We start from the raw sequence: 71,316 nt of genomic DNA on the forward strand, positions 1-71,316 counted from the left end.
CTGATTGAAACAAAAATGAAAGAATATTCCTGCTTCTTCAGTAAAGGAAATAGCCTTCTAGGCCAGCAAGCTCTTGTTCATCTCAAAGTGGTTCCAGTAGTAAATGACACAAACTATATTAAATCTGCTTACTCTTTGTATGGTAGCTTATGTATGCATTTATTGAAGAATTGGTTTATTAATTCCTAAAAGCTTGGGTTAAAACGTTCAGGCAATCCTAATTTTGTGCTCAATATATACTTGCATATATACTTGTTTTAAGTTAATATTGTAATGGAAGGAATGAAGACAAAAACTTAGATTAGATTAGATTAGATTAAAAAGTAAAAAATATTTTCGCAAAATTTATTTCTTTAAATTTCAAGACAACGACTGAAATGAACCTGTCATCATGGGAAAGTGGTGTTATCGCGAGAAAAAGAGATGATAACGTTTGGAAAACGGACAAAATGTATTATTTTGCGGACAAAGAATGAGTGGATATGTGTCAGCTTTAGGCCGAAGTACATATCCGGGGAGTAAGTCCGGTTAAAAACATACCATTCAAATAACAATTGAGGCCTGTTTCTGTAAAAACAAAACAAAACAAAACAAAACAAAAAAAAAAACCCTACAAATTGCCGCACCATCTGATGACGTAATCTCCCCCACACCGTAAGTTTTGTTTTGAGTTTGTCTAACTTTTCCCAGCGTCTCTCCTTCAAGGCAGTTGACAAACGGCAGCTTTTTTTCCACCACTGTATTACATGCTCTTTGGGATTTTAAATCGTTGATTTAGTTGTTCATTTAAGAACACTAAAGTGACATTTATTTATACTTTGTTCTACTGACTTTAGAGGACGAGTTTTACCATTGGCTAGCCTTCCGTTTTCACGCTGGTGTTCCGGTAGAACGAGTGACCATGTCAACTGATGACTCAGCCAATTGTGTTCCATGGTTGTCGTAGTAACGAGAGCTTTTAAAGATGGTATTTTTTCTTTAATGAATACCTCTTTGTCTATTATAACATCACGGTATTCTAATCAGATATGTGTTCGATTAAAAACTAAAATAGCATCCGGTTTGGGGTCGCAAGCAAACATGGTAACTCCCCAAACCATAACACCATTCCTGTTAACAATAGCGCAGTGCTGTGACGGTTTTTAGCACAGCTTCAGGCTAAAAATAACTAGCTTTTGAGTAACGTGACTATTTTTTAATTCATACGCACACAACCATCAGCTGCTGTAGTTTAGATAATCGTTATAGCCGGAAAATAGAGCAACTTTATCTTCAATGGTAGCTAAAGCTTTCCTCAACCAACCTCTATAAGATTTATAACTCTACCAATGTAACGGACGCCTGGCTACGCCCTGATGAGGAGACAGTTTGTTAAATTTGTTGGTAAAGTTATGTAAAGACAATAGAATGGTGTCAAGGGGATGCGGGTTTATAGGTTATGAGTAAGCTGTCTCGTGCTGAGAGGAGATAAGGTGATGTGTGACGTCAGGATGGACCTGTCTAACCCTGAGGCTGGGACAGACTGTGGACAGGACGGACCAACACCTGAGCAGGTGAAATCAGTGCCTCAGCTTGAGCTTCAGTACCTGATCTGCCGGGGTAAGACGTATTCTGTATTCTTCTTATATTGATAATAATGCAGCACTAATAACTTTATTTATACTGTTTATTTAATATCTTTCAGGTTTTATTTTGTTTGTTTACATTTATTTAATCTCTCTCCACTAGGTGGAGCTGTTGTTCAGGTAAAACAGCCCGTTCCCCTCTCTGCTGTTAAGGTTTAAATCAGCTCAGTAGGCCGAGAGCAGCTTGTAGGAGTTCTGCAGTAGTTTGTTTAGAAAATAAAGTTGTATGAAGGTTGTCCTAGGTTTATCTGGCACATTAACCAGAACAGTCGTACATACAGAGCAGGCGTTTAGACATTAACCTTCAGGCAGAAGTAAAGCCATGTTCTAGCAGCCATGTTCTAGAGAGAAGAGGATGGACCACCTAATTTCTTCTCAAAATTTACAGTTTTGTTGCTTCTTTAATTTTTACTTTAATATCACAGACAATTTAAAAATTTGTCAAAGTTAGGTTTAGTCCACATGATCGGTGTGTCAGTACTAATAGCTAGTGTTGGAGTCAAGACCACACAATCTGAGACCAAGATATTTGGGGTCAAGGCTGAGTCGAGACTAAGAGCATAAAAATCAATTTGAACACCATGACAAGGTTGAACAGTTAAAGAGCATTTTCACTTTATTTTCTCTTTTTAATAAATTTGACAGCTAAAACAATGTGTCTACAACTATTTCAAAGACAACATGCAAAAATCTCAAATCGCAACAAATTTGTTCAACTAACTTCTTGTAAAAAATAAATCCTTGTATGTTTATAACAGCCACTGGCAAGTCCGGAATTATTTTAGATATCTGAAAATGAGATGTTTATCTAGATTTGTCAGGTGATGAGGCCTAAAGTAAGGGTTCAGAGGTATTTCTGACCAGAAATAAGATTGACTGTTGTCCGATTTTTGCAGGTGTAGCTCTTTGTTGTTTTAACAAGTGCTTCTCCTTATTATCACATTAATGAGGTGGAAGAATAGCAGATCAGTGCTGGTCTCGACTAACCTTGCAAAGTGGATGGATACGCCCATTTCCATGTTTCTCACCGGCGAATCCATCTTGCAAAGCTCCCATCTGAACCGTTTGGGCTCGTTAGAAAGTGACAGGATCAATCAACTACGAGGGGCAGTACTTTCAGGCGCAGCAGTCGTGACATAAACAAGCAGCAGCAAGAGCTGGTGCAGTTATGGAGGAAGAGATTAGATGCTGCTAAAGCACCAGTTTTATCAGAACTTGACAACATTTCTTCATTTAAAGAAGAACAAAGAACAGCAGTGAGTTGTTTTCTTTTCAAAAACGCCAAAAGTCGAGTGCTTACATGTCTATAGTCGCCATGTTCTGCATTATTCCTCAGTAACTGCACACCCGCAGCTTGCTAGCGGCTTTGTCACATGCTTTGTTGCTCTGATTGGCCCGTAGAGTTGTGACAGACAGAATGTTCACCCAGTCAACCTCAGAGGATTTTTCAAAGCCTCTGCCTTTTCTCAGACGTTTCCTATCGAAGCTTTCCCAGATGGATGTGTGAAACAAATCCATCTGGCATGTCAGGTTAGGTCTCAACCGATCTGATAGAAAATCCTGAGTCCTGCCAGTCTGAGACTGAGACAAGCCATTCAAAATGCGGTTTTGAGACTGGTCTAAAGACCAAGACCATTCTCGGATACCATAACACCACTAATAGCTAACCGTGTTGAGCTTCAACTGCACCTGTAATCAAAGTAAACACTCATGGTTTATGTGTGTCATTAATGGACCATTTATGTGGTATTTACAGGCTCATAGATGAGGTGCTGCTGATCACTCAAATAAGATCCACCTCATGTAAATCAGCTCCAGTTGTAGCCTGAATTGACATACAGGGTCACAGACTCTTTTGAGCTTGGTTTGCATCAAACACAGAAGTCGCAGCACTACATCTAGCATATATCAATCACTGTTCAGAGTATATTTGTATGGTAATAATCTCTTTTCTGCAGCTGAGTTTATGCCCATCCTTGGACTCAATCTGAACCCGGAGTTCATCTCAGTGTGCAACAACGCCACCTGGGCCATCGGAGAGATCTCCATGCAGATGGGTAAGACAAGTCCCTCCTATGTTTGTGAACCTTCTGATTCCTTGACTTTTATTTTGAAGGTTTTTGCTCTCTGATGTGCTGAGTATCTGGAAATGATGAAAAACCCAGCTCACTGACACAAAATGAAAAATTTGTTCCTAAAATTTCTGGTCCAGATTTAGAGCTTAAACTCAGCAAGGTGCAGATTAGTGCAAGGTTCAGTTTAGAGCTGGTCCCGCAGGTCTTCTCTGGTTCACCTTGCTTAACTGATACGAGACGAACCAACCTTTAGGCCTCTGCAGACTCACCTTTTCTATCTTGTGATTCTCGGCCTTAGTGGTTCACTCTGGAGGAATATTCATCTGTAGCTGTTGACATTTATGAATCTTTTTAGACCATATGAATGAAGAGTTTTCTTTATTCTTTGCCTGGTTTGAAGATTGCAGTGTGTTCTTCACTAACGTGAAATATCTCAACGTGCTCGCCTGTGTTTGTCTCTGGCTCCACCTACTTTTATAGATATATTTCAGACTAAAGACCAGTTAACTGGGGTGTTTTCTTCACTAGAAGTCTCCTCAGTTAACAGAAAAATCCTTCTTGGGTTGGGAATGTTTCCTAAAGTGACATTAGATTGATGCAGCTTTGTGTGCAGTGCACGTGTGCATGGTAGTGTGCATGTCAGAGTCAGCCCAGTGACCCACTCAGTAACACACTCTGTGATATTCTTACAGGCACGAGCAGTAGACAGGGGAATGTCCCGGTGAGTGTAGAGATGAGCAGAGACGCTACGTCTCTGACCAAAGACTGAATCTTTAGATTATCCTATAAGGGATGTTGAGAACTGAAGGATCAGTAAAATAAAGCCTCTTCTTGTGGATTTAATGTGTTTTTTTAAACCATCATGGAAGCTGGACTTTTATTTGTCTAAGGCTGACTACACCACAAGGTTTTCAGTCCTAACAAATTTAAAAAGGAGAGATTGAACTGATTTTTAATTTGTACCTCACATTCCTGCACTACAACCCTGAAACCACACCTGCTGTTAATTGTAAAGATTTTGCGCTAGATCTTTCTGTATCTTCTGATTTAAAACATGATTTCAGAATGGAGGAAGATATGTGATCAGGTTGTTGGGCGCTCTGCTGTTCCCATAACTCCACAAACAGGTCTTCTTTTCTGACGTTCATCTCAGCTCAGGACACCGCTGTGTTGAAGATTGCCGCCGTGATCATGAGCTTTAAAAGCATTAAACATATTTCTTAGTCTGCTCACCCTCTTTGGGATATCTGCTGTTCAAACATGTCTTAGTAACATTGTTTTAACAGAAAAAATAAGCGTTTTCTGTCAATAAGCTGAAAAAAACAAACAAAAATAAAGCTCATCTTTTGAGTTTTTCACTTCTTATAAATATTTTGAATAGGACAGCTGGTGGAAACCTGCATGATGTTTAACAAAAAGCAGGCAGCTGATGTTAATGCTCTCTCCCGTCTGTCTGCAGGTGCAGAGATGCAGCCGTACGTTGGGATGGTTCTCCCACACCTGGTGGAGATCATCAACAGACCCAACACGCCCAAAACCCTGCTGGAAAACACAGGTACACAAACTATGAGAAAAAAGGTCAGAGTTAGAACAGAATCCTAGAAAGCTGGGTGCTAAACAAATTTGGATTTGCTTTTAAAGTCCTTAAAATCTGTAAAAACTGGTGTACTTTAATTGTTTGGGGGTCTTCCATTCATTTTCTGCATGTGGAGCAGAGTTGTCACAGTTCTAGAAATTTGGATTTTGCTAGGATTACTAGTAAATATCAGACGTTGTTGCATGTTTGATACTGACTCCCAAAACTGGTTAATTTAGTCACTTTAGATTTCCAGTCAGCATGCTCAAAGGAAGCACTGAACTCCAGATCCTGAATGCATGTGTTTCAACATTTTTACCAGTATTTTGGCTCTATGATGAGTGGAATGCAGCTGAATTTTTAGGTATTTAAAATGCAACAGCACATCTAATGGTAAACAGCTGTTTTCTGTTAGTTAGACTTGAAAGAGGGAATCTTAAAGAACCAAAATGTTTAAATTCAAATAGAGCCCAATGTTAGATAAAGGACATGTATTTGAAATAAAACGTTTTATTGTGTCTCTCCTGCAGCCATTACGATCGGCAGACTGGGATACGTCTGTCCTCAGGAAGTGGCGCCACAACTGCAGCAATTCATCAGACCGTGGTACGTCAACTAAGAATTATCATGAGATTAGTTTGTCTGGCTGTATGGCAGAATCAGCCGTTATCAGCATATAAGGAGGAAACATCATGGCTCTGAAAAGAGAGGCAGAGAGAAAAATGGTGGAAATTTAGTATTGGGAATCTGCATTCTACATACTATTACTACTACTACATACTCTCTTAAAGGGGACATAATAAGCAAAAATTACTTTTTCAGGCTTTTCTAACAAGAATATGTGCCCCTGGCCTGTCCACAATTCCCTCCAGATAAGTACAGGAAAATTCCCCAACCACCTTTCAGAAAATGTGTGCTGAAACAAGCCATTCTCAGATTTCCCCTTCATGATGTCATGTGGAGAGTTAGCCCTGCCCCCAGATTCGGTTGTCCCTCCCTGCTTGGAAGAGAGTTCCGCCCTTCTCTCCTGATCCTCTTCTCGCTGCCACCTTAGAGGAGGATCAGGAGAGCCACATCCATTCCTGAGAGGGGCGGAGTCCGACAGCTCAGTCACATTTAAAGCCACAGACACAGAAACAGCTCATTCTGAGCAGGGCTGAAACAGAGGAGTTTTTAGACATGTAAAAATCCAATACTGGAGTGTTTTTTCAGCAACAAATTTTGCAGGCATGTGTTGGGGACCTCTGAGACCAATATAAACTTGTCTTAAAGGGGTAAAATATGTGACCTTTAACTGCACTAAACTAATGGTTAGTAAGCTCCATTATACTTAGAATAACTGGAAACACCAGAAAGGCAGTTTCATAAATCTATTGCATGGATATATCTGGGAAACCTCCCATAGAAAGTGTCTGGGAAGGGCAAGACTTTTCATTAAATTCAAAACAAACGCTTTCTGTTACATTTATTATAAACCAATCAGAATGAGGTTGTGCGCATGTGCAGCATGAAATGTGATCCAGTTCTGATAAGACTGCCACTAAACCCTGGCTACATCTGAACTATTTGGTCAAGCTATTACTAACGGCTTCCAGTCCAAGTTAACTCTGCCTGTAGCTACTGCCTCGTCTCCTCAAACAGGATGGACTTTTGGAGGTTTTCCCCTTCTGGTCTCTAAAATAATCCTGTCCACTCACACTACAACTCAAACATCTTTGTCCACATGAAAGCGCAAAAATGCCCTGTTGCAGAGCAAGAGCATGCCTATCAGTCTGTCTTTCACTGTGGCAAAGCAGCAACAGCATAGATGCTCTCTTGAATGTGTGCAGAAACCAACCACAAAAACCCTCTCAGTTTTCAAAAATGCCTGCCTTCATGTGGACTAGATCACCAGTGTTGGTGCTGGACATTTAGGAGTCAGTGTATTCCCAGGTGGATCCTACACAGTATCAACGGGCGAAAATATGGCAGCAACTATCACGAGTTCAATCCAGAGCTGGAGGAGTACCTTATTGGTCCAGCTGAGAGTTGCATCGCCAATGACAAAGCTCTTAAACGGCCTCCGAACCGGGCCGGTTATAAAACGACAGAAAGCACTGAGAAGCATGCAATGATTCTGACACTGGGGGAAACCTGGATGGCTCATTAACAAAAATACATGGTGATTAACACAAACAGATGTGGATTTACAGGTGCACAAATACTGTCTTAAGGACGTCTCCCTCCTCTTATTTAATCCACTTTAGGAGCTAAAAAAAAAACTATGAATCAAGATCAGTATAATATCACTGTATGTCTTACAGCTCTAAATTTCTTAGAAAAAAGTGCATTATATCAGTAAGAACCAATTCATTCTTGGTGATGTCTTAACGCTCTCATTACGTCTGGTTTGTAAATACTCTACATACGAAGCAGCAACAGCAGCAAAAAGGATTCTCAACTTGCCTACAGTATCTGAAGAGTCAGTGCGTTTACGTGCACAGAGAGTAGAGTCATGGTTGGAAACAGGAAGTTTGTCAGACTCCGTAAAACTCAGTGGAGCTGTGCCTCCTTTCCTGCTTTCGACAAAGTTTGGATGACCGCGCTAACTCAAGCCTGGCACACGCTACAAGATGATCGTGCCGATCCTGGGTCAGACTTTCCTTTCAGACCAGAGTATCTGACGGTTCTTAAGATTATCTCGGCAGGTTTTCCAGTGGTTTGAGGCGTCTTTAAGAGTGATCTTTTACTCTCACAGCCATGTCAAAGATAGTTACATGGACTTCAGGATTTAACAACTAGATGTTAATTTTTAAGAAAAAAAGCTTAATTTTCCAAGTTCAAAACTCACATGTACAACAAAGACCTAAAAAAATTCAATTTTTGAGTTTATAATGTCGAAAACTATTGAAGAAAATCATACCAGCTGAAGCATTTATGCTTTTAGTTTGCTTCTTTGTTAATTCGTTAATTAGTTTGTTGTTCTGGTTCATTTTCAGCTTTGTAATGTCTTAGATGTATGTCAAACAACTGGAAATTTTCAGATCAAAAAAGTTAAAAATTAATACCTTTAAAACATAAATTTTGAACTTAATCTAAAAAACGCTAGTTTGTCTTCATATGTTAGATTTTTTTGCATTTCAAAACCAGTTAAGGTTTTAAAAGTCTTTTAGCGTGTGCCATGCTAAACAGGTTTTATGTCAAACTGTAAAAAAATAATCTTTTGATATTTCATTCCCTACTCTTCACTTTAAGTACCTGTACGATGAGCATTATTGTCAAGATCATGGAGTTTTAGACTGGGTGCATGATGGCTTGATTTTATTTTGGTGTGCATGTGAACGGTCAGGGCTTTCAAAGCTGCCTGTATGAGCGCCATCTAACCAGGAAAAGGACATTCTTAAACACTGTTAGAAAATGATCTTGTGTGTTTCTTAGTGATAAGCTCAAACACATCAGCCTGATTCAGTTTTTTCTCTACTTCAACTGTAGCTCGAGGGTTTAGCTTCCTCATTGGTAGACAATGTAACAGGGAAACACTGAGTGTGCTGACACTCCTGGTTTATGCTTTTCAAAGTAAAAGTCCCATTTAGCATTTCTGTGGAGACACAGAAATTCTAAATACAGAATGCTTTTATTCTGACTTTTCCTGACTCAGCTAAACAATAAAATTGTCACTTGTAGGGAGATTCACTGACGAAAAACTCACAAAAAGGCCATGACGACCACTGTTATGTAGGATTTACAGTGTTTAACAAAGTTATTAGACCACCTGTCGTATTTGTCTTAAGACCATCCAGCATCATGAAGTGCTTTAATGTGGACTCTTTCATTTTCAGTGAGCTCTCCACGTTTTACCATTTTGAACAGGAATGAGGAATTTCAAACTGAATTCACCCAATTTGAGCCCGCTCACTGGGCTTCTCTGAGACGTCAGAAATTAATCAAGCATAACATTCAACCACTAAAACTCATTTTTCTGTTCAGGAATGCAAGTAAATAACTATAATTTGACATATTAATCAAGAAATATTAATGTGCTTTACTATTTTTTCGTTTTTTTTGTAAATCAGTAAATTTGAAAATTCATGGATAACAATAATAACTAGACAATTTCTTTAAGCGGAAATCACGAGAGGGGCTCAGGGGGCGGTGCTGGTTTCATCGCAAGGCCATTTATGACAATAGCCCGACTTGTCATTACAAGGTCATGTCCAAGTCCAAGCTGAAGCAGCATGTAGCTGGACAATGACACGGTGAAATGGTTGAGAAACATTGTACATGACAGGAGAGTTTATTCAGGTGTTTTAGTCATGTGGCCTGATTAGCTGATGCTGATCACCTGGCAACTGAGCCTCAGCTGTTTTCTTGACATACCTGGTGGTGTTGACCCTCCCTATGAAATAGAGTCCTTTATTTGAATTTTATACAGACATGCAGTTCCTGTCAAGGTCTTGATGAGAGCAGGTGCAGAAGAGATGAATTTTATTATTTCCAGCTCCATTTGAACACATTAAAAACTTTTATTGAGAAAGGATTGTGTGTTGTTATTTTGATTGACATCACCAAAGTCAAGAGAACGCAGAAACACACACCAATGCACGCTTTGCGTGCTAACACACACACACAAATGCACAATCTCTCCCATTCACTTCATATGGGATATATGTGTGGCTGTCTTTGGTGACGTCAGTCGCCAAAAACTTTATGGGGGACTGTATGTGGATGAGAAGCCACCCACAGCGTCCAGCCATCCTGTTAAAGCATTGTTAAAATGGGCTGCTTTATTGGAACAGCTCCATGTGTGTGCGTGATCAGAGCTCATTGAGGGCTGTATATGTGTCAATCAACGATGACATCATCAAAGCACCAGAGCTGCTGTTGCCATGGTAATTAATGCCTGCACGGTTACGCATCACTGATCACAGATCAGTGACACCTGAGACAGTAGAGAGTAGTTTTGGGTGATTTTTGCTTGTAAACACAGTCTCTTCTCCTCTCCGTGTGCGAAAACCGTAAATGATATCATCAAACGGATTTCGGCGTGAGCATCTGCAGGCTTGGAACTAGCAGTGATATAATTTTGGTGTTGATTGTGCAAGAAATGAGGCCAGGAGGGCGAGCTAAAAATGGGCAACTTTCAGACTCTTTAGGCAAATTTATCAGATTTGGTAACATTGCAGCAGATCAGAGAGGTGTCAGCAGACTTGGGACAGTTGGTCCTCCGTTTTGATATATTTTCTATGTGTGTGGTGTTAGATTTGTGGCCGTAGTCACTAGTTGTTTGCAAAAGTCTCAGCTGATGTGTTGGCTCTCTCAGCCTTTAGGGTGATGACATCACCCACTCTAGCAGGGTGATTTTTCATGATTTTCACTCAACGCACAGGAGATTTGAAGACTTGCCTATCGAAAAGCGTAAACCCCATCATCATAACAAAGACATTCCTGAAGACAGGACAAAAATACCTGCGTTTTAAAGTTTGAATGATCTCTGTGGGTGAAAGTATGGTGGAGCAGTAGGGGTGGTAAAAATCCCTATTTTTGTGGTTTCATCGTCCCTCTCCCCATTCATTTCAGACGGGACTTTTTTCGCAGTTTTTTGCGAATAACTTTGCGAAAAATTGGCGAATCTGTTGGCGAAAAGTCACAGCACACCGATCGGGAACAAACCACACGTTTTGATGTATAATTTGCAGGGGTTTTCTCAAAGCCCTAGGAGGAGTAGCGCGGCAAAATTTTGTCCACAAGATGAAGAAAAAGAAACGCACGGAAGAACAATAGTGGCTCGTGTCGTTGCCCTGAGCCCCTAATTATGTTTTAGCATTAAAAATATCATTTGGGTTAAAGAGCTTCTACATATTGGTGTATTAACCATTGCAGAAACATAAAAAATGATTTTGGTGATTACCAATGCTGTTAATTTAGGGCAGCTGTGGCATCAACCTTACTTTGGTTAGGGTTAGGGTGGTCTGATACATTTGTTAAGCACTATACGGCCAGGTCAAAGCCCTGCATGGAAGCTGTGGAGCGTGCTCTGAAGGCCTAGTCTAGTTTGGGTCTGTTTGAGGGGAAAATAAGCGAGATTAAAGTCATCTCCAACAAGAAATTCGGTTAAGGACAATATCAAAAAAACGTTTCCTTGTATTTAAAAAGTCCAGTTTTAGTTGCATCAACACACTGACTCAACTTTTTCTACTGCATGTAAACGTACTGACCGATTCCCCTAAACAACCAGATTCCCGTTATAAATCTACCTGCAGATGTTCTCCTCGCACACACAAATATAAATCCTCCTTTAAACTATATTGATTAGACAAAATGCATGATGGGAGGATGAAAGAACCACGCAGCCTATGGCTTCAGATTATGGCAGCCTCCTTCAAACCGACAACAGTTCACAGAATAAATCAGGTGAGAAAATAACAGAAATCCACTCGAAAATGCGTCACTAATGAGGTGAAAATATGTTGACTCTTACAAGTATCTCGGAACTGTGTTTGACTCTGAACTAAAGTTTGTTCTGAACACAGAGTCAACAGTCAAACGTGGTCAGCAAAGGAAGCTGCGGAAGCTGAACTCTTTTAGTGTTTCTGAGGGCATCTTATCTTGTTTTTATCATTCTTTTATTGAAAGTCTTTTAACATTTTCTTTTGTGTGTTGGTTTAATGGACTATCTGTAAAGGACAGGAACAGTCTAAACCAGATAATCAAAGTCTGCTCCAAGATTATTGGTGTCCAGCTGGAGGACCTAAGCTCCCACTGGAAGAAACGTGTGGTCCAGAAAGCCAGAGGAATAATAAATCAGCCTGACCACATTCTCTCCTCTGACTTTTCTCTTATGCCCTCTGGGCGGCGCTATCATGCACCCCCAAGGAAAACCAACAGATACTCAAACTCATTTATCCCTTCAGCTATCAGGCTGCTAAATGCTGAGAGGTGAACAGAATCTGATTGGTGTGTTTTGCTCGTTAATGCATCCTTGACATTGTATTAATTGTACTTATGGTATTTATTGCTGATCCTGTGGATCTGTTGGCACTGACATATGAATGTGGTTGCTTATTTGCTGCAGTGAATGTTTTGGATTTGTTTGTTTTTGTTCCCTGATTGTTTAGATCTTTCAATAAGGCAGGGTAAACTCAGGATATCCGTGGGGTCTTGAAAAGTATTAAAAGGTGATAAATCAATTTTGGGAAAATTAAGACCCTTAAAAAGTATTTAAAACTCTTATCACAACTTTATAAAGTCTTAAATTTTGAAAGTATTTTTTCTGAATTAGCTGTCCAAGAGTTTGAGTCCCAAAAACATCGTAAAAGTGTGTGAATTTATTCATTTTTATTAAAAAACGAAGATGAACAGGTACATAAAAAACTAGGCTATTGTGGGTGCGTTCGTAAATCGTCTCTGAGAGCGCCAGGGCGGGCAGAAATTCAGAAGCACAAAGATTTACTATCCCAGCCTATTTGAATTTTGTTGTATCATAGTGGTCTATAGTCTTCATCACAAACTAAAACTGTTAAGTTAAAAATGTCACTGATGTAAATGGTTACAGCTTGAAGTGGCGGTGAGGTATTAAAAAATATTGAGAGGGTCTTAAAAAAGTCTTAAAAAGGTATTAAATTGACTCCAAGATTCCTGCATATACCCTGAAACTGTAATGTGAATTGCCCTTTGAGGATTAATAAAGTCGTCTGAATCTGAATCTGAATCTGAAAATATGACATGCAATAACTGCGGTGGTGGAACCCTAAAGAACAGATCTACTGCATTTTTTTTTTGCCTTGAACGAAGGCGTTTAAAAAAAAGGAGACCTATGAATCGAGAGGGATTAAGCAACCAAGCCAAGAGGAAGGAAATTAAACTGAGCTGAATGTACATGTGAAAAGAGAAAAAAAGACCCATGTTTGTGCACAACAACTGTTTATGCCATAAAAGGTGCAAATGAATTGTGCACATTTTCCTGCATTGTTTCAGTAAAAGCATGTTTAGCCTCTGGCACAAGCCTGTTTGAACACCTTTATGTGTGAGTCATTCTACTGACTGCGTGTGTTGTGGTGTTTGGGACTGCTGGTTCAGATAATTCCTTTAAATGTACCTACCTGACCCCCCTTCCCCTCCCAGCCGTTACGTATCTTAACAGAATTATCAAATGGAGGAGGGGGACGGGCCGAAGAACCCCGGTTATGTCCTCGCCTACTTAGGATCCCTGCGGTGCTGTTGGCGAAAGTCACTTTTGAGCGTATTGGATTTAGTGAGGTGTTTAATCCGAGAGGTATACCCTCCCACACCCACCACCCTCCTCCCACCCTCCCTCATAGAGACACACAGGGTGCGGGGGGAAAGGGAGCCGTCCACTGAGAGGAGGATCAAGACCAGTCACATCCCTCCAGCTTTCGTTTCTCCCCACAATCTGGGCAGTGCATTGAGTTCCCCAGTTACCCTCCCCTAAAAGAACCTGAGGAGAAACAAGCAGAGAAACATGGAGGAGAGTTAAAAATCACTTTAAAGAAGATGTGAACAGGGAGTACTGATAGGACCTGCTATGCAAGGTTTGAAAAAAAAAATCAGTTTTTATGACTCTGGATCAGAAAATTGATTTGTGAACAAAATGTATCATTGTGCATCAATGAGCTGGGTGTGTCATCATATCCAGACTTGTTAGAATGACAGTTTGAGGCATATCAAAAGAATGCATATCTTACCCAACAGGTCTGTGTCCTGTGTGGACCAGGGGTGTCTGGGTTAGATGCCGTAGCAGGCAGATGGGCGCTCCTTAAGAAGAGGAGGAAACTGCTCCGAGAACTGCTGCCAATTCTCTTCCCCGACCTGATCCTTAAAACTGTGCCAGTTCTTAGGAAAGAAAAAGGATTAGGGAAAGGAAAACAATGCTTTCAGACACACTCACTGAATTACAACACTGAGAAATCCCATCCAAAATAAACTCACTGTATGAAAACACTTCAGTTCTTTTTCAGTATATTAACCCATAGGAGAGGTTGTGCACGTTTTACCTGCTTTTCGTTCTTCATTTTTTGATCATTTTGGCTGTATTCATGTATATTGCATGTGGTTTGGCAAGACTGTGTATTTCAATTTGCTCTTGTTATTTCCAGCTCAGCTCCTACAGTAAGTCTAAAATACATCTCACCTCCACTAAAGCATAATACATGCAGTTTATTCTATCTGGGTGTCCATCTGGGCTTTTGCCTTGGAGCTGATCATTTTTACTATTCTCCACCAGATTGTGTCATTCTGACGATATTTGGCATATGTTTGTTTGTTTGTAAGTCTTTGTTGTCCTCGAGGGGCAATTCGGATGCAGCATAGCCAAACATACACACTGGACAAAGTGCACAAATACAAATACAGATTAAGACAAAAACAGATCTAGAGGCAACAGTTTAACTATACAAGTACAAACCACCTACCAGTAATCAGATCGGCACAGCAGCATATGGAGGAAAAACATGCTAAAAATGCAAAAAAAACCCCGAAAGCATAAAAATCAATATTGCTTCTAGTCATTGACATATCCTAGGCTGTAATAATTCTGCACAAAAAATAACTTTGCGTGTAGCTCATTGGAAATAATTCATTTTTCTGTTTTTGAAAAACATGGTGGAAATCATGACAAAGTGGCACTAAAAGGTTAAAAAAATCTTTAAATTCATGAATAGTTGGTATCAATGATCAGGTCAGCTGTAGGTGGAAAGAATGAGCTCAATGAAAGTAAAATAAAACATTAATGTAAACGATTTTTTTTATAGCAAAAGTATGAAAAGTGCATTCATTTGCACTTAGCAGCATCGGAGTGAGTATTTGACACTGCACAAGACAATGCATAAAAATACATTTTGCCGCTGATCATTGAAATATCCCAGGTTGTAATCATTAAACACAGAAAAATCACTTTGCATGTAGTACATTGAAAATAATTCATTTTTTCAGTTTTTTTCATCAAAAACAGGGAGGCAGACTGACAAAAAATGGCATTCAAAGGGTAAACATTTTTAAAATCAATGAATATTTTATATCAATAATTATGTCAGTTGTAGATGATAACAGATCAGTAAAAGTAGAATAAAATATTAACATATACTTTTAAAGCTACAGAATGAAAAGTAAATTTTTTGTGGTTAGCAGCATAAGAGTGAGTATGCGACACTGCACAAAAACATAATAACGCATAAAAATCAATTTTGCTGCTAATTATTGAAATATCCCAGGCTGCAATACTTCAACACAGAAAAATAAATCATTTTCAGTATACCAGAGTGAAAGTACCAAAGCCTTTTTTTTCCGTTGAAAACATGGTGGCATTAAATAACCAGCAATCTGGTCAGAGACGCCTTGTCATTTGGATAATTTCTGTGCATCAGCTCACTTTTTCCCGCTCTCAACACACTTAAATGCAGAGAAGAGCAGTGACGATTCTCTGACAGTGTGGTGTTTATTCTTGCAAACTAGAGCTTGGAACAGTGGCTGGGAGGTGCAACATAGATGCGTATCCAAACACTTTGCATTAATAGAAATGCAAACAGCCATTACTAAAATCCTAGTAGCTGAAAAATCGACACAAACGAGAAAAACTGCAAGCTGCTGCAGCAGAACTGTCAAAGAAGTCCATTAGACATTATTAAATACTAAATATCTATATAACAGCAGCTTAAATTAAGAAATGTAAAGGTAAATACAGCATTAGATGCAGTATTTTACTTTTTCAACGTTATCCATCCATGCAGCTGTCACCCACACTGGCACGTTGACACTATCGAGAGATGTCGGTATCTTGCAGTTGTCTTTCACTTGTTTCCAATTCTGTCAATGCAAAGCATTTGAATATGCATTCACGTGACACCTACTGGCCACCGTAGCTTGGCAAAATATCTACAGACCATCTGAGGATTAATTTTGTCTACATAAGATTGGGTCTGTGATCCCGATACTAGTTCCTAAACCTGTTTTTCTTTCTAGTTCTGCAGAATTTGCAAATTAAGCAGAAAAGACCTTGAATGAGTGTACCACACCCAGCCCTGCAGAAATTACAAATATGAAGCAAACTAGTGACATTCTGCTCTAAAGTTTTACAGATGGCTGAATACTCTTTATTTTAGCACAGGCAGCTTTTCTTTTTTTACCCTTCAAAAACACCAACAGGCTAACATAATGTAAAACAAACTGTATTTTTGTGTTTTGAGCCCTATTCAACTGTATGCATGCAGCATTACTAAAATAGATGAGGAATATAGAAATAAAGCCTTTGATACTACATGATTTTAAGCTCTAATTTAATGTGAAAAATGTTGTAATTTAAGGCAGTTTGAAGTGTAAAATCTTCCAAATATAAAGGCTCAGTGACCTTTAAAGGCTTATTTTAATGCCGGCAGTGTTCACAGCTGTAGATAGGTATCAGCTCCCAGCACTGTTGTGTCCTTCAGTGGTGACTGTCAGGCATGTTTAAATGCTTTCATACAAGTAATACTCAGAATAATACTACAAAATGAAACTGTCATTCAAGCACAGGCAGCTGGCTGTTTTTTATGATGTTTCTCTTCAGTATTTAAGCTGATTTAACTGACTATATTCTTGTGTTTTATAACTGCCTCTTTAAGCTAGGAGCGAATTATTGTAATATTTTTACTTTTCCTCACAAAAAACACAATTAAAGTAACACCACAACCATTTATTTCACTTTATTGACTCTTCCAAAAAACTATTTTATCACCACTTTATTCATTTTTAGTAACAATAAATTTATCGACTCGTCAAAGTATTTTGACATTTCTCACATTTTTGACTGTTTTTCCTTAAAAACTAGGACATAATTTCTTATATTACAACCTTTTTGTCAGAAAATAATGCGTTTTCTTATAATCAAACAACTTTATTTTTCTTCAGACATGACTTATTTTCTTATATTTAGGCTTTTTCATTATAATTTTTTTATATTATGCTTAAATCAACTAATTGAAACATTTCAGGATTCTGGCGTTTATCAGGACTTTTTCTTCATGGGATAAGAGATGATTAATCTCTGATTTCTCAAAAGTTTTACATCTAATTAGGCCACTTTATTCTGGTTTTATTGTGGCTTTATTTTGCAGAAGTTAAGACTGATATTCTACCACTTCTTAAAATATTTTGGCTGATCATGTATTTATTACCCCATCAAACCAGAGATTATTATGTGTACTGTACTTTTCTCCCAATGTCCTCACTCCATTAGAGAAATCTGACTTTTATACCTAAACTTTGTCTTTCATTTAAGGCTTTATTCATGTAAATTTAAAATCTCTGATCCCTTTAATGTGGCCTTAACACTTTGCTGAACTTTTTTAAGCCACTATTAAACATTTTTGCAGATTTAACATTTGACACAATATTTTAAAACCTTTGTGGCATCTTGCTGACGTTACCTTTTATGTGATATTCTATTTGACACATTTGAAAAATGACACCACTAGGCCACAAGCAAACGACCTGTAAATGTGATATAAAGTCACCCCTGCAGACAATAGTAGATTTAAAAAAAGGTATTAGAATTTGTGCCTTAACAACAGATTTTAAGCTAAATACAGAAAAAAAAAACTCAGAGATCAAGTTGGCCAATCATAATGTCTAAAAATGCCAATTTCTGCCACAATTACACTTTTCCTAAAAAGTTGGGACATGCATTTAAAGCTGAAAAGTCTACTCTTCAGTCACATCTTCAGGATAAGTAACAATAGAACTTTTGATTTCGAAACAGATAAAATTATTGATTTTTGGGGGCTTGTCGCCTCTGTTTTGATGCTGTATTAAGTCTTTGTGCTGTATGATCAGATATGTGTCTGAACGTGTTTGGTATGCGACTGTCTGTCTGCTGATCTAGGTCATCTGAGGTGATAATCACATACTTTAAAGGTAGCAGGTCCCACAGGTGTACATGCACGCCCTGTTTGTAAACGTTTACCTGAGTTAGTCAAAGCTGCCATACCTTAACACGCGTTGACTCAAACTCAATGAAAACTAATGTTGAACATTTGTCTGTGATCATAAAAGGCGATAGAAACCAGGAATATTCTTCGTTAAACATGTTTAAATTTGCTGTAAAGGAAACCCTTTTTTACATGGGATTTAGTCACTTGAAGACGTGATATACTTCTGGTTAAACTCCTCAAATTAAAGCTGAAAGTCTAAAAGATGTGATAGTATTTGTCCTCTTCCTTATAATTTGCATATTTGTCATGCTTAAACGTTTCAGAGTATTTTGACATTAGAGATGACCTGAGTAAATACAAAATGCCGCTTTTAAAATGATTGAATTTATTAAGGGTAAAACATCCAAACCTACCTGGCTCTATATGAAAACAGGCATTGACATTCATCAGACAAAGACATTTAGGACTCTGGCACCATGGTGAGAGCCATTACCCACAAATGAAGAAAACCTGGAACAGTGGTAAACCTTCCCAGGAGTGGCTGGTCTACCAAAGTGACTCCAAAAGTGGACAAAAAGCCATCCAAACCTATCTGGTCCAATGCTAAGGTCATTTCCCCCTAAACCTAATACCTAGTTGTTGATCCAGCTTTAACTGTCATTTGTGGATGGCATGGCCGACTGTGTTGACAATCAATCCTGGAAGTGTTCTTGGGTCCAATTTTTACCACTTTAACCCCTTTTCCCCCACTTTTTCCACTTTTGACCCCTTTTCATCACTATTTTGATCCATTTTATGACTTTTTAACCTATTTTCACAACTTTTTCTGCCCATTTTTGCAACTTGTAACTAATTTCTCCTACTTTTTAACCATTGTTCACCACTATTTCTACCCCCTTTGACACTTTATATCCCATTTTCACCACAGTTTCCACACATTTTCCAATTTTTACCACATCTTTCCAACCTCCCATTTCCATTTTTGCCACTTTTGAACACCTTTTCACCACTATTTCCATCACATTTATGACCTTTTAACCCATATTCACCACTTTTTCTGTGTATGTTTGCAACTTTTAACCCCTCTTCATCACTATATCCTCACATTTTGCCCATTTTTAATCAACTTTTGCAACTCTCAACCCCTTTTGCCACTTTTCTACCCACTGTTTCCATTTTTGTTACTTTGAACCCCTTTTCACCACTATTTCCATTCAATTTACGACAGTTTCCCCCACATTTTCTACCCAATTTTCCAACTTTAAACCAATTTTTTTCACTTTTTATGACTTTTTCTGATGGTGTTTTCAGTCTGCTGCTGCACAGATGTTATGAAGAGGCAAAAGATGAACTCTAGACAAAGTGAACGTTTGTAAATGTGTTAACCTGTTGCTCAGTTTTATTTACTAGTGCATCTCAAAAAATGAGAATATCATGAAAAAGTTCAATATTTTTTGTCACTTGTTTCTGAAAGTGAAACTCATATATTATATAGACTCATTACACATAGAGTGAAATATTTAAAGCCTTTAAACCCCAAACCCCAAACTCAGCGTCTCAGAAAATTAGAATATTACATAAGATCAATTTAAAAAAGGATATTTTAAACAGAAATGTCAGGCTTCTGAAAAGTATGTTCATTTCTATGCCTTCAATACTTGGTTGGGCCAACTTTTGCACGAATTACTGCATCAATGTGCCGTGGCATGGAGGCGATCAGCCTGTGGCACTGCTCAGGTGTAATGGAAGCCCAGGTTGCTTTGATAGTGGCCTTCAGGTCATCTGCATTGTTGGGTCTGGTGTCTCTCATCTTCCTCTTGACAATATCCCATAGATTCTCTATGGGGTTCAGGTCAGGCCAGTTTGCTGGCCAATCGAGCACAGTAACACCAGGGTCATTGAACCAGCTTTTGGTAGCTTTGGCAGTGTGGGCAGGTGCCAAGTCCTGCTGGAAAATGAAATCAGCATCTCCATAAAGCTTGTCAGCAGAAGGAAGCATGAAGGTCTCTAAAATGTCCTGGTAGATGGCTGCGTTGACTGTGGACTTCAGAAAACACAGTGGACCAACACCAGCAGATGCCATGGCAGCCCAAATCATCACTGACTGTGGAAACTTCACACTGGACTTCAAGCAACCTGGATTCTGTGCCTCTCCGCTCTTCCTCCAGACTCTGGGACCTTGATTTCCAAATGACAGCAAAATTTACTTTCATCTGAAAAGAGGACTTTGGACCACTGAGCTAGAGTCCAGTTCTTTTTCTCCACAGCCCAGGTAAGACGCTTCTGACGTTGGGTCTGGTTCAGGAGTGGCTTGACATGAGGAATGCCACATTTGTAGCCCATGTCTATTGGTGTGTGCCTCAGTCCAGCCTCAGTCCACTCCTTGTGAAGCTCCCCCAAATTCTTGAATGGATTTTGCTTGACAATCCTCTCAAGGCTGCGGTTCTCCCTTATGCTGGTGCACCTTTTTCTACCACACTTTTTCCTTCCACTCAACTTTCTATGAATATGCCTGGCTACAGCACTCTGTGAACATGCAGCTTCTTTAGCAATGACCTTCTGTGGCTTACCCTCCTTGTGGAGGGTGTCAATGACTGTCTTCTGGACATCTGTCAAGTCTGCAGTCTTCCCCATGATTGTGTAGCCTACTGACCCAGACTGAGAGACCATTTAAAGGCTCAGGAACCCTTTGGAGGTGTTTGGAGTTCATTAGCTGATTAAGGTGTGACACCATGACTTTCCAATATTGAACTTTTTCACAATATTCTAATTTTTTGAGACACTGAATTTTGGGTTTTCTTATTGGTAACCATAATCATCAAAATTTCCAAAAATAAAGTCTTGAAATATTTCACTCTATGTGTAATGAGTCTGTATAATATATGGGTTTCTCTTTCTGAAATGAGTGACAAAAAATAATGAACTTTTTCATGATATTCTAATTTTTTGAGATGCACTAGTAGATTTGTTTCCTTTTCATTAGGTGCCCATTGATTGTTCAAATGAATTACAGTGGTCTGCTGTTTGAAAAGATAAAGATCTTTGTGGTTAAGGTGGAGGATGACAAAAATGTAACAGAAAGTTCTCTGGCTCAAACAACCACACCCTACAAGAAGATCAACATGTTTAAAGCAGTCTTCCCATGGAGCCACCCTGGTTCACTGTAATTCAGGTCACCTTTAATTGCTCAACTATTTCCGCTCTTTACAAGCTTCATTTACCATTTCATTTACTCTTTATATTTTAGTGTTGTCTTAATGAGAGGCTGGTCGGTTGTAATCGGTGTAAGTACTGGAATTGTTGTGATTTTCAACAATTTCTCCTTGCTTTTTGCAACTTTTAACTCCTCTTCATCTCTATATCCACCCATTTTGCCCATTTTTATTTAACTTTTGTAACTTTCAACTCCTTTCCATCACTATTTCCACCCAGTTTACCCAGTTTTTTCTACCCACTATTTCCATTTTTTCCACTTTTAAACCCCTTTTCACCACTATTTCCATTCAATTTATGACAATGTTAGCCATTTCCCCCACATTTTCTGCCCATTTTTGCTACTTTTAACCAATTTTTGCCACTTTTTTACCCCTTTTCACCCACTGTTTCCACCCATTTGGCTGAATTGTGCCTGTTTTTAGGGCCACAGCATTAAACTCACAAGCATCCTTCATTGCCCTTCAGCCTTGTTCCTCACAGTGATTTCTCCAGATTCTCTGAATCTTTTGATGACATTATGGACTGTAGATGGTGTGATATTCAAAGCTTCAATAGCCTTGCACTGAGGAACATTTTTCAGAAATACACTGCCTGGCCAAAAAAAAGTCGCCACCAGAAAAAGGTCACACACTCTAATATTTCGTTTGACTACCTTTAGCTTTGATTACAGCACGCATTCGCTGTGGCATTGTTTCCATAAGCTTCAGCAATGTCACAAGATTTATTTCCATCCAGAGTTGCATTAATTTTAATGTTTATGATGGGAGAGTCTGACCACTGAACAAAGCCTTCTCCAGCACATCCCAAAGATTCTCAATGGGGTTAAGGTCTGGACTCTGTGGTGGCCAATCCATGTGTGAAAATGATGTCTCATGCTCCCTGAACCACTCTTTCACAATGTGAGCCCAATGAATCCTGGCAATGTCATCTTGGAATATGCCCGTGCCATTAGGGAAGACAAAATCCATTGTTTAAGAAATGAGAAGTTACTCATTGCATCAGCTGGGGTTAGATAACTTGTTGCCAGCTGAAAGATAATCGCCGATGCAGTAATTATCCAATAGGAGGCTCGTACCTATTTTCTTAATTAAATCCAGGTAGCGACTTTTTTTTTTTGGCCAGGCAGTGTATTTCCCCAATTTCAGTTTTCCACAGATTGGTGAACCTCTGCCCATCTTTACTTCTGAGAGACCCTGCCTCTTTAAAATGCTCCTTTTATACCCAGTTATGTTACTGACCTGTCTCTGTCCTTATTTTTTTGAGATGTGTTGCTGCCATTAAATTCAAAATGAGCTCATGTTTTATATGAAATAGTAAAATGTCTCAGTTTCAACATCTGATATGTGGTTTATGTTCGATTGTGAATAAAAAATGGCTTTCTGTTTTCATTTACCTTTTACAGAACGCCCCAACTTTTTTGGAATTGAGGTTGTAAATCTGTAATGTCATAAGAACATTTAAAATGCATGGGTTTTAATTCATTAAAGCTGCTTAATTAAATGACCACATGCCATTTTAGACCCTTAGGACGGGGAGTTTGCAGAATATCTAAAGTGACGTACTATCACTTTAAATCAGCAGTTCATGACAGGAGGCTGACATAAGTTACGTCATACTTTATTAACCCCTGACGGAAAATTCACAGACTGACAGTTTCTTTCTAACAACTGTTCAGGCATTACAGGACGCAGTGGATTAGTATGAAAAGTTTATTTAGGGTGTCTGTGTGTACCAGCGCACTAAAGGATACTGTAAATCCTGAAATACTCGTGCAACAAGGCTTTAGGCTTCCTCTGTCATGCAAAACTTACATGCTTCAAACTCCTGCTGAAAGCTCTAAGGTCATTTTTTCCTGCAGCTACTTTTATATTCTGGTTCTACGTCTTGTGCAGGATTGAATCTGTTGCTTTGGAGCTTTGGTCCGCCTACCTGTTTGTTCACACCCCCTGTTCCTATGTAGAATAATTTTGTCTTTCAGGTTTCTAGTTGACCTTGTGGAAGTTTAGAGAACATCTGACAGGCAGACATCATTCAGGGATCACCTGTAAGTAAAATTACCACAAAACTTTGCACTGAGAGCAGATTAGAAAAGTTTATTTGTTGCAAAAGTTTCTGCTTTTCTTCACTGAACACAGAAAAGTCATCCTAGCTGCTGAATTTAACTGAGAATGGGGATTTTTGCAGTTGATTTTTGTACACCATTAATTAAATATAGGAAGAATAACTGTGATCATCAGTAGTTTGTTGACCAAACTGTGTTGACCTTAACGCTGCTCAGAGATGGATTAATGTTGGGTATTTGTAAATGTAAATAACAAAGAATACAGCCTTCACCAGCTCTTTTTATAAAGAGTCTTTAAATGTTTGTTCTGCACTGATGCTGTAGGAATAAAGCCTGATGAAGCCAAGGTGGCAAATATGGTTAAAAACTGGCAAATATAGCTAATAGTGGTTTGAAATTGGCAAAAATGGGCAGAAATAATGGTGAAAAGTGTTAAAGAGGAAAGAGTGGGTTTAGAGGCAGAAATCAGCTGGAAGTGCAGGAAAATTGTGGAACAAAAAATGTGGTTTAGAGTGGCAAAATGGACAGAATATTGGTGACATGGAGGTAAAAAGTGGCAAGAAATTGACAAAAAAACTTGTTGAAAAGAGCTTGAAGAGACAATAGTGGCTGAAAACAGTAATGAAAGGCATTTAAAAAGTGGCAAAAATGGGGTAAGAGTGGCAAAAAAGGTCAAAAGTGGCAAAAATGGTCAGAATAGTGGTGAAAAACGGTTGAAAAGTTGCAAAAATTGGTTACCAGTGGAAAAAATTTGGTTTAGAGTGGCAACAGTGGATGGAAAAATTGGTGACAAAGAGGTAACAACTGGCAAAAGATAAACAAAAATATTTGTTTAAAAGGGATTAAAATGGCAAAAGTGGATGAAAATAGTGGTGACAATCAGTTAAAAAAGTTGAAAAAATTGGTTAAATTTAGAAATTTAGATTAATTGTTAAAAAGGGGTTAAAAGTGGCAAATTCTGGCAAAATGTGGCAAAAATGGTCAGAAATAGTGGTGAAAATTGGTTAAAATGTGGCTGAATTGGTTGATATTGGCAAACATGGGTTGAAAAAGGTTAAAATCACTGTTCCCTCTCAGGGGTTCTACTGCACATTTGTGCACTGCTCTCCACCTCTCTGAGCAGAAGAGAAAAGTGTTGCGCACTCAAATATCTCAGACAAGTTTTCATTTTTTTTTTTCTTATATAAACTGTGATCAAAGGCACGTTACTGCACAGGCTTGCTGGTACTGGAGCCTTGGTTTTCTACCTCCATGGGGGCCTAATACTGGGAGATGGAAAGTGTGGCTATCACATAATGCCACAGCTGATGGCAGGGCCTGATATAGACAGCCGCCAAATATGGGTGGATTCCAGGCAATTTATCAGCGTCAAAAACTCCACCTCCCTCTAACTGTACTTGGCTCTTAGTGCCAGTGTGTATGTGAATTGGATGCTTGTTGTCCTGCTACGGTGCTTTAAAGAATGAATCTGGCCAAAATGATCTACAACGAGACCAGCAAAGAGTTGATCTCCTGTTATGGACTAATAACAAAAGGATTTAAGCCCTGATGTTTATAACAATGTGATTTCTCTGTCATGTGCTGTTAAATTTGTGCAGGTAGAAGTCCTTCATGAGACCTGACTTTGATAAAGTTGATAAAGCATGAGAACAGAGCATGTGTTTTGTCTCATCCAAGACGTTCTAGATTTCAGTCTTTTTATATAAAACTGCAGACTTTGTTAATGTCTGTTTTCACCTGGGGATAAGTTAGAATCCCAGTTTTCTTTTAAGATTGTACATCCTTGAAATGTAAACCTTGACTGAAAATAAACAGGATTTCCAGACATCAGAACTGTGGCTAGTGGATGAACGAATGGTGAAATAGTTATAGTTACAGTCACTTGTAATGATATTTGGGGTTGGAGAGGTGATGCCATGGCACTGCCATGTGGACGTTACATACGCGTCAGATGTTGCCCACAGTTGATGAAGTAGGCGCTCAGGGGAGTCGAATGTCTGCTCAGGAGTTTTGAAAATTGGAGGGAACATTGGTTAAAATGGTCAAAAATTTGAGAAAATTGGTGACAATAAATCATTCTAACTTCAAACACCAAAATAGCTTGACACACTTTCCTCTCCAACATGAGGGAACTGTTTGACCTGACTGTAACACCAGTGCTACTGATCCAATACACATTTATTGATACCATTAATCCATCACAGCTGGGGAGGAACCATTCTCTGGGGTTTGCAGGGGTCCAGTTAGGGGCGGACCTGATTTAAATGAATTACTGTTTAAATGAATTACAGCTGTCTGCTGTTTAAAAAGTTAAAGACCTTTGTGGTTAAGGTGGAGGATAACATAGATGTAACAGAAAACAAGAGCACCGTTGCTGTTCTCCAACTCAAAAAAACACACCCTACAAGAAGATCAATATGTTTTAAAGCAGTCTTCCTATGGATCCACTCTTGTTCACTAAAACTCAGGTCACCTTTAATTGCTCACCTAATGCTGAAAATATTTCCACTTTTTACAATCTTCATTAACAATTTCATTCACTCTTTACATTTTAGTGTTGTCTTTATGAGAGACTGGTCAGTTGTAATCAGTGTAAATACTGGAAATGCTGTGATTTTTGTCTTCGCAGTATTTTCCAACACTATGGCCAATCATCACAACCACAAAATACCTGGAGATATCTACAGGACGTACGACAGTGTGCCAGAAGATATACCAAAGGTCAAAGGATATGACTTTAACAAGGGGGTGGACCATAGTGCACTGCTGCAGACATACCTCAACACAGGCCTACAGGCCACCAGGGTGGGGCTGGCTATCCAGCAGATCAATGCCATGGTAATCTAAAACTGAAACACTGTTCAGATACTACAGAAGAGACATACATTTATAAAATATAACTTTTTTTAAATGAATGTTTTAACAACGAAGAACACCAGTATATGCCTGGCTTCTAAATCTGGTGTATTGATTTGCCTATCCTGCATCTTTCATAAGTACGTCTGTCTTTCTGATCTACATGAACAGCTGGAGAAGAGACAAACACCGATGACGGTGCAGAACGGATACGCTGATGAAGACCCGACATCCTGCCCCTGCTTACAGAGCTGCACCATCTTCCTCAGCTACACGTCAAACCTCATCAGCAGCGGCGTCAGAGAGAGCATCCGCTATGTGACTGAACACAGGATGGTGAGACTCTAATATGCAGAGAAGTAGAAATAAACACTGTTTATGTTGAAACACTCATGAGGACAGTGTGGTACAGGAGAGGGGGGCCACCAAAAACTATGAATATTTTTTAATTGATTTCAAATTGTATGTTTATCCATTTTATGAGAATATAAAGATAAAATTAGATAGACATAAAATAAAAAGATGGCCATTTGATGAGATTTAGGCTAAAATCAAAGTAATGTTAATGTTTATTGATGATATGAATGCATGTGTGTTTTAGTGTTAGTATTGGTGCTAACATCCTGGCTAACAGATGCTTCATTTTGAAACTGAAAAGTGTGTCAAACTATTATTTTGTTTCTAATGTTGAAATTACTTATTCGTGCCACTTTAACCACTTTCGCTGTATCATTTGATGCTTCATCATGTCGTGCAATTCCTGCCCATTTTTGCCTTTTTTAAATCAGTTTTGGCCACTTAACACCAATTTTGTCACCTTTTAACCCATTTCTGCCACTTTTTTAATCCCATTTCACCCCCCTTTCTATCTACACTATATTGCCAAAAGTATTCACTCACCCAACCAACTAATTGGAATCAGGTGTTCCAATCATTTCCATGGCCACAGGTGTATAAAATTAAGCACCTAGGCATGCAGACTGTTCCTACAAACATTTGTGAAAGAATGGGTCGCTCAAGAACAGTGCATAGAGAGCTCCATGGAATGGGTTTCCATGGTCGAGCAGCTGCATCCAAGCCATACATCACCAAGTGCAATGCAAAGCTTGGAATGCAGTGGGGTAAAGCACGCTGCCACTGGAATAAGAATGGGATGTCACTGAAGTTCATATGCCAGTTAAGGCAGGTGAACAAATACTTTTGTCATTATAGTGTATTTCTTCCACTTAAAAGCCATTTTTTGTCACTTTTAAACCCCTTCCACCAGTTTTCTGCCCATTTTTACCATTTTGACCTTCTAAACCAATTCTTGCCATTGTTGCCTCGTTTGACCAAATATTGCCTCCTTTTCACGGTTTGTTACATCTGTTTTTGCCGCTTTCTACCTATTTTTTTTTTTTTTTATCCTTTTTGCCCTTTTGTGACACTTTTCACCCATTTCTACATCTTTCACAACTTTTGCCATTTTTGCCCATTTTTGTTGCTTTTAACCCACTTTTGCCACCTGTCACCTATTTTTCGCCCATTTTTTGTCACTTTGTACCCATTTTTTTTCATTTATGCCAAGCATTACCATTTTTTGTATATTTTTGGCCACTTAACCAATTTTTGCCACTTTTTTGCCCATTTCTGAAACTACTTTTTTAACAGTTTTAACCCATTTTTTCTGCTTTTTGTTTTCATCACTTTTTCCCACCTTTTTTTTCCACTTCCAACCCATTTCTGCCACTTTTTAATCCCATTTCACCCCTTTTCTGCCTATTTCTTCCACTTATAAGCCTTTTTTTGTCACTTTCAAACCCCTTTCACCACTTTTTCTGCCCATTTTTGCCACTTTTAACCCAATGCTTGCCATCGTTGCCTCGTTTGACCAAATATTGCCACTATTAACTCCTTTTCACCACTTTTACACCCATTTTAACCGAATTTCACTGTTTGTTATACCAAATTTTTGCCACTTTCTGCCAATTTGGTTCCTCTGTTAACAAATTTTTCCAAGTTTAAACTATTTTTTTCCAACTTTTTAATCCCATTTCACAACCTTTCCCCACCCATTTTGCCAGTATGAACAAATTTTTGCCCCTTTTATCCCATTTCACCCCCTTTTCTGCCAATTTCGGCCACTTTTAAATCTTCATTGCCACTGCCACTTTATCAGCAGGTTATTTTCCCATGCAAGGACATCCAGAGTACAATCAGGGTTGTGCCAATCCTCCTTCCCACCTGATGGTGCCCTCAGAGGGGCTTAGTCTCCACATCTACCCCTCACTTCAGCCTCAGTTTTCAGTTTCTTAATCAGCTAAATGTTTGCATGCATCCTTATTCATATTTCTGTCCTGTGTAGGTGGATGTGATAGCGACCTCAGCTGGTGGGATAGAGGAGGACCTGATTAAGTGTTTGGGTCCGGTTTATGTTGGAGACTTCGACATGCCAGGAGGAGAACTGTATAAAAAAGGTCTAAACAGGTGAGAGTTTGGCCAAAATAATCAGTTTTTAATCATCTGTAAAGCACATTGAGTTTACATGTGTATGTTTCTCTGGCTGCAGGAATGGAAACACCCTGATGCCAGAGGAAAACTACATCAAATTTGACAAATGGATGATGCCGATTTTGAAGCAGATGCTGCTGGAGCAGAACACTCAGGTGTGTATTTTCAGACAGTCATATTTTTAAATGCTCTAAAGTGGCAGCCATGTTCTCAAAATAATTCAACATTTCATTCAGGGCGTTCGCTGGACTCCATCAAAGGTGATTCATCGCCTGGGCAAAGAGATCAATGATCCTGAATCTGTGTGTTACTGGGCCTACAAGGTGAGTAACCTTCACTTACAGGTGTCACACAGTCTGAAGCTGTTGAGGTGGGTTTTAAAGTCCCAGTTATGTTTTAGTTTAAAATAGCTCTTACTAAAAGGACCAGGTGGGGGGCAGGAAGGGATTTCTGCATAAAGAAGCACTATTAAAAGGCCAACATTTTGCACTGTTAATGGCTATAACAACTGTAACAACTGCAAGAAAAAGAAAAGTAACTGAGCTACTTTCAAGAGACTCATTCAGACGTAGAGCAGGCCGGTCCACAGAATTGGGTGGGCCCTGGAAAACCCCCGTGAATGGACCCTCCCCAGTTGAGATTCACTGATCGTATCAATGCTTCTGTGTTGGATCAGAAGCATTGGATCCAGCATTCAGGCTAACAGTTCTCTCATTTTGGAGCTGAAACGTTTGTCAAGCTATTTCTGGGTTCTGATGAACCGTTATTTATTCGTGCCACTTTCTAACTCATAATCAACACAATTTCCACAAATTTTTTGTACAGTTTATCCACCTTTGTTCCATTTTGCCTTTTTCAACCCATTTTTGCCACTTTTTCTTATTTTTTTCTACATTTGAACCCCTTGTTGTTACTCTACCCTCCCATTTAGCCACTGTAAACCTTTTGCCAATTTTTTCTACTTAGTTAAAACCAATTTTTCTTTTCACCATTTTCTGCCCATTTCTGTCTCTTTTTGTTTTTCATAACCCATATTAACACTCCCATCCCATTTTTCCTCTTCTATTCTATTTTTGCCAATTTTTAACAATTTGTCACTATCACTTTTGCACTTTTAACAGCTTTTCACCTTTTTTTCCATCACTTTCTGCCTCTTCCTCCCCTTTGGTAAATGTGCTCAGGCTTTTTGTCAGGCTTCTTTTTCCACCTTCTTTTTGCTGTTCTTGGATGTAATGTTGATTTAATACATGTTAGATCCATGTTATACATGTCATTTGTGGTAATTTTACCTGCATTTTTAAATGATTTTACTCTGTTTTGACCAGTATCTATCGAGTGTATTATGTGTAAACTGTTGTATTTTTGTGTCGTGGTTTTCCAGAATAACATCCCGGTGTTCAGCCCAGCGCTGACAGATGGCGCTATAGGAGACATGTTCTTCCTCTTCTCGTTAGAGAACTCTGGACTGATATTAGACTTAATTGAAGGTAGCCGAGTCTTCATCCTCTAATTTTTCATTTTTATTCTCATTGTCCTCTGATCATTCACACTGCTCTGGATTTCAGACATTAAAAGGCTGAACAAACTCACTGTGGCTGCCAACAGCACAGGGATGATCCTCCTGGGAGGTGGTGTGGCCAAACATCACATATGCAACGCCAATTCATGGGTGAGGAGTTTACATGGTCTGGTTTTAGGAGTTACTTTTAAAGCACATCAAGATAAAAGTGGATTTGTGCGCTCTAAGTTCACATCTACTGATTGTCCAGGCCTGAAGCAAGCTGATTGGAAGGAGGGGTTGTTTTTCAAGAGGAGCCCAATTTTCCAGTTTCTCCCCTGATTATTTTATTATTGTTATTTATTTTGAGCTTTAAATTTGAGGACCGCTGGTGCTGGTTATGTTTTTTTTTTTTTTTTTAGTTTCGAGCAGTAGGTAGAATAGGAACCCATAAACAGAGGCGACAGTTCTTGGCACACAAGTTGCAGGACTGATTCCCAGTCCTAGCGCTGTGCATGTCTTCCTACACTCGCTCTCATTTTTCCTGTCTCTCCTCAGTTCTCCTGTTAATAAATTTCACATTTATCTGCCAGCTGATAGACTTAGTTGTAGAAAGCACCCTCAACTAGCTTAATTCAAGGTATGATGGCTCAGTTCATGCAGCTGCAACTGTCCCCCATAACCTTCTGAAACGGTCCCGCTGCGTTATGAAGTTTGTCTGTGAACGACACATCGACACTTCCTTATATTCTGGTGTCTTGAATTGAGTTGTTTCAAGGTAGCCAGAACCCCCACTGGGATCACTGAATTTCAGTGAGTCATTTTGTACATGCACTCCTGCATATCTCTTAGAGTGTTCCACAGTAAATGAGAGAATAAGCACCTTAACGCTATCTCTAAATCAAGGTTTAAGACCACACTGTTGTAGCAGTGCAGCACTCATTTGAATAATCAGTTTAACCCTGAATTTCCATATAAAGCGTGCACTCCCTCTCCAGCTTTGTTTCAGATATGCTGCAGGTCTATTTCAGCGCCGGCCGGTGCCAAACTTCGTAAATTCAGTGTTGTTCAGAAAGCACCAACCATGGAAGTCACAAGCGTAGAACATACGGTTCTTTCAAAATACAACACAATGCACGGATTCCCAATCATTGTAGACATTAAAGTCTATCTTATCTTATCTATGAGCAAAAGGTTGGGAACCACTGGTCTGAAAGACAACACCTCTAAATACATCTCTTTGACTTCATTTGATTCAACACAACCTAATGCAATACAAAAAGGTGTTTAACTGTCTTTGTTGTGACACAGAGACTTTGGTGTTAATTCGATTTTAAAGATATTTACAGACTGGCAGAACATCCTGACTGCATTTTAAGTGGAGATGCTGTTATAATGTAGTAATTTCTTCCCGCGTTGGTGCCACATTGATGTGCAGTTGTTTTCTCCTAAGTGCAGTGACTGACAAGTGTTTGCAGCAGACCCGATGATAACCTGCTCTGTCTCATTCCAGAGAGATGGAGCGGACTACGCCGTGTACGTAAACACGGCTCAGGAATTTGATGGCTGTGACTCTGGAGCGAGCCCTGATGAAGCCAAGTCCTGGGGAAAGATCAGATCGAACGCACAACCGGTGAAGGTATGCCAAGCACATAAGCAGATGGTGAACGAGTGAATTTCTTCATGTTCTATTAGAATAATTAAGATTTAACACTTGATCTGTTTTCTTAAACTCATCTTTGTATTTTTCCAGGTGTTTGCAGATGCGTCCATCGTTTTTCCCTTGCTGGTGGCGGAGACGTTTGCACGTCATGTTAATAAGACAGCGAAATGAAAATAGAGGAACTGATTTCTGTTTAAACTGAAATGTTCAGTCACTATACGATGCAACAAAACATAAAAGTGTAGTTAAGATATGACCGAGTCATATGAATGAAAACGTGAATGTGCAAGTGATGATTTGAGAAGTGTTTGAAAATGAAAAGGTAGAATTATTAACTGGTTTATCCAGGTCACAGAAAAACAATCTTTAAACTCAAATATCTAAGAAATAAAGACTGATGTATTATGATGTATGGAAGCTCTATGCTGACATGCATCTATGCACTTCATTTTTTCTGTTTTACCCTCGGTGCTGATTTAAAGAAAAATTATTCTTATTCTAATTCACAATCATCTAAAATGTCCGCATTAAAACCTGATCTTATTTGAAGATATGAAAGCAGAAAATAAGACCCTGATCTGCCAATAAAAAGCCCTAGAGACATTTTGTGTCATTAATTTTTTAAGCCAATTTGGCTGTGTTGAATGAAAATAGCTCAAAATTGCCAGAGGACATTCATTAAAATACATTAGATTTATCATCTCAGTTCTATAAATTAGCCTGAAATGGCTAAGCTACACAGAAACCGACACATTTGTTCCTAAGGACAGAAAATGCCTCATTGGAAACCATTGAAAATGACATTTTTGACCCCACATTTATCTTAACATACACTAATGCATTCTTTTATGATAAGATTTTATTTTGGACTACTAGCTTTCAATTTTTATGTTTGTCCACCTGATGGCAGTATTTCTTTCCCATTCAAAGCATGCTGCAAAATTTCACACTTTTTGCTCTTCTCGCAGAGTTTCCTTGCTACTAAAATGAGAAGTGTGTTTCAGTATTGATGTTGAAAAAGTGAGCATGTGTGTGTTTTATTTACATTTTAGTTTTTTCCTATTTAAAACAGTGGAGTTGTGCAAAAATACTGGCCTTTAAAAGGTTAAAATTCCAAAAATATAATTAATATTTGATATGTATATTTCAGGCATAATATATAATACATATATAATATATAAACTTTTACAAACAAAAACTTTTGTCCACAGTTTTTGGGAAGTGAACATTATTGTCATTTGTGTCTTGACATGAAATGTACTCTCAAAATACTCAAGACTCTGAAAGTCAAATTTGCTTGTTTCAGTGGCAGATATTTTCCTTGATTATAATCAGCTAAAGCATTTTCCCTTTGATATCATGAAAATATACATTTGTCATATCTTTGAATGCAGATTGAAAAAAAAAATGCTGCGAAAAATCTTTGATCAGAAATAAAATAATAAATTGCTGTTTGTTGTACCTTCATTTAGTGAAAAACTGCTATTTTGGCTATCTTTTTGAATGCTACTAACTTGTGTTTTACTTGAAATGGTAAATAAATCGTTCACATTTGCTAGAAGTTCCAGATCTCTTTTGTTCATTTCTGTTGTTGTCTTTAATGTCCCCATAATTTCCTGGTAATTTCAGGACTTCTAACACATAACACTGACTTTACCAAAAGTCAAAGGTCTCTTGGAGCTTTTAACACAATATTTCAAAGCTAAATGTAGAATCAAAGGGAATCTTGGAGTCTCTGATTGAAACAAAAATGAAAGAATATTCCTGCTTCTTCAGTAAAGGAAATAGCCTTCTAGGCCAGCAAGCTCTTGTTCATCTCAAAGTGGTTCCAGTAGTAAATGACACAAACTATATTAACTCTGCTTACTCCTTGTATGGTAGCTTATGTATGCATTTGTTAAAGAATTGGTTTATTAATTCCTAAAAGCCTGGGTTTAAAAAGTTCAGGTAATCCTAATGTTGTAGTCAAAAGAGAAGCAACAATTTGGCTACACCAACATGTTTTTGAATCAAAGTAACGTTTATATTTTTTTTCAAGTTAAGATTATAATGGAAAGAATGAGGACAAAATTAAGATTAAAAAGTAAAAAATATTTGCGAAAATTAATTCCTTTATATTTCAAGACGACTGAAATGTCATCACGGGAAAGTGGTGTTATCGCGAGAAAAAGAGATGATAACGTGTGGAAAACGAACAAAATGTGTTATTTTTCGGACAAAGAATGAGTAGATATGTGTCAGCTTTAGGCTGAAGTACATATCCGGGGATCAAATCCGGTTAAAAACATGCCATTCAAGTAAAAATTGAGGGCTGTTTCTGTAAAAATAGACTACAATTTGCCGCACCATCTGATGACGTCATCTCCCCACACCGGAAGTTTTGTTTTGAGTTTGTTTAACTTCTCCCAGCGTCTCTCCTTCAAGGCAGTTGACAAACGGCAGCTGATTTTTTCCAACACTGTATGAGATACTCTTTGGGATTTTAAATCGTTAATTTTGTTCATTTATTTGTTCATTTAAGAACACTAAAGTGACATTTATTTATACTTTGTTCCACTGACTTTAGAGGACGAGTTTTACCAATGGCTAGCTTTCTGTTTTCACACTGGTGTTCCGGTAAAACAAGTGACCGTGTCAACTGATGACTCAGCCGATTGCGTTCCATGGTTGTCGTAGTAACGAGAGCTTTTAAAGCCGGTATTTTTTCTTTGATGAATACCTCTTTGTCTATGATAACATCACGGTATTCTAATCAGATATGTGTTCGATTAAAAACTAAAATAGCAGAAAGCCCAGGACAGTTTTCAACGTTTGCTGAAACTACAACAACCATTGACGCATCCGGTTTGGGGTCGCTAGCAAACATGGTAACTCCCTATATCATAACACCATGCCTGTTAACAATAGCGCAGTGCTGTGACGGTTTTTAGCACAGCTTCAGGCTAAAAATAACTAGCTTTTGAGTAACGTGACTATTTTTTAATTCATACGCACACAACCATCAGCTGCTGTAGTTTAGATAATCGTTATAGCCGGAAAATAGAGCAACTTTATCTTCAATGGTAGCTAAAGCTTTCCTCAACCAACCTCTATAAGATTTATAACTCTACCAATGTAACGGACGCCTAGCTACGCCCTGATGAGGAGACAGTTTATAAAATTTGTTGTTAAAATCATTAAAAAAAAAAACATAGAAAGGTGTCAAGGGGATGTGGGTTTATAGTTTATGAGTAAGTTGTCTCGTGCTCAGAGGAGATAAGGTGATGTGTGACGTCAGGATGGACCTGTCTAACCCTGAGGCTGGGACAGACTGTGGACAGGACGGACCAACACCTGAGCAGGTGAAATCTCAGTGTGCTAAAGCTTCAGTACCTGATCTGCCGGGGTAAGACGTTTTCTGTATTCTTTTACATTGATAATAATACAGCATTAATAACTTTATTTATATTGTTTATTTAATATCTTACAGGTTATTTTCGTTTGTTTACATTTATTTAATCGGGAGAGCCTCATTCAGATCAAGAATCACAGTGTCCAGGTCAAAACTGGCAGCAGCACAATCAGCAGAGTTACAGACCTGACACGTAGCAGTTACAAAAATAGATCAACAAAATTGTAGTCTTTTGACAGCCCTAATAAATATATAAAACATCAACATAATATGTTATGATATATTATATAGTACCTTTAAAAGCATATTTGCTGAGTGGTTTGACAGACAACACAAAGGCAGCTGGCGGATGTTGGATAAGCATCAGCAGTCAGGGCACACAAAGAGAAGTCTACGAAATTCAAATAAAGACGGCAACAAATGCAAAACAAAGATCAGTGAGAGCACATGAAATAAAATAGAAACAACAAGCCTTAAAAAGCATTTTAAGTAAAAGAAAACAATTGATGAGAAAATAATAATAAAGGATTAAATCAAATAATAACCCAAACACTGTCTAATTTTTACAAATATTTTTACCACATTTTGGTTCCAAAACATTGCCAACATCTTTGTTCAGTATCTCTTGAACTCTCTTTCTCTTCAGGTTCAAAAATCACTGAAGACTTGTATGAATGTTGTCAAAGTCTTTGTTGTTTTTTTTATTTTTCTTTTATTTTACGATTATTATTATTTGAAAACAAATACCACTGTTTGTTGGCATTTCCTTTGTTTCTCTGTACAAATTTGTTCATCTACTGTTAATGCTAGTATTCAGTATTCTAGTATCATGATGAACCTCGACTAGTTTCCTTTAAATCTTTTTGACACTATTGATCGATTAATAGAGGAGACTGGATCACATATTTTGAGCAACATTTTTAAAACCTTAATTTTTCCCTCATATTTCCTCCAGTCTTCGTCCTCCTGGGCCCCCATCCTCAGCCGACATGAGCCCCTCACCTTCTGCTGAGGCCAGCGGCTTGTTGTCTCTACCATGGGAGATGCTAACCAACATCGCCTCACACCTTCCTGCTCAGTGCGTCATTGATGTGCTGCCAAAGGTGAGCTTGACAGATTTTCTAAAAGTATCTCATATTAAATGTTATTGAATATTTGAGTTTAGGGAGGATTCTGTCAATGCAAAGTTAAGTAATGATTGCAATAAAGTTTACTTAAAGCTTTCAAAAGAGAGCATTTCAATCACACAAATAATATATTTATGTGAACACAAACCAAAGCTGCTGTTATCATGCAGAAATGTAAGAAATTTACCCATGATTCGAGCCAGATCAGCCAAACTACAGGTTTGAAATCACTCGTAAACTTCAATGTAAGACTCGTAAAATTCAGACCACAATGAACCATTTTTGATACCAACAAAATTAAAGGCCAGCTCCTGTAGATGGCTCAATATGCACAAGATTTTGAAAGCTTTGGCACACTGTCACACTTTCAAACATTAGAATAAAGAAGACAAAGCCCCGGTTTACCTCAGCAAGTAGAGCCCATTCACAGAGGATTTAGTCCTTGATGCACCGATTAGGGGATTGATTCTCAGTCTGGGTGCTGTTTGGTGCATGTCTCCCCCCTGTCTGTCTTCAGCTGTCCTATCTATATAAAGGCAAAAAGCTCCAAAACATAACCTTTAGAAATAAAGAAGATCAATCTTTTGAAAACCCTAGGTATTGAACTCTTTGAGAACCTTACACCCTGCTTATTATAAACTCTTCTTTGTTTTTTCTCCAGGTCTGTCATGCTTTAGAGAGCGTGGGGAAGGACAGCACTGCTTGGCAGCTCCGAGCAGGCAGACTAATCGGCTCTCGAGCTGGCTTCCCCGTGGGACCGAGGGAGGACTTCGACTGGCCGTCCGCCTGTGTGGAGATGGAGCAGCTGATAACCTGCTGGACAGGCCAAGCGTACCTTAAAGCCCGACAGGCTCAAGAGGAGGAGGTGGAGAGGGAGCGGATGAGGCAGATGCAGGATGGCACTCTAAATCCCCTGGAGGAGGGGGCCAGGCCCAGGAATCAGGAAAACGGGGGGCCATTAGAAATGGACGGACATGAACCACCCAGAAGTCCCAGCCCACCTCTGGCTCTGGAGTACATGCCTCTACCTTCAGGACACATTGCCCAGGTGAACTCGGTCCTCCTCATGGGGGGAGACGGCTCCGTTTTGGCCACAGGCTCCAGGGACTGGAATGTGAAACTGTGGGATCTGCAGGCGGGATCTGGGGCCATACTGCGGCACACGTTAGGGGGTCAGGGTGACTTCAGCACCCATCGGGGCTGGGTGTGGTGTCTCTCATCTCTGAGTCATCAGCTGGCCTCGGGGGGCTTCGACAGCACCGTGAGGCTGTGGGACCTGCAGGCAGGTGGAGCTAAGACGGGTCTGATCAGGGCCGGGGCCGCCGTTCTCTGCCTGTCCTATCAGAGTGATGTACTGCTGGCTGGTATGTTCGACAAGAGGGTCAACATGTACGACCCCAGAGGTGAGGAATGAAATCAAGCATTTTATGTCTAGTTAAGGTTTTTAGTTTGAGAATATTTGTGCAGGGGTGCAGGAGACGTCTGGTTTACTGTTCTCGGACTCAGATTTTACTTTAGTTTAGTACTGAAGTTTATAGTCAGCCTTACCCTAGAAAGGACACGTGACCTAGATCTAAACCCCCTGGTGTGATAGAGGTGATGATTTTGTCCACAGCTGCTCAACCCCTGGTGAAAAGCATCCGTCTCCATGGTCACGCTGTGATGTGCCTGGCCGCTGATGACAAGTACATCATCTCTGGGAGTAAAGACTGCACCATAGCTGTCTTTGACCGTCGCGGAGGCAAAGACTTGAAGAGAATTCAGGTGGGTGCACGATCACTCACAGATGTGTAGATTTAAGGGTTGACAGCCTTGGTTTTTTCACTCAGATAACCTTCTCCTCTGTCTTTGCAGCTGAGCTCCTACCTGCAGTCCATGAGCTACAGAGACTGTGAAGTTTGGGCGGGAGACAACAGCGGCATGATCCACGCCTTCTCCATGCAGGCAGGGACTTTATGTCCCATCTCCAAGTTCAATGTTGGGCATGCAGCGATGATTACTGGCATCCACAGGTCAGCTGGGAGCCTCTACACCTGTTCATCTGATCGTACTGTCAAGGTAGGATCATGCATGGTTAAAATTTTAATACATATCCAATGTTTCTCATCAGATTAACTCTGCTTCTGACTGATCTAGATTTGTAAATTGTTGTTTGTGTTGCAGGTTCATATCCCCTGTGCCCCTCCAAGGACGCTATGCACACATCTTCATGAAGCTGGAGTCAATGGGGTGAGTGTTTTTTTACCACTCGAAAATGTTTTGATTAAATGAAAATTAATTGTATTAATTTGATTTGACATACAATAATAAAGAGCAATGGAACTTTGCACGTCAGTAAACATGTCTCTCTTCTTTGGTCAATTAAAGTGATCTGAATAAAGAAATCGTATCTGACTGACACAGAAAGTGATGAAGATTTTCACCAAAGACATGATTTTATACATCTTCATGAGGATTTTACAAACAGCTATGAAATCATCAGAAGTTCTCAACAGTAGTAATCCATGGCTCTTTAACTTGGACGATATGTGCACCCTGGTCCAGCATAGCCTACTGTCCCCTCCTGTAATACTGCAAAAGTACGCTACAATAATAGCTACGAAACAAAATAACAGAAAGCTACAAAGCCACATCTCATACAAAAGGAACACTGCATGATCAGACAAGTTCACCTTATTGAACAGATATTTGTATCTCTCATATTTATATTACACTGAAAACTCACTAGATATCTGCATTTTGAGTAAAACTCAGTGTATAAACTCACTGGGAGGCCGCCATGTTTTGGTCTGCACTCTCCTCAGCTTACTTTGCAGTAACCGGCCCTTTAAGACAGGCAGCCTGCAAGAGGGCTGCATCTCACATACTGATATGCATGGGGAATTTTATTTGTTCCTTGCACTACTAGTGATCATCAGTCAAAGTAGGCAGGAAAATGAAAAATACAGAGCCATATTTACCTTGTTGTAGCAAATATGTTCGTTCACATCGGTAGAATATGTTTGAAATCTGTTCTTGATGACCCAGATGAAGGCCATGAGCTAAAATGTTTAATAAAGTTGTTCTCAAACCTCTTCCAGTTATGAAGCTTTTGTTTCCACGCAGTTCAAAATGTTGCAGGTAAAAATAAACACAGTACAAAACACTTGCGTTTTGTGCTTTTCAAAGTTAAAGCCCACTTTAGCATTTCTTTGGAGAAACTCCCTTCAGTTGGACATAATGCTTTTATTTCAAAAAGCACCCGGGACGGTTCCAGTATACACTGAATCCAGTCACTTGTAGGGAGGTTTTTATTTTGGAGGAATGAAGACGATGGAGCCAACACGCAGCAGACTCGCACCTGGAATGAAAGCAGTGACACACGCAGTAGCAGCAGAACATGCGGCCAGAGACGGCATAGTTACTGCATAGTGTAATATGAGGACCCCAGGAAGAATAGCTACTGCATATTTGCTGTATCTAATGGTGGATCCAAATAAACAAAAAAACAAACAAACAAACAAACAAACAGTGAAGAGCGCTCTGGCCAAGTCATGTCACACTACCAGTGCGGACCAAAACATGGCGGCCTCCTGGTGAGTTTATAATACCCCTTTCCCACGGGCTGAAAAACCCGTTTAAACATGCTAACAATCGGCTCCTGTCGACAGTGGGAAAGGCTCTAATCGGCATTTAGACCCACAACGATCCATCTGAGTTAAAGTAGTTAGCTATTTTCCACCCCTGTTTGGAACAGTGAGACAGATCTCCATGGAATGAATTGTGATTAGAAGCGTACCTTTTGGCCGATCCTGATCGTTTCAGATTTTTTTTTTTGTAGATGGGTTTCTTCGTCATTTGTACCACTTCTTATCTGACTTTCTTTTTTACTAGTAGCATAAATGAGGATCAGAATAACTTCTCAGCCACTCTTAACATGGAAAAACTACCTAAACTTGACTTTACTCTGAGTTCAACAGATGAAAAAATACAAGAATTCAAGATAATTCAGATTTAACTCTGCTGATCAATCAGCATTAAGGAAACAGAGCTTTACATCCTGGGTTTAATGTTTTTATATTTTCTTAATATGTTTCTTTATTATATTTTTTCAGCTGAGTGTGGAGGCCGGAGTCTTCGCCGTAGCCTCGGGTCACTGTGTGGAGGTCTGGAGACCAAGAAAATAAAAAAACTACGTGGTGAGACTCAAAGAAGAAGAGCTGGAGAGCATAGACGGCTCTGCACGATGCATGGGCACAAAACTATTATAGAAGGTCCAAAAATCTGACTTTTTTTACTCAGTCTGATTCCATTAAAAGATTTTTTACAATCAACACAAATGTTTTTTTTTTCTGTAGTTTTTTTACTCTCGTTTTTAGTTCGGTCCACTTATTCACCTCTATGTGCCGCTGCTGAAGACTTCAGAAACACTGAGTTTGAAGAAATTTGTCTTCTTTTAATTATTTTACATCCAACAAAATAAGACATTTAACAAATAACCGTTAAAATGAGTGAGATCATACAAAAGCATTAGCTACGTACTACATATGTGTAAAGACGTCTGATTTCTCTGTGACATACTGATTGTAAAACTATTTATTTCAACACACTAATGTTTAAATGTAATCTTCTGTGTTTGTCTGCGTGTGTTTGTGTGAGCGAGTGTTAGTTAAAAGATGTGGAACCATTTAATGGCTCTGTTAAATTTAATTATAAATCATTTGCACTATACTTGATGGATGCATGGCTGAAAAACCACATTAAGCTGAGAAAGAGCGTCTGCTGGGTTGGCTGGATGTTTACTGCAACATTCATCAGTCTTAAAGTTTAAAAACTGAACTGTTAAGAAACATTAAAACATCAAATGTGTAAAACTTTCTCTTTGCTTTGTGCTGCTTTCATCTTAACAGTCTCAGAAGAGAAGCCAGGAGGGAAAAGTCAATGTAAAATAATCATTACAATGGATTTAAAGGCTCATTCTGTCCACTTTTGACTCTTTCGCTGCTCTCCATGGAGTCTGTGTGGGAGTCTGTCAAAGCAGCACGCAGGTCTTCTTATCTTTGAAAGGATTGGACGAGGCGGCAATGCCGGTGAGCAGAGGATCACTTCTTCTGTGCTCCTGACAGTAACGGACCAAATCTGCAGCGGTCAGTGAGATCTGGGGCAAAAAGAGGGGACAAGATGTTCACCTCGGGGTGTCAACATGGACCCTAACTCCATATCAGGAACTTCACATCTATATCCAAAATACAACTGCGTCAGAATTTGTTTGAATCTAAGAGTCAATAGCAAGCATGGGAGAATGGAATTCTGCAGGTTATAATGGTTTTATTCAAGGAAAACAAATACACAAAAATGTACTTTTTTTATATTTTTTGTGCCATATCAGATTTAAAAAAAGGTATTGCCACATCCTGCTGCAACTATGATAATAATGTTGAACAAATATAGTAAATTTATGACCACAATGTGGGAAAACTTTCAAACACTGAATTTAATTTTGCAGCAGTTTGGACCAAAGATGGACCAAAACATTGGACAGGACAAAAACAAGCATGCTTAAATAGCACATCAATACCAAATCCCTAGAAAGACGTGCATGCAGGCATTTTATTTTACTGTTTCCAATGATAATGTTTATGTTTTAATTGTTTTCTTCACATCCTGAGAAATTGATGCATTACAATGGAAAAAAGCAGCTTTGTTGTGATAAGATGATGAGTAAAGATCTTCACAAAAGATCTGAATTTTACTCTTTTTCTCTGCAAAATGAGATGTGATAAAATGTATGTGTGGATGTCCACACAGGGCTTCCAAACTTCATAGACCTTTGCTGCATTTTTCTTCCCAGGCCCACATTCGTGCAGCTTTATGTCCCACTTCTGGATCCTAACCCTTAGGTTGAGAACCACTGATCTAAAGAGTGAAAACAGATGAGATTTCAAACCTTGATTCTCTCCATGCCCGCCTCCATTCGAAGTTGATCCACCAGCTTCTGAGCCTGAACGACGCTGTTACTGCTGCTGCACATCTTTCCTGACATCACCTTTAGTACCAGACTCTCCTGTCAGGACTCCAGTCTCCTCAGACACTGTCAGGACTCCAGTATTCTTCAGGGAGCAACAGGAAGACGATGTTTCAGCTGATCCAGAGGAGGATGTAAAGGAGAGTCCACTCAGTGACGCTCCTCAGTGTTCTCGATCACCGTTTGCCCCCTTTGTATTCACCTTGAGGGCCGTTCAAAGGCTCTGTGATGTTAAAGGTCACCAAAAAAAAAACAAAAGAGATGGAAATGTCACAAACATCACACATCACTTCACAGCTACCTGTGATAAAAGGATTATTGATAATGTGCAGGACAGCACATCTTCCTTAAGCAGCAGAGTGTGTGTGCCTTTATTAATCAAAATATTTCAGAATTTTATGAATACTTTAGACACAAAGCAACATCGAATAGATTCCTGACACTCCACCAAAGATCCACCCTCATTGAAGATATAAAAGAACTCATTTTCATACATGAAGGTGTCTTTTCAACCAAACAAATACAGAAAAAAAAATGTTTAAAAAAGTCATAAAAAAAGGCATAAGTATGAAATTAAAAGTTAGAACTTTATGACAAAATATTTAAATTATGAGACACAAATTCATAAATATGAGATAAAAGGTCAGAGTCATGACTTCAATAGTCACAATTTTAAGATACAATGACAAAACTGGATTAAAAAAGTTAAAAATGTTGGACAAAAATTGATAATAAGATATTTCATATTTCATTTCATAATTATGACTTACCATCACATAATAAAAAAGTAATTGTTAATTGTGCTGCTGGCTTTCTTCGCCAGGATACTCTCGTTAATGTGATTATTAATCTTACTAGTCTTTCCTGGTTGCATAAATTTAAAAACATAATTTCCACTTTTTATCTAATAATTTTTAAACTTTATTCCATAGTTCCTGACTTTTCATAATGTTGATTTCTTTTTTTAGTGGTTGAAATTGGCTTTCTTATTAAAAGTTTAGCCTTTTAAATATAATCAAACATGGAACCACGATCCTGTTTTTATTTTGTCATAGAAAATAAACTTAACTTAGTTTTGTCCCTTCGCCCTTTCCGTAGCCGGAGTTCGTTTCCTGCGGGCGGCCCATGCGTTATTTACCGGAATGCAAATCCTAAAAAGAGGTCTTTTTGGTGTTTGCTGACATTACTCCTTGACTACCTTTAACACCTGACATCCCATCAAGAGCAAGTATGTTTTAAAATCTGTATTTATTAGTTTTTATGACGTTTAAAGCCGGCTGATAGGCTAAAGAGGCTCAGTGTTGGCTAGCAGGCTACCGTTAGCTTCCCTGCTAACAGCAGCCTCGATGATTGTTGGTGTTTATGACACACAGAACATATTTGACAAGCTGTATTTAAACAATAGTTTCATTTATGAAACACACCACAGGGACACCAGAGTGTAATCGTTTGTTCTGGCTTGTTTTAAACATTTTTTGAGTGTTTGTTACTGCTGTAAAGTTGTTGTTTGTAGCTTTTTTCGTAGTTAGTTAGCTTTGTCAGAGCTGTTTGTTATATAACAACAATCTGTCCTCATGAAAGGTAACAGCATGAAAGATAACCAACAACCTGTCAAAATGTGCACCGTGTGTTCACAAGTCGAGGTTATGTTAAGTCAGAAATCAGAAGTAAATTAAAGTTTAAAAGAACTTAATCGGCGTGTTAAAATGTTCCCAATGTCTGAAAGATAATTGATCTTTGTTCAATAACCTGAGGCTTTAAGGAGCCGTAAAGATGCAGGTTCTTCACTTTAAGTATTCACAAAGTCAGTATGCAAACCATCCTCTGTAGGAGTACTCGTCATTCTGGAAAATACATGTTAGATGATCAAGTTTAACTAATATTGGATGTCTTAAATAAGTAAAACAACTTATTTATATAGAAATTTGCTGTAAAACAGCACATTTTTAAGGCACACAATGAAGGAAAGCATCAGTAAAAATATATTTGGTCCTTCTTTTTGTAACTTTGCATTGTAACATGAGTCAGTCTCTGTTATCTTAATAGTTTATTGTGTTGAGAAGTACATAAGCGTTAAAGATACATCTATATTATAAAACATTTGTGTTGCACACTGCCTGATTTTACATGCTGGCATTGCCATACATCATATATGTACATTTTACACACTGTGAAGGAGCTTGCTTGCATTTTTTGATGATTCATGATAACATTTGGATGATATGAAAATTACGGCCAATAATTGCTGCTGATATATCAGCAGTACATAGCAGCAGTATAAATCATATATAGCCTAAGCCTTAAAGGGATACTTCAACATTTTGGCAAATTCGCCCATTGCCATAATTCCTGTCGTCTTAGTAATAGGTTTGTGTCCTTTAGTTGTCGGTGCAAGATGTTTCTAGATCTGGGGGGACTGATATACCAGCTGCACCGCTAACGCCATGTAAGCAGATGGAATTTTTTGCTTTCCCTCATCAAACTCATCAAATACACAATCCAACAACTCCAAAACGCTCTTGTGGACTAGTTGTGACCTGTACATTCACCACGCTATGAAATAATTATGGAACATTACGAGACGGAGATGTTTCAAAGCTAAATGCAAAGCCGACACTCCAGACATGGCTGCTGCACTGTGTCACTCCACCCAGTGGTTTACTCAGGAAATAGTTCAGAGTATTTGCTTCATGTGTTGTAATGTTACATAATTATACGTTATTATTTCATAGCGTGGTGAATGTGCAGGTCACAACTAGTCCACAAGAGCGTTTTGGAGCTGTTGGATTGTGTATTTGATGAGTTTGATGAGGGAAAGCAAAAAAATACCGTCTGCCTACATAGCGTTAGCGATGCAGCTGGTTTAACGGTCCCCCCAGATCTAGAAACAGCTTGCACCGACAACTAATGGAAACAAACCTATTACTAAGACAATAGGAATTATGGAAATGGGCAAATTTGCCAAAATGTTGAAGTATCCCATTAAGTATCTGTAAAATGCCCAAATATACTATCAACTATGGGTTTCCTGCCGACGGCGCCACATACCCAAGGGCCCACAGTAAGTCCTTAACATGTTGAAGAAGCCCCAAACATTAAACGCTTACCAGACTTCCCTGCTCCACTCTCAGCTCTTCTTGACTCAGCCTCTGTTTATGAGACACTTGGAGTTTAAAAAGAAAATGGTGTGTGTATATATTGATATCAGCAAAAATGAGTTAGGAAGTACTGGCATATCAGATATCAGGAAAACCCAATGTAATGCATCTCTAGAAACAGGCATTTGATTCCTGCTAGTATTACATCAAAGCTTAGAATTTATTATCACGAAAACTGTTTTGAGAACAGAGTCAGAGTATTCTTAGCATTTTACCACAGGGAGCCTTCTAGCAGCATTTGAGAATGGTAAATAGTTTAGATTAGTTAATAGCATGGTACATAGATTAATTAGTGCAAATATGCATATGAGATCAGGCATTTATCCACTGTGATTTAAAGTTACAGCTAAAAGATTGAGTGCAAATGTTCAAAATGATGTGCAAAATGATGACATATGCTAAATTTTACTAGTTTTCCTCTTTGACTTGAAACCCATAAAAAGCAATTGTGCTTAAATTCAGGAAACGTGAAATGGAAGTAAACGAAAACCTTCTGTGACTTATATAACGGAGTTTAATGTTATATCCAGAGTTTGAACAGTTTTCTGAAACCTGACAGAACAAATATTTTCACTGCTCTCTTCAGTCTGTGTTCAAACAGCAGAATAAATGTCAGGCTTGTTCAACTGGATGTTCGTGGGCGTATCACAGTTGTTTTCCACTGTGTAATTACACTCATGACTTATGTAAAAAGAAACGAAAAACCTCAAGAAAATCCAGTTTCATTACCCACATCCACATCTCCCGGAGGCCTCTCTTTTATTTCTCAACAAACAGCAGCCAGCAGCAGAGTCTGTCCTCCAGAAAACTTTCCGTCATCCTGACATCTTTTTTTGACTTTTCATTAGTCGGACACATAGCTCTGAATTTCAGCTGTGATTTAGTTTTTATGCATGCATGTGAGAGCAGAGCTTCTACCTGAGACTCTTTATCAATCACTACTCGACCAACGTCTCTCCTCTTTGATTTTGCAGGGAAAGATGGCAGATAAAGCTCCTTCTGTTGCTACGGACGCTGTCCTCAAGCGCAGCTGCAAACTTCCAGAGGGCACTCCGATAATCAGAGGCTACGACTTCAACGAGGGCGTGGATCTCCAGGCCGTACTGAAGACTTACCTCACCACGGGTTTCCAGGCCAGCAGGCTCGGCTTGGCCATTGAGGAGATCAACCGTATGGTGAGAGGATTGGTTGAAAAGAAAGTCTTCTTTCAGAAGATAAATAATCCATGCTGTAATTGTGGACGGTGTAAATAGAATGTCATGTTGACCCTTGTTGTCCTATGACTCCTGGCGGACAGATTGAGATGCGGCTGGAGCCTCAGGGGGTCGAAGGTGAGGGTGATGACTATATCGGCGGGGTGGAACCCAAACTGGGCTGCACCATTTTTCTGGGGTACACCTCCAACCTCATCAGCTCTGGGGTCAGAGAGAACATCCGCTACCTGGTGCAGCATAAGATGGTACAAAGACATTACCCTCTCATGATCATGATGACATCACAGCGAACAGCCGTCTGACTCAGCCCCTCTGTTTCAGGTGGACGTGGTCGTCACCACTGCTGGAGGCATCGAGGAGGACATCATAAAGTGTCTGGCTAGTGCTTACCTGGGAGACTTCAACCTGCCGGGCAAGGAGCTCCGTCAGAGAGGCATCAACAGGTCAGATGGAATACACTTTTAACATTCATATGATGATGATGTGGGCCTGTGTCCACTGACAGAGCTGTTTACTGCAGGGTCTTAATTTCAGATCACTCTTTACTTATGCTCATTCACAGCTTTCATGTGATGAAGCACATTTATGAAAACACCCTCTTTCTACTGCTGTGGAGAAGTGGACAATCTCTGCAGCCTGCATGCTTTAGCGTTGAGTTTATTATAAATACTTCAGGATGACGTCAGAAATCCTGGCAGCATTAGCATTAGCATCTTTTAGCCTGAGACTGCTCTGTTGGCTTAAACAACAAGGACTATGATAGTTGTGTTTGGCTCTCAGGTTCTCAGTGTAAGATGTATGTACCTGATTCATTAACTCAGAATCTTCCCATTGTCTTTGCTGAATGCAGGATTGGAAATATTTTGGTTCCCAATGATAACTACTGCAAGTTTGAAGACTGGCTGATGCCGATCCTGGACCAGATGGTTTTGGAGCAGAACACTGAGGTGGGTTTCTCTGCCAGATTTACCCAGTACAGCAGGCTTTTTACGTAATAAAAACAGTTGCTGTTGAGCTGATTTATTCTCATACAATAACAATTTTTATACATTTGACGTCTGGATGCTCCTCATTCATAAAAGTGTCTAAACTACGTGGTGATTTTTCTTTTTTTTTTGGCCTTTTCTTATTTTAGGGCATTCGTTGGACTCCCTCCAAAATGATCCATCGTCTCGGTAAAGAGATCAATAATCCTGATTCGGTTTACTACTGGGCATACAAGGTGAGTCTTGGACTGCTCCCAAACTTGCATTTACTAGACTACAACCCACAATATGTGCTCTATATAATAAGACAGTAACATTTCCTCATGGATGCTCTGCTCAGCTCTGAGTTCATGTCACATACAGTCATAACATGTAGTCTGTTTAGCTCCTTATTGGCGTATTAACATGGTAGCCATACAGTGCATCAGCATACAGTTATGAGGCTTTTTAAAATGCTTTTTTTCACAGATTTATTCCTGTTTTTCCCTCTCATCTCATCGCTGTCCTTCTAGCCTCAGCAGTTCTTAAAGGTTGTGTTTATTTTATTTCAGAACGACATCCCCGTGTTCAGTCCGGCTCTGACTGACGGCTCACTGGGCGACATGATCTACTTCCACTCCTACAGGAACCCCGGTTTAGTTTTGGACATAGTTGAAGGTAAATCCTCACTGCTACAGAACAGGATCTCCACTTTTATATAAGTGAATCACATCATGACTTTAGGCTTTTGAATTTCAGATATTCGCAGATTGAACAGCCATTCAGTGTTTGCCAAAAGAACTGGAATGATCATCCTGGGAGGAGGCGTGGTCAAACATCACATAGCGAATGCCAATCTGATGGTAGATGACTTTATTTCTGACTGTGTAGTTACATTACATGTTTTAAATGCTGCTGCGTTTTCAGAGCTGTGTCAGCAGCGGTGAGATATAAGAGTAAACTTATAATGCTAGACTGCAATCTTCACGTACTTTCTAAACCCCCTCTCTATGCTGCTATAAACAGCTATCAGTCTGAAATTTGTTGTAACTGTGTTAGCTTAGCCACTTTGCTAATTAACCCAGAGTTACAGACCTTCCTGTACTAAACTGGCCACTGTACATGTTTTAGTGCATTTAAATTGATTCAAAAAAAGGATTTATTGGCGCGTAGCTCAATGTTTTTGGTGTCAGGTTGCCTGTCTGTGCTTTGTACTGACTATTTGGGACACAAGTTGACAACTTTATGACAAATTGTGCATTGCAAGCATGTTCTTATTCTTTATTCTTATTTTTTGTTACTTCAGCCGATTTTTTACGGTTTATTAATTTGTATTTTGTTTTGGGAATATGATGCTCTTGAGTGAAAGTTTTAACAAGTTAGATTTTTCTGTCAACATAAATTTCAATTTAAAAACATCTTTTTTAATATGTTATGTAAAAATGATTGATAAGCATTCATAGATATTTTAACTTACTATTTTAAAAGTAAGTTGTCCCCTTTTATAACTCCAGAACTTCTTTTTCTCAAAAATATTATCATAGATTTTTTTCTTCATTTGAAATGTTAAAATGAGAGAACATGAAGTGAATGTTGGTTATCCACTTGTTTTGCTTTGGACGGTCCTATTTTTTTCCATTTTCTGAGACTCTGTCTTTCCTTCTCCTCCTGCAGAGAAATGGCGCTGACTTCGCCGTGTTTGTGAACACGGGGAACGAGTTCGATGGCTCTGACTCTGGAGCAAGACCTGATGAGGCCGTGTCCTGGGGAAAAATCAAACCTGATGCCACTCCAGTGAAGGTATGGATATTTAAGAACTTTAAATGTGGTCATTACAAGACTGGGGACAGTATTTTAAGCCTTGAGTCCCAGTCATTTCCCACTGGATCCTTAATAAGAAGATATTTGAGGACATCCTCCCAGGATTTGAAATCCCCTCATTTCTTTGATTATAAAGGTTTTATTTCTGTGGCTTTTATAAATCACATTTGTTAAAGCATGCTTTGATCCATCCTACAGCTCAGTTAGTTGGTTTTGTCTTTTACATTTAAATAAAATTATGGGCAGAAGATTTTTATTTGATAGGAGCAGATTATGAAGGGTTACAACTCCAAATCCTTAAACTGTGAAATGATTCTGGTAAAAATTAGAAGACATCAATGCTTGTTTTGGTACCACAGTGTAAGAGTTAAAGCTCCAGGAATGTGATAGTGGGTAGATTGGTAGACTGTCTAGATTTCAGTTCTTAGATAGTTTCAGGCAATCGGACTGATACCTTCCAGTCAGTTGGTCCGTTGGTTGGTCAGTGAGCTTTCAACAGACCAAGGTCTGCTCAGTCCTGTGGTTGAGCGAGCATGAAGCAGAGTGAAAATGAGAAATGAGGTGTGCAGAGAGCAGAGGGAGAAGAACGTACAGTGTTTAAATCGCCCAGCACTATCCAGGTAGAGTTGAACACAAACGGCAGTTTTCTGAGTGTTTCACAGCGGTTATGCTTCAAATAACGTTGAAACAACACATCACCAACTGGACAAAAAGAATGCAGACTGTCTGAGTGTCTCTGCTCTGTCTTCGGTATCAGCTCCTGCTGCCTGTTGGCAAATAGCTTCCGTTGTATTAAGTCCCTTTATTATTGGATTAAAATGCACACATTAGCGTTATTGTCTGTTACAGACAGAGAGCAGGAGGGAGAAAGACAATGTCTCCTTGTTTTTTTTTAGTCCTGACCTGGGGGGCTTTTTCACTTTGACTTAGTTAATAAACACTGCAGGCTGTCTGATATACATAATGTTCTTAAATTACACAGTACAGGCTGAACAATTAGTCCTGTTAATAGTTATATTTATAGTAAAGACAAAAACAATGATCTGAGGTTGTTTTATATTCTATACTGAAAAGTTAGTGTGCTTGGGTCATGGAAATTACATGGTTAAAGGCAGGTGCATGCTGATTGATTTTAAGTCTGTTATTTCAGTGCAACATGATGAGGATAGAAATGTTTAAAAACTGCTGCATATTATAAGAGAACTTGGTAGTAGGGCTGGGAAATTAACCGTAAATTAGATTAAATTACAACATGGCATGCTGCAATTTTCAAATCGCAGAGGGTGCAATATTTCTTTAACCTGAAATTTGTGTCAAAATACTAGTTTTAATTTTTTTTGCAGCAGAGATATTATGTGTTACATATCATGCAATTATTCAAGTGCCATATGTTTAGAAATAATCCACAAAAAATCCTACTTTCTTACTACTTTCTTTCTGCTTTTCTAATTTTTGTGTTTTTCTTATTATATATGAGAATGGCATAAAGATCACTCCCTTTAATACAACAAGTCATATCCAATTTGCTATATGAGTCATAATCATCACAATTTGCTATTTTTTCAAAATTGTTAAGCCCGTTTAAATGAATATTGTGTTGGTTATAGGAAAGGACGACTTAATGCTTGTGTTCGCTGAAAAATACAGTGCTTAACAAATTTATGAAACCACCTTTCATATTTGTCTCAAAGACCATCCAGCATCATGAAGTGCTTTAATGCGGACTCTTTCATTTTCAGTGAACTCTCCACGTTTTACCATTTTGAACAGGAATGAGGGATTTTAAAATGAATTCACCCAAATTTGAGCCGGCTCACTGGGCTTCTCTGAGAGGCCACTAAAACCACTAAAACCACTAAAACTCATTTTTCTGTTCAGGAATGCAAGTAAATAACTATAATTTGACATATTAATCAATAAATATTGATGTGCTGTACTATTTTTTCAGTTTTTTGTAAATCAGTAAATTTGAAAAATCATGGATAACAATAACAATCATATTTTAGCATTAAAAATATCATTTGGGTTAAAGAGCTTCTACATATTGGTGTATTAATCATTGCAGAAACATAAAAAATGATTTTGGTAATTACCAGTGCTGTTAATTTAGGGCAGCTGTGGCATAAACCTTACTTTGGTTAGGGTTAGGGTGGTCTAATAAATTTGTTAAGCACTGTATGTGTACATGAGATGAGGAACTCAGGAAATAATTGCGTGTTAAATCGCGATTGCAACATTGGGAACAAAAATCGCAATTAGCTTATTTTCCCTACTTGGTAGCGCCTTGTTTAGCGGCTTGCGCCATGCAGGAGTTGGCCTCAAATTTTTGACAGGATTCGTTTTTTTTCTACTCACCCGGATTATGAAATATATTCTGTACATATGTTTTAAATATTTTCTGCACTTGAATGCTGTTAATCATCAAAATAAAAGAGATTGTATCAAACTATAACCCATGAAATTTAAGAAGTACTGAAGTATGTTGACAACCTTTCTTGACTGCTGTATTTGGTGATATGATTGATGAGATTGTACCATTTAAAAGTTAAATTATCAAAGAAATGTTGAATGTTTGACAACTCAGCATTGAAGTTTAATGGTCATCTGGAGCTGTGCTTCTGGCTCTGTCCTCCAGGTGGCAGCGTCTCCACAGTGTTTAAACTGAGATATGAGGGCAGCAGATCACTGAGTAGTACACTGAGGATTTGCTTCAGTTTAGTGAAGTCAGTCTGACTTTAACTGCAGAGAACTGACCGACTGTTTTTCCTCTGTCCACAGGTGTACGCTGATGCCTCTTTAGTCTTCCCTCTGATGGTGGCAGAGACCTTCGCTCGCCACGCCGACAAGCTGACCGCCCTCAACAAGAAAAAAGACTAAGCGGCTCCCTTCTTCAAACGCTCTTTAGAAATGGCGAGCAGCTTGTTCCTGTGTTGGATCTTCTTTCTGGGACGGCAGGTTTTAGTAGTGAAGGTACTCAGCTAAGGCTACGCAGCGCTACAAATGAAGCTGCCACTGTAAACTGAGTCAGCAGTTAGGGTTTCTGGTCTTTCCATAACACTTTTTACTTGTCAAAACAAGGACAGTTCCCCATCTTTTCAGATTATTGAACTAGCATGGGTTGCATGCTGCTGCATGTACCAAAGAGACCGTTTTCAGGTTTTATCTGCGTGTGATTGTGTGAGAAGGATGGATGCTCCTGAGGCTTTATCTCTTCCAGTTAAGTCGAGGCATGACGCATGGTCACATCACTTGATTCTTCTTTTTTTATTTAAACCTTCAGCTGTTACAAGATGCGACTGTGCAGCTCACTAAATCATAAATGAACCTTGTTGGTCTGTAATAAACAGAATTTATTGGTTTATTACAAGCAGAGGCTGTGAGAGAGAAGGCCACAAGGGGTCCATCATGTGAAACTTTAATTCACATGACTGTGTTGTATAAAGGAAGGAGGAATGTTTCGCCTTAAGCTGGCTACACTCTGGATGATTTTGAGCCCAGTTCAGATGAAAGATTTACAACAAGGTGAGTTTAAACTTGCAAGTGGCTGCATCTGGTTTGCCGTATAGCTAGTGGACATTAGCAGTGACCAGTGACTGCTGCATGGAGCTGCAGCACCCTGCATTTCCATTCTCAATCTTCTCTGAATGATGCATGTTTACATTATCCAGCAAACTGCAGAAAAAAACTCAGATGTTGACTTAAACTTAAGTTTTTGTTGTGCTGGACACATCACAGAGACACTGTTGTGTCTACAGCAGAGGAGAATCCCTGTCCTTACACCACCACCAGGATGAAAGTTTGCAAAATTCTGGACAGTTTGATGCATTTGCGGGGCGTCTGGGTGAATTTTGCTGCTGTTTGGGAAGTAAAGGGTAAAGAATTCTTCGATTTTTAAGTAGAGGCAAGTGCTACTTAAGGCCCGCTCAGACTGCATGAATTCAGATTTTGGCTCGACTGCAACGTCCCGGCTCATTGTCAAACCTCGGGATTGGTCTTGTAGACGCCCCGCGACCACGACTCAACAAGATCAGCATGTAAGAAATTTTCTGACATCATCAATTTGACACTCTGACCTCAGTGACGTGAATCCTGACGCCAACCAACAGGAGAGCATTTGCTCCTTCACTTTTCATCTTCTTGACATTTTATCAGATTAATACCTCAAGTTCTGTTTGAAGGAGAATGGGTTCATGTTCTGCTATTGATAAATCGGGATAAAGCCTTAAATATTATCCATAATCCAGTCCATGATTATTTCTTGTTTTGTTTCTTTCCTTGTCAGAGCAAAAGACTGCTAGCATCACATAGAGCACTTTAATGATCCTCTCTCTTTGACCGTCCTCCCTGACGACCTGTGACCTCAGACACAGTCAGAGACGGTGGTGTCATCAGCTGTCTACAATTTCCACTCCCGGCGAATTGTACTGCAGAGCAGATCGCTCCCTCTCTATCAGAGCATTTCCACAGCCGGCGCTCCAGACCAGTGGCGGCACGTGCCTGGAGCGCCACTTCACTCCGCTCTGCTTCGTTCGAAATATGCTGCAGGTCTATTTGCAGCGCCGGCTGCTGCCAAACCGCTTCAATACCTATCAATCAGTAAGCTCCAAAAAAGGAAGCCACAAGCATAGAATATCCGGCTCTTTAAAAATAAAACATAATGCACGGACTGCTGGTCTTAAATCATCACTATATAAACATTACGTCTCATCCTGCAGCGAGAGCAAAGGGTCGCTGAGAGGTCAGTGGGTCACAGAGCTACAATGGTACCATTGACGAGGAAAAGTTAACTTTTGGGGACATTTAGCCAAGGAATGTTACATTAAACCACAGATCCTTTAAACAAACATTTACATTTTTAACTTCCTAATGTACTCACCTAATGGTAGAAGCAATAATATCATGGACTTATACCAAAAAGGATGATAAATTAACCCCAAAAGGTAAAATAGACCGATGCTGACATACTATTCCTGTGTGAACTTGCAGTTCTCCCGTGATCTCCCATGCCGCTTCAGTCTGATCAGGTTGATTTTGTAGCTCACACTCGCTTGCATCACATCCAGTTAAGACTCAGTAATAAGCTGGATTTTGAGCCCAGGTTGCCCAGTCTTTAATGGGCTGATGTGGCCTGATTCAAAGCTTTTTGCAGCAGACACTTCTCCCAAATATTCCATCAGTGTGTGGTGTGGAAATGATTATTTTACTTCACCTCACTGAATCACCGCTTTGCCTGATTTTGATTTGTAAATGTTGAACATGTTTGATATTTAGGATTGCAGATCGAGCTGCCTGCGACAGAACATCTACAGTAGTGAATGAGCATGAGTGGACTAAGAAACGTCACTGACTGAATGTTGATTTTGTAGCCCTTAAACATAAGCACAGCTTTACCGCCTTCCCAGCCACACCTCATCCACACCTTTTCCTTTGATTTTTGATTATCGAGTTTCTGTGAGATCTGGAGCCTTTCTAATTCTTGCAACAAATGGCAGGTTTGTGGTCTGGCCTGGGTTCAGAGGATTACAGAATTAAAATCGGTTTGAACTGTTCTCCCATCTGTAGTCTCACATTTCTCTGATTTTAGATCGTCCCGTGTGTAGCCAGCCTTCCATGGAGTGAAAGATTAATGCTGGACTTTGTAAATATAATCTGAATATTTAGTTTCATTTGAACCCACAGTGGTCCCTTTATTGGGCATCTGCATGTAATTTCAGCTCAACACAGCTCCATGTCTACATTTTAACATGTCTAGTTATTGATCAGGAATGTCTGGATTCAGCTGTGCTGAATATTGAGGTTGTAGTTGAGGAAGTTTTCATTTTTTGTGCTTTTATTTTAATGCACAAGGTACAAAAACATGAAAAAACCTCTTTAAATACATTCCTTTCTTAGACTATCAATGACTTAAATGCTTACACACTATAATTTTCCCTCAGTTCTATGAGTGTTTAGAATAACTGGACATTATAGCATCATAAACGTCAGCTTTATGGCACAACAGTTGTGTTGGATTGCATTTGCAGTACAGGTGTATGTAATAAAACATCCACTGAGTTTATTCATCTCTTTTCTAATCCTAAATTTAACATGTTTGTCTTTTTCTGTTTAAGAGACTCAATTATTGCTCTGTAAACTTTGGTGTCCTCTCTTTTTGAAATTGCTGTTCCTAATAAAAACATTCAGCTCTCTGCTCTCTGAGTTTTGAAGAAATAGAAGTCAATCTGTAACAGTGGTGAGGGGGAATCCTGCAGGAGAGCTTAGATGACTGTTGAAGCCTATCTGCACCAGATATTGGGTAATTCCTTCTTGAATATGATCAGAAATTGCATGCAAACTTGCTCACAAATTGTGCAACATTTGGTACTAAAATCTTACCAGTGTTTCTGTGCAATTTGGACTATGTGCAGGAGTTTACCTGCAGATTCAGACATTTTTTTCCAGCCGGCATTTCAATACCATCATAAGTCAGAAGCTGCATCACTTCTGATACCATCATAAAATTTAAAACTGCATAAAAAGGCTACGTAGCCATGTTTTAAATGTGCTCTTCTTTTTCCGTGCAGGGTTGTCACAATGCCAAAAGTGTAAAAGATCATCATTATATTGTTGGATATTTAAAAAAATCAATGATAAGATATCTGATACCATAATAACAAATAAAAAATTCCTTGGCACCCAGTAATGGGTCATTTCTAGTTAAAAATACTAAAAACTGCAAGGAAACTACGACCATATCAGCAAAATATTGGTGGCAAAGTATTCCAATCCCCCTTACTTTTTCTGCTGTTGCAGCCTGATCCTACAGTAGAAAAATATATTTTTTATTCTCATTAATCTACACAAAGACCCCTATAATGGCAAAGTGAAAACAGAATTTTAGATTTTTTTTCAAATGTATTAAAAATAAAAATCTGAAATATCACATTGACACAAGTTTTCAGATCCTTTTTAAAAGCACTTGAAACGTTGCTCAGGGTCTTTTAATTTCTCTTGATCTTTGCTGAGATGTTTCTACATCTTGATTGGAGTCCACCTGTGGTAAATTAAACTGATCTAGAGCAAAAACCAAGCCAAAGGAGCTGCCTGCAGAACTCAGAGGCAGGATTTTTGCAAGGCACGGATAGACATCTGGGGAAGGCTACAAAAAAATCTGCTGCACAGAAGGTTCCCGATAGCACAGCGGCCTCCATCATTTTCAAATTGGAGTTTGGCAAAACAAGGACGCTTCAGAAAGTTAGTTGTCCAGCCAAACAGTGATCAGGGGAGAAGGATCTTAGTAAGAGAGGTGACCAAGAACCTGGTGGTCACTCTGCCTGAGCTCCAGAGATCCTGTGTGGAGATGGGACAAATTTCCAGTAGGACAACCATCACTGCAGCCCTACAACAGTCTGGGCTTTATGGCAGAGTGGCTAGACGACAGACTCCTCAGTGCAAAACACATGAAAACTTCAACTTCAACACTGATTTTATTCTTCTGAAACTTGGTATTATTATTAGACAGTGCTCATGGAGTGGGTGAACACTGAGCAGAAACAGCAATCAACGGATTTCCATTACAATACGTGACTGTTTATTCTAGGAGTGGATATTTCCTCACTAACCCTCTATCCTTCACCCTGCTAGAGTCACAACCCTGTAAAAATGTTTGATTTTAGAGCCTCAAACATCTTTTCCACTGAAGAGTTTTCTCATGGCGTTATTAAAGTCTATTTTTCCTTTTTTGTGGGGATGGTGACCTTTTCATTTTTGGAAGCACAGATGGAGAATTGAAGCTGGGATAAGGTCAAATTTCCCAAAACCTCAGCCTGATGTGTCACACACGAGCAGGGCGTTCCTCTTTCCATTCAGACCATCTATCATTTCCTATCGGCGGTGTATGAGTGTTTGTGTTTACCCAGGGCTCGACTCTTCAGAGATGTTAAAGGCAGCGGTGTGTGGATGTTCGGCCCTTTAGAAACTCCTGTTTGCTCTGTGTTTCATGGAAAGGCTGCAGGGTGACTGCAGAGGAAGACGGAGGCTGTGAACGAGCTGAAGTCACGCTATGATAATATTGTGTGGAGTCTGCACAGAACAGACAGTGTTTGCCCCCTCTTCCTCTTTGGAACAATCAGTACTCTGTGATGTGCTAGGCCACAGCAGTCATAAAGGCAATTATGTCTTCTCCCACAGAGTGGCAGATTTTTTTTCATTTTTTTTTTTTCATGGAGAACCAAAGACGGGGAGAGGACGAGAACTGACCTGGTGAACAGCTGCAGGGTGGAGGAGGAGAAAGGAAATACACACGAAGACAGGAACATTTTTATTTTTAAATCTATTTTAATATCATTTTCCCCTACACTTTGATAAAGTTTGTACAAATAATTGAAATAATACATTAGTGTCCTTTTTTATCAGCAGCATTGCAGAATTATTTTCTCTCAGATGAGACTGACAAGCTTCAGTCTTCCCAATGTTAACAGTAAAAATCTTTTCCTGTTTATAGAAAGTGCATCCTTGTCTTAGACCTGAACAGAATCTAAATTTCAGCCTTTTATAAATCAAATATAAAGGCAAATAATTCCTTAAAAAAAAAGATTTCTACCCTTGAAATTTAATTAAGAGGATTTTTATTTCTTAGGCTGTGAAAATGGAGCCAATATTTTAATATTTCCAAAGCTTTAATGTGTAGAGTTTTTGCACTGATATGTCCTCATTGATTTAGAAATAATTACTCCTATGTTATTTATTCTTTTAGTTAATACTCTGATGTTGTATTACACGATAAGTGACACAGGTCATATAAAGTTAAATAACTTTTAAACTATAAGTAACAACTATTTACCTTCCCCTCTTGAAGCAGGTCAGCGTGCCGTTCTAATGATGCTATCAACACCTTCGTAGCCCTTACAGAAGCTTTTCTAGCAAGCCTGAAACTTGGGTGACTTTCTGGGGTCTTTATAGATTAAATCCACACCAGTAAATCTGATATTGAATGCCCTTTAAAAAAAACAAACAATTCTGACGCTTGCAACTAATGCTAGCCACCTTTTTGCATCTGCAATGCTTTGCAATTAGCCTGGGCAGCCAATGGCAGGCTATTCTGTTGTTGCATCATGCTTTGTCAAACTGTGCATACCTTAACATTTAGATCATGCAGGAGACAGCCTGAATAGTGTAAATATAGGAGAATATAATGGGAAGAGAGACAGAGGCTTTGATGTGGCCCTCTATGTCTCTGCAGACAGGAACTGCTTTGAATAATGGCTCAGAGAAAGGCCAATGCAAATATGTGAATATTTTGAAGAGATGTTTTTTTTGTCACAGAATGATTTTTTTCCTACTCATAAGTCTCTAAGTGATGGGAGAACAAGTTTTTGGGAAGAATGTCTTAGTCGTTATTGTTTACTGTGTGTCACACATACAGTGCTTAACAAATTAATTAGACCACCCTAACCCTAACCAAAGTAAGGTTTATGCCACAGCTGCCCTAAATTAACAGCATTGGTAATTACCAAAATCATTTTTTATGTTTCTGCAATGGTTAATACACCAATATGTAGAAGCTCTTTAACCCAAATGATATTTTTAATGCTAAAATATAATTGTTATTGTTATCCATGAATTTTCAAATTTACTGATTTACAAAAAAACTGAAAAAATAGTAAAGCACATTATTATTTCTCGATTAATATGTCAAATTATAGTTGTTTACTTGCATTCCTGAACAGAAAAATGAGTTTTAGTGGTTGAATGTTATGCTTGATTCATTTCTGACTTCTCAGAGGTAAAAATGGTAAATGGTAAAACATGGAGAGCTCACTGAAAATGAAAGAGTCCGCATTGAAGCACTTCATGATGCTGGATGGTCTTTGAGACAAATATGACAGGTGGTCTAATAAATTTGTTAAGCACTGTATATTCTTTGAATTTTAATTTCTGTTTATTATTATTATATTATTCTTTTGTTATTTTTTGACCCATAATTTTATTTAAAATTCCAGTGACATTACTGCAGCACACACATGCTTAAAGCCCAGGCTGTCCTGAAAAAAAAAGGATGTTAAGAGTTTAACTGTGCACCAAAGTTGATTTTTAACAAGCTTTTAAAGACAATAAGTCCAGGAGAGACACAATAATTAGAAAATAGCAAAGGACTTGAAGGGTTAAAGGGATATTTTAATATTTTTGACGTTGACCTGTATGAGGTTCCTAGCAGTAGTCGTAGCATTTCAGTTTTTACCCAGAAAGCCTCTGTGTTTATGTCACTATTTTGTAATGCAGGCTTTGGCGACCTGTTGCGTGCTCTTGCAATGCAAAATAGTGACACAAACACAGAAGCTTTCTGGGTACAAAATAAAATGCTACAAAAGTTTTCAATAGTGCCCATTTTCACCAAAGCGTTTTAAATTCCATGGAGGAACTCTATCCAGCGAGTCCTCTTTGATATTTCAAAGTCTGCTACTGGAAGCTGCTGTTCTGCTGCTGTATCTCTTTTACACTTTGTGCTGCTTACTTGTGATGAACCAGGATTATTCTCTGACATTGCAGGTTGCAGGTTCAATCCCCCCAGGCTCAACCCTGTAACATTGAATCCCTCCGTTCTCAGCCCATAACACAGCTGCCCGTCAGATATGAAAATTTCTTCTAATATTTACAACCATCAGCTGTCAATATAAATACATTTTTGAAGATTTAAGCAGGAAAAACAGACCTAAGACAGCTGAACTCTTACTTCTTTTTACCATTATTCTTTAAACTTTAAAGTTTGTTTTAAAGACTGAAGTTTTAGGTCTGAACTACATGAACTACTACTCAAATGAATTTGTAAATATCGGCATGTCAGGTATCAGTAAAAATCTAACATTGTGCTTCCCTAGAATTTTCAAACTTGTAAAGCAATGGTTTGGTTTCAAGGTTGAATTTCACAAATTGAGGAAGAAAAGCTGTTAAGAAGTGGCCTTCCTGGTTTAAGCTGAGTGATACCAGCATGCTTTGTGAATAGGAAGATGTTTGTATAAAAAATGTTTCAGTTTACCATTAAAATGCTCCTAAAAAGTTCCCAATTAGAGGTGGTAAACCCAAGAAATTCCTGCTGTTAAGACGGTATTCACATGGCCTTGGTAGCCAGGCGGTATGGCCCAGTGCCCCATGTAGAGAGGATGTTAACCCTGATGTGGACAGCCTTCCTGAAGCTCCAGTTTCCAGCCTTTTAAAAACACCATTATACACTACGAGTCCTAAAACAAACATTATTTATGTTTACAAAAGCATTTCTGCTCTGAAAAACTCTTAGATTACCCAACAGCTCTAGGCTCCTCCACTTTTACAACCAAACCTACCTCACCATGCTCTCTCATCTCACCGGCTTCTTATCTCCACCTCTGTTTACCTGTTTTGTTCCCATGGGAACTCCCATCTCAGAATACTATTGGCTAACCTGCAGAGGTAGAAGCAGGTGAGGTGACTGCGTGGGAGTCGACAGAGAAAGGAGGGGCAGGCGAGACGGAGGGTAAACACAGAGAGATAAAAGCAATAGAGCTCCAAAAAACAGACTGTGTAATAAAATAAAGAAGTAGTTTTATTTTAGCCGCTTTCTCTGAAAGTGGAAGTAGACGGTTTAACTGCCTTCTACTCTCGTGACGTAAGCTGCCCACGGCCACGTGGCCCCGTTGCTATAGTAACCACCCAGCAAGGACAAACATCCGGAGCTCTGCTTGCAGCCGGGAAGCCAATTTCATCGAATCTGTTACAACCAGCGCCTGCTTTATCAGCAGTCGCCATGGAGAGAGGAAAATAAAGAGGAAATATGGTGACAAGTATTCTTTACCTTAGTGACGTGGAGATACCTGGGAAAAAACATCTTATACAACAGGAGGGTTTAAATATTTTCTCATCTTTTATTTTAGCTCCATGGCAGCATAAATATGAGTACAACACAATGGAATAAAATCATAGGCCTTACATAATTTTTTACATGCATTAAAAGAGGGAACTTTTTTTATTTAAGCATAAGAACACTGATTAAAATGCTATAATATAAAACAGTATATCTTTACTTTGTTCCACTTTCTCCCCATTGCTGAAAGTTACTGTCTTTATTTCTAGAACCCTTCCCCAGACAAACACCTCATGCTCTTTCATTTGTGCTTTCACCGCGGTGTAAGATCGAGAAACAGGGTTTAAATATCATTGTGGGTCTGCAACACTGGGGCTGCACATCATCATCAACATCGTTATCATCTTCATCATGTTGTTGTTGCAATGGTCATCGCTCTTGTCCTCACAGAGATCATCAACATCAACGTTGTCATCGTCATCTCTGTCTGTGATGTCATTATGGTCATAACTTCATCATCAACGTCACTGTCATCTTCATCTTTATCCTCATCACCGTCATAATAAAAGTCATTACTGTCATCGTCATCAGCATCATTGCTATCCTCATCATCATCAACACTGTCATCCTTTGTAGGGCTGTCAAGATTAATTGAGTTAATCGTGATTAATCAAGGCCCACAGTTAGTGCACTAATTTTAAAAATCGTGATTAATCGCATGGTTATTGTCCCCATCTGTGCACTTTGTTCGAGTCTGCAACAAATTCCTGGATTTGCTTCTCCTTAATGTCTCATTTCCTTAAAACAATCAGACAGCTCAGTGAACAAGTTAAAAGTCATCTAAACCTTTGGTTTTTAAACATTTACCTTATTGATGTCCCCTTGTTTATGTTTCAACCCATAAGAAGTTTCTTTTTCTGTGGTTAAGTTAATATAATCTGTGATCTGCCTCTCAAAATAAAAGCAGGTCTGTATCCAAACAACTACCCATAGCTTAAGATGGTAGAAAAGTTGAAAGTGACACAAAAACAGTTCTGAATTTTAAAAAGTGGAATTTTAAAATCTGATTAGAAGGGTATGATTAATTGCGATTGGTTACAAAAATTCTGAGATTAATCATGATTTAAAATTTGAATCTTTTGACAGCCCTACTTTTTTGTTGTCATTGTGATGTCATTGTCACCATTTCTATCACTTTCATTATCAGTATTCTCATTGTAGCTGTTGTCATTGTCATCATTGTATTATCGTTTTAATCATCACCGTTAATGTTGTTGTCATCATCATTAGCATTTTCATAGTTTCATTGTCATTCTCATTGTCATTGTCCTCAACTTCACGCCGCCATTGTCAACATCGTGGTTTTCATCATTGCCACAGTTTTCACTGTTATCGTCATCTTTGCCATCTTCTTTATCATCGTCATCATCATTAACTTTCTTGTTGTCATCTACTTCACTGACACTGACATTTTATTCACCATGTTTTCATCATCATCATCATCATCATCATTGTGATGATAATTTGCCTGATTTGTTTTACTTTCTGATTCAGATTCAGTGATAATGTAGTGACCCCCCCCCCCAAAAAAAAACAACAACAACATATAACCCACATGATTTATTTAAATTTAAAAGAGTTATCATAATTTTTGAGGATTTTCATAGACACAGGGTGTATTCAGGGGCATCAGTAGAAGTAATTCATGTTCATTTCAATGTTTACATATTTGTAAAATCACACAAAACACACAATCACCAAAACTGATCTTGAGTTGTTGCTGTGACACGTCTGGCACTAAACAATAGTCTGATTTGGTTTGACATCACGTCTGTGGTTGTGGTCTGTCTTTAACAGGAAGTCTGTACAGTGACAAACTCACGCTAGGTAAGTCTAACGACATTTTTCTATCTCTGAATGATTCAGTTAAAGGCAGAGCATGCACTACTGGGTCATGATGAAGTTTAAGATAGAGATAGACATTTATCTCGGTCCAGACAAACCAGTAAGGCAAGTTCATTTATGTACTGGAGTGCATATTAACACAGTGGTTTAAAGTGCTTTATAAGTCATTAAAAGCATCATGACAAAGGAAATAACCACATCAGAAGAGAGCATTTACAAAATAAAGGCCAATAAAAACTCAAGAGAAGACAAAAAGATTAATCCAAATCTAAACTTTATTATATATTTGACCTTTCTTTGACATACTTCCAATGTTATGGTACAAATTGATGTTTTAATGACTAATATTTGTTTAGTGCAATGTCTTTTTATGCTGTTATCATGATAAATCTTCATTTTTTTGTAACTCTCCAAAGCACTGAATCACTATATGTACTGTATGCAGGGGATGGGGATAAAGAAGGAGCAAACTGGGGACCCATGGAGGTCTGCAAAATCATGGTCCACTGTGATGTTAAACCGTGATAACCACATTTTATTTTCAACCTGAATAATAATCACTCTTATCAGGCAACAAAATGAATTGTATTTGTTAATGCTGTTGTAAAGGATAGATATAACCCCATTTTTAAGCAGAATGACCCTTTTTAGGAGACCGTATCAGTGTAGGTCGACACCTTGAACTTACTCATTTGGAAAGTAATGTCAAACTTCAGAATGCCAAAGAAACATTTGAAGGAACTCAGACAATAAAATTGATGCAAAATGGGCAACAAATGGTGAAAATGGGTCAAAAGTTTATGGGTTTAAAACACGGCAAAACTTGTTTTAAGGGGGCAAAAAAAGGGGCCAAAAAAAAAAAAATCAAATGGGTTAAATATGACAGAAAGTGCTGGAAAATGGAATAAAAGTGGCTACTGGTGTCAAAAACTGTTCTAAAGGGGGAAAAGATGTGAAGAGTGACAAAAAATGTGGCAAAAATGGGTTATAAGCTGTTTAGAAAATGGTGAAACTTATTCTGAGGTGCAAAAACAATATGCAAGTAAAAGGGGGAAAAAAGCAGAAATGGGTTAAAAGTGGCAGAAAGTGGCAGAAAATAGAATAACAGTGTCTATAGGGTTTGAAAACAGGTCTTAAGTGGTAAAAAAAAAAAAAAAGTGTGCCAAAAATGAAAGAAGAGTAGTTAAAGTGGCGAAAATGGAATAAACGTGGCAACAAGTGTCAAAAAAATTGTTCAGAATTGGCAAAAAGGTGTTGAGAGTGCCAAGAAAATGTCAAAAATGAAATAAGTGGTAGACAGTGGCAAAAATAAGTAGTGGCAATAAATGTTAAATAAGTGTCAAAAAATTGTTAAAAATTAACAAATAGGTGTCAAGGCTGGCCAACATGTGGCGAAAATGGGTTAAAAGTGGTAGGAAGTGGTGAAAAATGAATAAAATTAGCAATACGTCTCAAAAAATTGTACCAAAGTGGCAATTAGGTGTAAAAAGTGGCAAAAATATGGCTAAAAGTGGTTAAAAGTGGCAAAACTGCAGTGGCAATGGAATAAAAGTGGCAATAAGTGTCAAGTGAGTGTTCTGAATTGGAAAAAACAAGGATTTAGTGTCAACAAAATCCAAAAAAATGGAATATGAGAGGTTGAAAGTGGTAAAAAAAATGAATAGAAGTGTCAATAAGTCTAAAAAAAGTTTTAAATTGGCAACAAAGGTGCTGAGAGTGGCAAAAATGGGTTAAAAGTGGTAGAAAGTGGTAAACACTGGGTGAAAATGACGATATCTGGCAAGAGGGTGTTAATAGTGACGAAAACATGGAGGTAATACCTGGCAAAAATGGGTGAAAAGTGGCTAAAAAGTGGCATGGAGAAACAATTTCAACATCAGACCTAATAATAGCTGGATGTTTTTCAGCTCCATAACGACTCAACTGTTAGCCAGGCTGCTAGCACCAGTGCTACTGATTCAACACACAGGGGAGGACCCACTCTCTGGGTTTTAGGGCCCAGCTGATCCTGTGGCCAGGCCGATCTGTATGACGAGTGCTAAAACTGAAAACTAAAACTGCTTTACTCGTTAGCTGTACATTCATGTTGGACACAGCAGTTCAATCTTAGTTTCATTTATAAAACTTTGGTGTGATCGTCTGTGATCAGATAATTATATTCTTGTCTTTTCAGCTGATAAATGTTTGTTTAATGAAGCTGGCAGTGTTTAACAGCCTACAGGATTAAAAATAATCTTTGATTACGGTAATAAACAGACTGTAGTTTGCTGAAAATGTTGATCTATATCAGTGAATATGAGCCATGAGTGTAATGCTTTCACTTCCCTTTTATGTGTCTGCCTCTGAGTCAGCACCACTCATGTTTATCCTTCATGTTCTAACAGATGAAGCCTTTATTTATTCATATCTTTATTTTGGTTTTTCTTTGTTTTCTTTTAAGGTCATGACTCCATGAAAGACTTTCAGGTGTACAAATGAGTGGAAAATCAACAGAACATAAGAGGTCAAAAGCTGTTATTATTCTGATAAGCTGTGACCTGATCTAAGGAAATATCCAGGAAAATGTCTGTCCAGTAAGATACTATGAGGTTATGCAATTTCAAACACAGACAAAGTGAAGGCATACAGACACAATTTATGTGATTTTTTTCTAATGCTGAAGTGAAAAATGTTTGCCTTCTTCAATGGTTCAGAGCTGCGAGTGTACTACTTTCAATTCTTGTTTTATGTGTCTGCATGAGTCAGCACTGATCCAGTATGAGCGTGTTATAGTTTTGTCTTGGCACATGGTACATTAAGGCTTTCTTTAATTTCTAATCCCTGTTTTCTTTGTTTTCTCTTCAGGCCAACATGTCAGCAAAGACTTTAAGATGTTCAAACAGGAGTCAAAGTGTGGACTGTGCAGAGAGCATCAAAGGTAACAGTGAACTCTGTACAGCTCTCTGTGACCCAATTGAAGAAGCATATCAGACTTTGTGGTTCTCAACAGTGAACAGAGCTGCAACTCTCAGTCAGCCTGCTGACCTCATCGTAAGATCATAATAGTCATTACTACTGCAGTAGAAACTGAGTGTTGAATACAAAAGGCCTATTTTAGGTGTTAAAAAATGACTCAGCAAGGATTTAGGGCCAAGGGTTAGGGAGTTAGGGGGTAAGTGTAATGGGGTAAGTGTTAAGGAGTTAGGGTAAGGGGTAATGGTAAAGGTTAGGCGGTAAGGGTAAGGGGTTAAAGGTTAGGGGTAAGGGTAAAGGAGTTAGGATAAGAGGGTTAAGTTTAGGGTGTCAAGGTTAGGGAGTTAGGGTTTATGGGTAAGGGTTAGGGGGGTTAGGCGGTAAGGAGTTGGGGTTAGGGATAATGGTAAGGGGGTTTGGGTTAGGCGGTAATGTACAGGGTTAAGGGTAAAGGGGTAAGGGTTAAGGAGTTAGGGTTAGGGGGTAATAGTAAGGGTTTGCTGGTGAGGGTAAGGGGGTAAAGGTTAGGGGGTAAGTGTTAGGGAGTTAGGGTAAGGGGGTAAGGGTTAAGCAGTTAGGGTAAGGGGTTAATGGTTAGGGTTAGGCGGTAAGGGTAAGGGGACAAAGGTTGGGGGTTAAGGGTAAAAGAGTAAGGATAAGAAGGTTAAGTTTAGGGTGTAAGGATTAGGGAGTTAGGGTTAATGGGTAAGGGTTAGGGGGTTAGGCGGTAAGGAGTAGGGGTTAGGGATAATGGTAAGGAGGTTTGGGTTAGGCGGTAATAATAAGGGGTTAAGGGTAAAGGTAACCTGACATGCCAGATGGATGTGTTTCAATAGGAAATGTTTGAGAAGTGGCAGAGGCTTTGAAAATCCTCAGAGTATGATTGGGTGAACGTTCTGTCTGTCACATCTCTACGGGCCAATCAGAGCAACAAAGCACATGACGTAAGCCGCTAGCAAGCTGCGCGTGCGCAGCTACTGAGGAATAACACGAAACATGGTGACTATAGACATGTAAGTACTCGACTTTTGCTGTTTTTGAAAAGAAAACAACTCACTGCTGTTCTTTGTTCTTCTTTTAACAAAGAAATGTCATCAAGTTCTGATAAAACTGGTGCTTTAGCAGCATCCACGCTGATCTCTTCCTCCATAACAGCACCAGCTCTTGCTGCTGCTTGTTTACGTCATGACTCTGCTGCGCCTGAAAGTACTGCCCCTCGTTGCTGATTGGTCCTGTCACTTTCTAACCGGGCCCAAACAGTTCAGATGGGAGCTTTGCAAGATGGATTCGCCAGTGAAAAATAAGGAAATGGGCGTATCCATCTGATTTGCAAGGTTAGGGTAGGGGGGTAAGGGTTAGGAGGTTAGGGGGGTTAGGGTTAAGGGTTAGGGGGTAAGTGTTAGGGTTTAGGGGTAAGGGTTAAGGGGTTAGGTGGTTAGGGTAATGGGAACGTGGGTAACGATTGGGGGGTTAGGGTTTAGAGTTTGGGGGTAAGGGTTAGGGTTGGGGTAAAATACCACCTTCTGACCAGAGAATTGACACAGTATTATGAAGAGTTACTTGATAAAATAATACACTATCAATAGGTAAATACTTCTTTAATATTACCATATTTTTGAGTTATTACTCAGTAAAAAATGCCAAACTATAACAACGTAATTATCACCTTATTCTTGAGAAATTATTGGATAATGTATTACTATATTTAGATAATTTATTACTTATTACTATAACATTACTAGGTAATTAGGGCCTACTAAGTTAGTGTTTTTGCCTTCCTGCAGTTGCACCACAGATGAGCAGTAAAAGTAGAGAACAGTAAACTAAATACCTGTTTTAACTTTGTCTGTACTGATTTGTAATTGGTGTGCGATGACGCTGAATATAATTATCCTCATGCATTCCAATACCTGATAATATTCTCCAGATAAAGCCCTAATAATGCCGGTACCTGGCAGAACACCTTTGGAGAAACTATCCAGTAAGGGTGTGACACGTATTTAGAGAATTTCTCCAAATATTATTGGGACTACTTTAAAGGCACACTTTGTACACCCCCTGGAGATCTTTGGCACCCCCAAGGGGTTCTGGACCCCAGTTTGGGAACAAATACCCTAAATATTGTGTTTATGATGTGAGATTCACTCCATATTCAAAGAAAACAACAACAACAACAACAAAAAAACACATACGGCAAATATAGTTCAGCTTTAAATGAATTTATTTTCATTGTTAGTGTTGCTGCAACCAGCCAAAAAATTTTACTTTTACATTTGGTGAAAAAAAAAATATGCACAAGGTTTTTTTTATGTTTTATTAAAAAAACAAGCAGAGAATTAACAGTATATTTAGCTTTACATTTTCTAAACAAAATAATCAAATAAAAACACAAAAAGGACACAAACATTCAATAAATGCAATGGTTTTTATTAAAATATTTAAAACAGCAGTGATTCTCAACTGGTCTATCATCAGGACCCACAACCGCTTCAATGATAAATAATGACCCTAATTTCTTACATTTTTCATCATAAACATTTTTTTAATGTAAAATGATGCAAAAAAATGTGATGGAACAAAGGGATGGAGACATGCCCTTCAAAATAAAAGCCACTGTCACAGACTTTATGACATATTTTTGTCAAAGGACACACAGAAAAAAGATTTTGCAAACCACTTTTGGTCCCTGACCCACCAGTTGAGAGACATGATTTTACAGGCATGTTTGCAGTGATGAGTCCAATTAGTTAATTGAATTTTCAGATTTTTTTAAAAATTAAAAATGGACACAGTTTCATAAATTTGGTAGATTTTAACAGCCTGTAAATTGAATTAAAGTACAAACAGATGTAAAAAGTATTTCATTACAGGATGTGTTATTTAAGAGACATGGAGAATTGAGGGATTTTTTTTATAAACTTTTTTAAAAAAATGCACATTTACATCCTGATTGCTCATGCTACAGCCATTATAACATTAATGTGTTTTTATGTGAGTGTGTGCGTTTGTGTAAGTGTGTGGAAATGAGACCAGTCCCCTGTTCCTGCTGAACTGAGCCAGCCGACGTCACACACTGATTATCAGCACAGCAGGCACAGGAGACCGACCCAGCGGGGGGCGAGGAGGAGGAGGAGGAGGAGAAGAGGAGGCGGAGCAGACAGAGGTGATTACACATACATGCACAGAGATACAACAAAAACACAGAAATGTCTGAGAGACAAACAAACACTGAAGCTCATGCAGAAACAAAGCAAGAAGAAATCCGAACATCACATTTACACAGACGTGTGAGACCCCGTGAGACCCCCAGCAGCCGGCGTTCAAGCTGACGCCATGAGACGACAAACTGCTCGCCCTACAGGAGCAGCAGCGGCCTTCAGCACTAATGAGACGGCTGACATTTAACAGACACGCCGAGGCCGCCGCACTCTTCCAGCTCATTCAACAGATTACCAGTTATTAGCAGAAGCTCACAGACAGCGATGCCTGCTCCATTCTGCCCTCCTGACCACAAAGACATCACCCCATAACGCTTAAATGTAACAAAAGTGACTCATCAGAGACCTGCACACGCCCTCGACCTCTGAAGTCACGCTGCACGGCGAGAGAGAGAGAGAGAGAGGCTCAGAGTTTGGTGCTGAAGAGTCAAAACCCAACAGAGAAAAAGCAGACATTTCTGCTTTGTTTTGACAGCAGTAGATCATTTTAAAGAGTTTCTAATAGTTTTCACATGTCACACAACTACCACCTCAGGGAAAATTCATGGTAGGACTGATTTTTCATGACTCTTATGCTCATCTGTTTCATAATGATTGAGCTGTTGTTCAAGACTGTCAGAGGGGAAAAAAGGGCAATGAACAGACTCTAAAGTGTGCAAAATTCAGCAGCAGAGCTCTCAACTAAAGCTAAGAAAAGACAACACTTCACTGCTGTTAATGGCCTTGCAATGACTAAATTTGACCTTTAAAATTCATCATAGCTTCACAAAACACACCTGAAATTTTCAGTTTTATATTTCATTCTTTGGTCAAATTCTTGTTGCACAATTTTTGATGAGAAACATTCAGCAACTGGACTCCAAATGGTGCACAATTCTGCAGAAACACCCCTGACACAAACACAGGTGGAAGCACTTTACTCCTTATTTTACAAACTCAAAGAACCTGCCCATCAGTGTTATGACTCATTTAGGATATTTGCAAATTATTTCATACATCAGGCCTCAAAAAGGACATCCAAACATGATTTTAATTCTTTATATCCCATGTGAATTTATTGTTGTTGTAAGTTTTTTTAAGCACATATTTTATTTAACTTCTACTTAGCATGCTTGATCAGAAATATAAAATAATAATTGCATGTGCATAATCTTGCAAAAATTGTACAAAATTTCAGTTTTTCACATTATTCTCTGGTCAAATGCTTGTTTTATTTCCTCTTCTCCAAACTTTGTGTTTTTTTAAAGAATTATTTTTGATCAGAAATTTGCAATAACTGGACTCCAAATAGTGCAAAACTTTGCAAAAATTCACACAAAAAAGCACTTAACAACACATTTTCTAACCTCAAACTACCTGTCCATTTTTGGTAGGAGTTTTTAGGATTCCTTAAAAACATTCTTTACATTAGAAACCTTTCATGGCCCAAGATAACAATATAAACTTCTGATTTTCTCTATTTTAATGTCTTATGTATGTCCTTCATCCGTTTATCTCTCCTGTTTTTCCATATATCAAAGTCTATTTTACGTGTTTTTATGAAGCATTTATTTCATTTAATTTCTCTTGACCATGACAGTTTAAATTGTGCAAAATTCATCAGCAAGACTCAAAAAAAAAAAGCTCAGAATAGAGAAGACTTTACTGCAGTTTAATGACCTTTCTTTGAGCAGAGAGGGCCAGTTTATTCCAGGATTGACTCTGGATTTGACTTTAAAAGCTGTCACCACCATGACAAAAAGGTAGGTTTTACATTAAGTTATCTGTTTAATTTTTGGTTCAATTT

General features: G+C 38.7%; 4 protein-coding genes across 6 annotated transcripts; 3 read left to right on the forward strand and 1 right to left on the reverse strand.

The window, feature by feature from the left end:
* The first annotated feature begins 23,065 nt into the window (after positions 1-23,065).
* On the forward strand, positions 23,066-33,411 carry LOC121529620 (deoxyhypusine synthase-like). Of its 2 annotated transcripts, none has more exons than XM_041817567.1 (11): positions 23,066-23,232; positions 23,370-23,435; positions 26,083-26,291; positions 26,481-26,645; positions 28,654-28,775; positions 28,858-28,954; positions 29,036-29,122; positions 30,181-30,286; positions 30,365-30,468; positions 31,811-31,936; positions 32,051-33,411. In XM_041817567.1, the coding sequence occupies exons 3-11, from the start codon at positions 26,097-26,099 to the stop codon at positions 32,129-32,131; spliced, it is 1,083 nt and encodes a 360-aa protein (XP_041673501.1). In that variant the 5' UTR covers positions 23,066-23,232; positions 23,370-23,435; positions 26,083-26,096; the 3' UTR covers positions 32,132-33,411. The 2 variants fall into 2 exon arrangements, with proteins under 2 accessions (XP_041673501.1, XP_041673502.1); XM_041817568.1 differs by having other exon boundaries at positions 23,073-23,089.
* A 946-nt stretch (positions 33,412-34,357) lies between these two features.
* On the forward strand, positions 34,358-41,316 carry fbxw9 (F-box and WD repeat domain containing 9). Of its 2 annotated transcripts, XM_041778621.1 has the most exons (8): positions 34,358-34,420; positions 35,211-35,345; positions 36,307-36,454; positions 37,140-37,881; positions 38,094-38,242; positions 38,333-38,536; positions 38,642-38,707; positions 40,573-41,316. In XM_041778621.1, exons 2-8 carry the CDS (start codon positions 35,224-35,226, stop codon positions 40,642-40,644), a joined length of 1,503 nt encoding a protein of 500 aa, XP_041634555.1. In that variant the 5' UTR covers positions 34,358-34,420; positions 35,211-35,223; the 3' UTR covers positions 40,645-41,316. The 2 variants fall into 2 exon arrangements, with proteins under 2 accessions (XP_041634555.1, XP_041634554.1); XM_041778620.1 differs by having other exon boundaries at positions 34,361-35,345.
* A 173-nt stretch (positions 41,317-41,489) lies between these two features.
* On the reverse strand, positions 41,490-42,509 carry LOC121503754 (guanine nucleotide-binding protein G(I)/G(S)/G(O) subunit gamma-7-like). The gene is made up of 2 exons (XM_041778300.1): positions 42,405-42,509; positions 41,490-41,615 (listed from the first exon to the last, which is right to left on the reverse strand). The coding sequence occupies exons 1-2, from the start codon at positions 42,498-42,500 to the stop codon at positions 41,490-41,492; spliced, it is 222 nt and encodes a 73-aa protein (XP_041634234.1). The 5' UTR covers positions 42,501-42,509.
* Positions 42,510-43,578: 1,069 nt separating this feature from the next.
* Positions 43,579-55,828, forward strand: dhps (deoxyhypusine synthase). The gene is made up of 10 exons (XM_041777646.1): positions 43,579-43,710; positions 46,615-46,815; positions 46,938-47,099; positions 47,176-47,297; positions 47,705-47,801; positions 47,990-48,076; positions 48,392-48,497; positions 48,579-48,682; positions 49,494-49,619; positions 52,419-55,828. Exons 2-10 carry the CDS (start codon positions 46,621-46,623, stop codon positions 52,515-52,517), a joined length of 1,098 nt encoding a protein of 365 aa, XP_041633580.1. The 5' UTR covers positions 43,579-43,710; positions 46,615-46,620; the 3' UTR covers positions 52,518-55,828.
* The last annotated feature ends 15,488 nt before the right edge of the window (positions 55,829-71,316 follow it).

Source organism: Cheilinus undulatus, linkage group 21, assembly GCF_018320785.1.
Source record: "Cheilinus undulatus linkage group 21, ASM1832078v1, whole genome shotgun sequence".
Classification (NCBI taxonomy): domain Eukaryota; kingdom Metazoa; phylum Chordata; class Actinopteri; order Labriformes; family Labridae; genus Cheilinus; species Cheilinus undulatus.

Bases quoted from the DNA above. Each gene is read 5' to 3' on its own strand.
- dhps (XM_041777646.1), top strand. From the start codon at position 46,621: ATGGCAGATAAAGCTCCTTCTGTTGCTACGGACGCTGTCCTCAAGCGC. The intron at 46,816-46,937 runs GTGAGAGGATTG...CCTGGCGGACAG, and splicing joins TTGAGGAGATCAACCGTATG to ATTGAGATGCGGCTGGAGCC. The intron at 47,100-47,175 runs GTACAAAGACAT...CCTCTGTTTCAG, and splicing joins ACCTGGTGCAGCATAAGATG to GTGGACGTGGTCGTCACCAC.
- LOC121503754 (XM_041778300.1), bottom strand. From the start codon at position 42,500: ATGTCAGGAAAGATGTGCAGCAGCAGTAACAGCGTCGTTCAGGCTCAG. The intron at 41,616-42,404 runs GTTTGAAATCTC...TTTTTGCCCCAG, and splicing joins CGGGCATGGAGAGAATCAAG to ATCTCACTGACCGCTGCAGA.
- fbxw9 (XM_041778621.1), top strand. From the start codon at position 35,224: ATGTGTGACGTCAGGATGGACCTGTCTAACCCTGAGGCTGGGACAGAC. The intron at 36,455-37,139 runs GTGAGCTTGACA...TTTTTTCTCCAG, and splicing joins TCATTGATGTGCTGCCAAAG to GTCTGTCATGCTTTAGAGAG. The intron at 37,882-38,093 runs GTGAGGAATGAA...TTTTGTCCACAG, and splicing joins CAACATGTACGACCCCAGAG to CTGCTCAACCCCTGGTGAAA.
- LOC121529620 (XM_041817567.1), top strand. From the start codon at position 26,097: ATGGCCAATCATCACAACCACAAAATACCTGGAGATATCTACAGGACG. The intron at 26,292-26,480 runs GTAATCTAAAAC...CTACATGAACAG, and splicing joins TCCAGCAGATCAATGCCATG to CTGGAGAAGAGACAAACACC. The intron at 30,287-30,364 runs GTAGCCGAGTCT...TCTGGATTTCAG, and splicing joins GATATTAGACTTAATTGAAG to ACATTAAAAGGCTGAACAAA.